The sequence below is a fragment of the Nicotiana sylvestris genome, chromosome 11 (genome assembly GCF_000393655.2).
Source record: "Nicotiana sylvestris chromosome 11, ASM39365v2, whole genome shotgun sequence".
Classification (NCBI taxonomy): domain Eukaryota; kingdom Viridiplantae; phylum Streptophyta; class Magnoliopsida; order Solanales; family Solanaceae; genus Nicotiana; species Nicotiana sylvestris.
The window spans coordinates 165,900,569-165,972,657 of record NC_091067.1 but is presented as its reverse complement, the minus strand read 5'-3'; the positions used below and the strand labels follow the sequence as shown (position 1 = coordinate 165,972,657).

General features: G+C 40.4%; 1 protein-coding gene and 1 pseudogene across 1 annotated transcript; both read right to left on the bottom strand.

Annotated features, from left to right (window-relative positions):
• Positions 1-19,323: 19,323 nt before the first annotated feature.
• On the bottom strand, positions 19,324-21,269 carry LOC104233650 (L-ascorbate oxidase homolog). Its single transcript, XM_009787365.2, has one exon. It carries the CDS (start codon positions 21,137-21,139, stop codon positions 19,460-19,462), a length of 1,680 nt encoding a protein of 559 aa, XP_009785667.1. The 5' UTR covers positions 21,140-21,269; the 3' UTR covers positions 19,324-19,459.
• A 10,407-nt stretch (positions 21,270-31,676) lies between these two features.
• LOC138881976 (uncharacterized) lies at positions 31,677-35,692 on the bottom strand (annotated as a pseudogene).
• Positions 35,693-72,089: the final 36,397 nt, after the last annotated feature.

Below are 72,089 nucleotides of genomic sequence, written 5' to 3'. Positions count from 1 at the left end.
AATACCGGCAACAAGGCTCCGTCTATACCTCAAAACGTGATGAGAAAATGAACAAAAGATACATGACATGACTCGGGATAGAGTGGAGCTCACCAAGACTGCTGGGAAGAGAGTACCGCTATCACTGGCCGATGCTACTCGCTGTGGAACCACCTGTATCATTAAACGATACAGCGGCCCCGGCAAAAGAGACGTTAGCGCCATCGAATAGCAATAGTATGTAAGACTAAAAGTCCTCTTTTAGAATAGAATAACCATACAAGCAAAGAAACCACAAAACATTAAGTCAAAATCAACAATATACTAGCATCCAACTTGAAACATGTAAGTCTTCTAGTTTACGAAAATAATATATATAATTTTTGGTTGGGAGATCATTAGCACCGATATGAGTTGTACCACCGTCTTTGTTAGCACGGAGTCCGATGGCAACCCGATCGGTTAGGTCGTCCCTTTGGAGACATGTACCACAATCACAATTTCCAGTTTTTGATTCCCAGCACAATACCACCATGTGTGCGCTATGTCGTCTGATCACGGCCCAATCGGCTAGGCTGCCTTCCCACATATGCCGGGTGGGTTGGCGTTACCAATTTACAAATGTTACCAAGTTCATCCCAATTAAGGGGAATAACCACGATCCATCCGTACACCGGCACGTGTAGTTTTAAGTGTGAGCCTTATGACCCACCCTTCCTCGGTTTTGTAATGATACTCCCAAAAATATTTTTGATTTGATTTGATATTGCACACAATTGTAGTATAAATACAAGTATACTTATATAACATAAACACAACCATGCTTACCTCAATGCCTTTCACATCTTATAGTTTTTATTAATGTCCTCAATCTCTCTCGATAACAATATTTCTTTGGCCCTTTGGGCCTTTCACAAGATTCATCTTTTTCATGGAATGAAGGCCGCATTTGGTTTCCCACATTTTCCATCTCCTTTATTTACAAGGATTACCAACCAATATCAATGTACCGAATATTCCGGGAATCATATATTTTTGAGTCAATAGTAATAAAATCATCAAACACAAAGGATTCTTCCCAAAGGGGAACATGCCAACCAACAATTGAAATACACATTGAAGTTAGTTCATAAGAGTTGAGTCCAGGCTTATTTCATAATTTGTTTCACGTTTTCTCATTCGATTTATTTCCAAATATCTTTACAGTTTATCAACAAATAGGCACATTCAACCAAGGCATTTAGTACACATAAGAGCAACTAGGAGCATTAAACATATCGAATTCTTCTCACCCAATTAGTATACTGACCTTCAATTAACATGTGGCTCAAGGCTATACCATTTTGGTAGACAAACCACACTTAACCTTACAAAACAATATGGAATTCACTTCCGAGAGAAAAAGTTTAGCCTGCATACCTCGATTGAGCTTTCCTTAAGTCCTATTATACTCTGAGACTCTTAGCAACGTCAATCTCTTAGGAACATGACAAACCGAACCACAAATTAGAGAGGTGATCATAGTTCTAGCTAATTTGAGCATATTTTCAAACACTAAGTGGGCGTTATGCTTTTAAAACTATTTGTGAAAGATCCTACCATCCCTCATCCCATGCTTAGCTCAAAACCTCACCAAATACTTTAAGAACTCATGCATGCTAGATATCCACTCCCATCCTCATGGATTACCCTACTAATGATTCATTCTAGTAATTAAGAGCTTAGGTTATAGAACCTTACCTTTTAGGAAGAAGACCTAGGTGCCTTTCTTGACAAATCTTCAAGGTTTAAGCAAGATATTAGGAGGAATGTTGATGAAGAACCCTCCTTTTCCCTCTAGGGCCCCCTCTTTCTCTCTCTCTAAATGTATTAGAAAATAGGCCTAAAATGAAGGGTAGTGTATAGTATATCGACATGGGGTCGGGTAAGAAAATTAGAAATTTGGAGCCCCGGAATAGATCTGCGATTGCATAATTGACATACGGCCTGCAAAAGGGACAATGAAATGGCTCCCAAAACATAAACAAACTGCTCGGGTATGCGACAAGAATGCGGTCCGCATACCTATTCTGCGGTCACATAATGCATCGCAGAACTGCCATTTGCAAAATTCCAAGGAGATTATGCGATGACTATGCAGCCTGCATATTGATTATGCGATCGCATAATTGGCCGCATAGTTGACCTCAAAATTAGCCAACATACTATCTCACTCTGTGGCAGATATGCGGCCCGCATTGCTGTTATGCGGTTGCATATGGGTCGCAGAAATGCACCCTTCTGAAAAATATTTTCCTTAACTTTTTAATGCACAGATCAATCCAAAGGGTCCGAACCGCGGTGAGCAAGCTCGTTGCAAAGAATTTTACGAATTTCTAACACATATTCCTAACTTGGCACTACGAGATCTCGAGTTTTGAGCAAAAGTTTTCACGGGGCCTTACAGAGATGGCACTTAAGATCATTCGTCCTCGAATGAGGATCATGGCTCACCCCAAACACCCTAACAAGACTTATTTCCTTCCTCACATACCTCAAGCTCCCAAATTTCACATGCCCCTCAATTATGCATAACACGATATACTTATCAAGTGATTCTCCTGCTCTTCCCTAATCAATACATTCAACTACTTATAATATCCTGCCAAGAACGAGAACTAACTTGTTCATATTAACCCTGGAACCAGAATAAGCACTAGATCAATGGCAACAACAGAACTGAATCTAGAAGCCAAAGGGTAGAAGCTATCTTCTGAGAAAAGCCTAATACATTATCGTCCTCTTTCTCTTCCACACCAGATTTATAACCTGTTACCACTAGCTCAGTTAGTGTACCAACACCACAATCCTTGCCATAGCCTCAGCACTACTCTTCCTTCTACCAACAACATCAACAACAACAATTGACTCTCCACCTTGGCGGTGTCCCTTTATATTCGATTCGACTCTTCATTCACACCCCATAAATTCCAAATTTGACTAAATCCCTAAATTTCTGAAAATTTCGCCAAAGCTTCCTTTGTAATTGGGCCAATCCACCTATCAGAGAACCTCAGAAACACAATTTAACAATACATCCGTAATTAAGCAACTAGTACAATATACCAATAACATAAACTTTCCACACATCTAGCATTTCATTATCAAAGACAATACTTGCACATGAGTTGCACATATTTATGGCGTAACACACAGAAAGCACTTCTCGAATCATGACCATATGATATACAATTAAGCAAATAAATATTCTCCCTTCCACGACTCTCAACCTAGTTTAATCCCGGATTGCGATTAGCTACTCCCTATAAGATGACTATCCATTAATTCCACCTTCAAAAATTCTCATCGGAATGATATACCAAAGAATCCCAATTACCTTTTTAGACATAGATACATGGAACATCAGAACCATGGAGGGCAACGATACGATAGGGTAGGGACATCATACTCATAACTTGACCCATCTTTTTCAAGGTTCCATAACTTTTGAAGTGCACTACACCTACTTTACCCTTAGGGACAATTCGCATAGCATCTTCCTAGAGGGAACCTTGAGAATAGCCTGCTTACTTTTGTTAACTCTGAATCTTTATGTCGGGCACCCGAGTTGAACACTTGGCAATTTTTAACCATTATTCAGTGATGGGCTAGAATAAATACGACCATAGAGTTCCTACCTAATACAATTAACCATGGAATGACGCTACCTTTTGACATGCTTGAACCCATACCCTTAATAGATTTACCACAAATAGGAACAACGAGGTTCAAGATTGGACTGGAAGTATTTCAAGAATCCATCAATGTAGATATGTTGAGCGGGGTATTTCATGAGGTTGTATTTTATTTTAGGAAACATAAAACTTACTACGGATTATGATGACACGATTAATCATTGTGATAAAATCATTGGTTTGAAACAATGAGGCATGGAGTTTAGATAGCATATCGGCAATAGAAAATCATTCACGAAGGACTATTCAGGTATGTGCCACCAGTCAACTCCTAGAGTGTAGGGAAGATTGATTTATCAAGAATGGGAATACTCTGGCACCTTGAATGAGATAGGGGTTTCAAAGTATGAAGTCGAATTACACTCCTAATATTAATTGACACAAGGAATCTGTGCCACAAGCCCATGAGAATGAAATAGAAGTTAAACACTTGTGAGATTACTATAATTCAAACCGCTCAACCCTTCCCGATAGTTGATCCTATATGAGAGTACTAAAGGTATGACAACTTGTCTTACAAAATAATATGATATGTGCCAAGTCTGAAACATCTAATACGAACCTTTCACGATTGAATCCACATTGCTAGGACTTATTAAAAATTTGGAGGGGGGTTATGTGCTGGCTGGAGAGAGAACAAACTCTTTTCTATGAAATTGACACGATTCTATTATCATAATTCTCTGGCTGCGATACTGGGCCACTTCACTGGCAACTTCAATACATAGAATAAAGTGATCTACTTATTGCGGAATGATTTAAGTAAGCATGAAAGTCATACTACAATGGGTAAATAAAAGATCTTCTTGTGGCGGATTTGTGAAAAACTCAAATTTCTCAGAAACTTATACAGACAAACGATCTACTTCCACTAATATGCACACATATAATAGGAGCTGAGATAGGCTCTCATGTTACTAGTTAGTGAAAATACTTTATGATAATATTGACGAAGGAGCAAAGTGATTATTTGAACCATCGAAGCCATCTACACCAGAGAGAAATGAGCGACTCAAGAAGGGTCACAACATAGGCAAATTTTACGACCGTTCATGCATAAGCACAAATGAGTAGATGTTATCCATTTGAATAAAAAGACCTGTAAGAAATTTATTAGATATAATTCTTTGGTGAAGGTCTAGGAAAGCAAGTGGAAATAGTTACCCTCAGATTCTGACTCAGTTTAGGAAATCATCATAAAACTCAATTCCACAAGAGGTTGCAAGTAAGATAATTGTAATAAAGAGGCTTCACGAATAATACATCTCGCTCAAAGAGTAGATATACAGAATGGACCATAAGGTCGTCCTGACTCTATCCCAAATTCCAATGCAATATAAGGATTGGCATATGACAAATCGGAGCCAGAATCAAGAAGGGATACTCATCATGAGATTTTAAAGTCAACATACCTGTAACCATACCTAAGAAAGCTTCCAACCCTTGATGCCCCCTCACAACATAGAACCTATTGGGCCTAATGAGCTCTAAATACCACCCCGACTGCTCCACGTCCTGAAGGCGCTATAGATAAAGTAGCTGTAGAATTGGCTGGTTGCGCCACACCCCCACACATGATCTGGTAAGATGAATGACAATCTCTTTGAAGGTGATCTGACAGACCACACCTGTAGCATACATTGGTACCATAGCGACATACTCCCGGGGTGATATTTCCCACATTTAACACAACGGGGATGAGGTCCACTAAACTGACTCGCCCCACCGACCTAATACTCACCATTTTTGCATACATCATAAACTTCCCCCTTATCCTTCCTCCAAGCTTCCAATGCTGGAGTACCCATTCCAATATTGGTTTGTTGTGTGAGCCCTTGGAATTGCCCTGATCTACCACCCCAAACACGTTGCTGGGCACACTCACAGCACTTCGTTAAATGTTCCTTCCCACATACCGAGCAGACCGTGATAGGTGTACCCAACCTAGGTCATTTATTCTTCTTGTGCCCCCTCTTTCCACAACCGTAACATATATCGAGGGTCATCCAACATCTCCCCAAGTGACGCTTCTTGCAAATTGAACAATTTGGCTCATTAGCACCAACAACCCACTTTCGTTTCATAGATTCTCTCACCACACGCTCTGGTGGTGCGGCGACATTGGCAAGGACAAGGACACTTCCCTTAGCAATAAGTTCTTCCAATCTTTCCACAGCTTGATGCATCCTCCTTATGAACTCATGCGCAATCTTCCCCAAATTTAAAGGCGGGGTTATTCCTTCCTCGCTGCTTCGGACTCGTGCGTTACTCATCTAGAAAATGGTACATAACAAGGAAATTAGATCTCTATCCCGAGATCTATAGCACGATCCGAAATATCAAAGAATGATGGAATTTCCTAAATGTCCAAATAGCCTCCAACTTATAAATGTGGTCGACAACACACCGATAAGAAGGACTCTACTAGACATGGCTCCGAGACTTCCTAGGACACTTTAAAATCATAGGCTCTGATACCAAGTTTGTCATGCCCCAAAAACCGTGGAACACGACCAGCACTCAACCGAGTAAACCTGACTGAGCAAGCCTGTTAGATTTCATTCTACCCAAGCTAGTTCATGAATAAAGAGGGAATGTTATCCCATTTATCAAAACACTAAGCAATCTTCCATTAGCAACTTCATTTCATTTCCGTTAATGACTTCATTCATATTTACAAAATATTACAAGTTTAATGAAAAACATGCTTATTAAGTACCAACTTTTCTAGTTTGGACTCCCAACATCAACCACCACCCACAAACAGTCTACGAAGCCTCTAAATACAATAGAGGAGTAATATGGAAATACCGGCAACAAGACTCCGACTATACCTCAAAATGTCATGAGAAAATGAACAAAAGATGCATGACATGACCCCAGGATGGAGTGGGGCTCACCAAGACTACTGGGAAGAGAGTACCGCTATCACTGGCCGATGCCGCCCACTGTGGAACCACATGTATCATTAAACGATACAACGCCCCCGACAAAAGGGATATTAGTGCCATCGAATAGCACTAGTATGTAAGGCTAAAAGTTCTCTTTCAGAATAGAATAACAATACAAGCAAAGAAACCACAAAACAGTAAGTCAAAATCAAAAATATACTAGCATCCAATTTGAAACATGTAAGTCTTCTAGTTTACGAAAATAATATATATAATTTTTGGTTGGGAGATCATTAGCACCGATATGAGTTATACCACCGTCTTTCTTAGCACAGAGTCCTATCACGGCCCGATCGATTAGGTCGTCCCTTTGGAGATATGTACCACAATCACAATTTTTAGTTTTGATTCCCAGCACAACACCACTATGTGTGCGACATGGCGTCCGATCACGGCCCGATCGGTTGGGCTGCCTTCCCACATATGTCGTGTTGGTTGGCGTTACCAATTTACAAATGTTATCAAGTTCATCCCAATTATGGGGAATAACCATGATCCATCCCTACACCGGCACGTGTAGTTTTAAGTGTGAGCCTTATGACCCACCCTTCCTCGGTTTTGCTAATGCTACTCCCAAAAACATTTTTGATTTGATTTGATATTGCACACAACTATAGTATAAATACAAGTATACGAATATAGCATAAACACAACCATGCTTACTTCAATGCCTTTCATATTTTATAGTTTTTATTAACGTCCTCAATCTCTCTCAATAACAGTATTTCTTTGGGCCTTTGGGCCTTTCATAAGATTCTTCTTTTTCATGGCACGAAGGTCGCATTTGGTTTCCCACATTTTCCATCTCCTTTATTTCCAAGGATCACCAACCAATATCAATGTACTGAATATTTAGAGAATCATATATTTTCGAGTCAATAGTAATAAAATCATCAAACACAAAGGATTCATCCCAAAGGGGAACATGCCAACCAACAATTGAAATACACATTGAAGTTAGTTCATAAGAGTTGAGTCGAGGCTTATTTCATAATTTGTTTCACGTTTTCTCATTCGATTCATTTCCAAACATCTTTACAGTTTATCACCAAATAGGCACATTCAACCAAGGCATTTAGTACATATAAGAGCAACTATGAGCATTAAACAGATCGAATTCTTCTCACCCAATTAGTATACTGACCTTCATTTAAAATATGACTCAAGGCTATACCATTTTGGTAGACAAACCACACTTAACCTTACAAAACAATATGGAATTTACTTCCGAGAGAGAAAGTTTAGCCTACATACCTCGATTGAGCTTTTCTTAAGTCCTACTATACTCCGAGTCTCTTAGCATCGTCAATCTCTTAGGAACAAGACAAACTGAACCACAAATTAGAGAGGTGATCATAGTTCTAGCACATTTGAGCATATATTCAAACACTAAGTGGGTGTTATGATTTTAAAACTATTTGTGAAAGATCCTACCATCCCTCATCCTATCCTTAGCTCAAAACCTCACCAAATACTTTAAGAACTCATGCATGCAAGATATCCACTTCCATCCTCATGGATTACCCTACTAATGGTCTATTCTAGTTATATCTAGTAATTAAGAGCTTGGGTTATAGAACCTTACCTTTTAGGAAGAAGACCTAGGTGCCTTTCTTGATAAATCTTCAAGGTTTAAGCAAGATCTTAGGAGGAATGTTGATGAAGAACCCCCCTTCTCCCTCTAGGACCCTCTCTCTCGCTCTAAATGTATCAGAAAATAGGCCTAAAATGAAGGGTAGTGTATAATATATCGACATGGGGTCGGGTAAGAAAATTAGAAATTTGAGAACACATCTGCGATCGCATATGTGATCGCATAATTGACATGTGGCCCACAAAAGGGACCGTAAAATGGCTCCCAAAACATAAATAAACTGCTCGGGTATGCGACAAGAATACGGTATGCATACTTGTTCTGCGGTCGCATAATGCACCGCAGAACTGCCATTCGCAAAATTCCAAGGTGATTATGTGATGGCTATATGACCCCCATATGATTATGCGATCACATAATTGGCCGCATAGTTGACATAAAAGTTAGCCAACATACCGTTTCACTCTGCGATAGATATGTGGCCTGCATTGCTATTGTGCGATCGCATAATGGGTCGCAGAAATGCACCCTTTTAAAAAATATTTTCCTTAACCTTTTAATGCACAGATCATGTTTCTATACTCCGAAAATATATTGGGGATCGTCACATGTTCTAGATTTCATCATAGTTCAGTTGGATGGTGATTTGACTTATGATGTGGAGCCAACAGCTATTTTGGAGCGTCAGGTTCGAAAGTTGAGATCAAATGATATAGCTTAAGTGAAAGTGTAGTAGAGAGGTCGGCCCATGGAGGAGGCTACCTGGGAGACCGAGCGAGAGATGCGGAGCAGATACCCTCACATATTTTAGGCTTTAGGTATGTTTCTTGACTCGTTCGAGGATGAACGTTTGTTTAAGTTGGGGAGGATGTGACGACCCAGCCAGTTGTCTCATGAGTTACCGCTCTGTTGCCCTTATTTCTGCTTCTTTATGCTTTTTTATCCGTGTTATATGGTATCGGGTTGGCCGGATCAAATTCGGAATGATTTTGTTAAGGTTTGAGACACTTAGTCTCTTTGGAGTAAGTTTAGGTTGGAAAACTCAACCGGATGTTGACTTGTGTGTTAGAGGGCTCAGATGTGAGTTCCGATGGTTTAGATAGATTTGGGAGGTGATTTGGGACTTAGGAGTGTGATCGGAATGCATTTTGGATGTTCGGGGTAGATTTAGGCTTGAATTGGCGAAATCGGATTTTTGGCGATTTCTGGTTGATCGGTGAGATTTTTATATAGGGGTCAAAATGGAATTCCGAGAGTTACAGTAGTTACGTTGTGTCATATGGGATGTGTGTGCAAAATTTCAGGTCATTCGGACATGATTTGGTTGGGTTTTTGATCAAAAGAGTAATTAAGAAGATTTTGGAATTCTTAGGCTTGAATCCGATGCGAATTTGGTGTTTTGATGTTGTTTTGAGAATTCCGAATGTTGGAACAAGTTTGAATGAGGTTATGGGATATGTTGGTATGTTTGGTTGAGGTCCCAGGGGCCTCAAGTGAGTTTCGGATGGTCAATCAGACCATTTCATGCTTTGGTGAGTTTCGGGTGGTCACCATCATCTTCATCATCCTCCGAGCCGCTGGTCGATTCATTAGATGAACCATCATTGGAAGAAAGCAGAGTTGTTGATTCTTCCTCTAGGGCCTTCGTCCTCTCGATCTCGGTAGACAAATTGATTCCACCTACATATACATCCTCGAGAGCCTGTCTCCGAGATCTCAATCGGGCATGTTCCAAGGTTCGGGACAGTTTAAGCTTGGCCTCTTCGGACACCTTCCTAGGTCGAGCATTTGCAGCAACAACATCTTTTTGGTATGAGGACATGAGCGCAGCGGCTTCGGACTTAGCTACAGATAGCTCAATAACTACTTCAGCATGAAGAGCTTTGTACTTGTAACTTCCTCCCCTTGCCCCTTGAAGTTGGCACTCAATCGAGGTCAGCTTCTCTTGAAGAGACTCTTTAACAGAAGACACCTTATCCATGTGCTATTTTAGCCTAAGGATTTTGGTATCTCAGACTCTAAGCTTCTCCCGCATTGGATCATCTTTTTTCTTGAGCTGAAAAAGTCAAATTAAGGTATCAAACGCTCAATTGAGTAACGCACAAAAATAAGCCCACGAAGGTTGTATTACCTACTAATCGAGATCGGCCCGCTCTCGAGATATCCTCTCCAAATAAGCTCGAAGGTCACCTAGCTCCCCTTGCTTTTGGGCATGAAGGGCCTTGAGTTCGTCCAATTCAGAAACGAGCTTCCTAAATTCTTCCTCACAATGAGCCAACTCTGCTTGTGACTTGGAAAAGGATTGGTTGGAGAGCTTTAAGGCCTGAAAACACAGAAGAAGTGAGTCAGAAAAGCAAGAATCGAAACTCATAATACAATGGTCAAATCAAGATTACGTGTTGTCGAAGCTTCTCGGCTTCTTCATAGATCAATGAGGCATCGATATCGGGGCCTTTCTAATCCCTGGCAAAATATCCTTCAAACATACTATTCTCTTCGGGGGATGCCCTCACGATGGGAGTTTTCATATCTTGGGCGTCTCGTATTTGCCCAAGAGAAAATGATGTGCCCGTTAGAGGCTCATCTACGTTAATCACCTCGACTTGGTCAACGGGGGCCCTCTCCCTCTTGCGAAGGACTTCATCATTGGTTTTTTCGGGTTTATCCACTAGGTTCCCTTCGGCACCCGATGTGTTTTGGTCGTTGGTCGGCCCGAGGACTTCGTCTAAGCCCCCTTTAACAATTCCCTTAGTTCGGGTCGGAACTACCTCAGTGGCCTCAGTTCCAGCAGCCTCCGGCTCAGTCACCTTCAACTCAGTATATTTTATGGCAGCAACACTTCTTCTCCCCCTAAGTACCAGCGGGCAGTCATCACTCTCTTCGCCCTCGGTACAAAGCCTTTCGGCTGCCTCCTGAGTTTAGGCTGATGAATCGGCCTCGGGCTTTTGAACTTTAGCCTTTTTTGACTTCAGGGACCCGATCGATGATTTCTTCTTTCTCTTTTTCTCTTTAGAAGGCTTCGGGGTATCTGCTTCCCTAGGTAGGGGTTCCCGCGTCAAAATTGACTCTCCAAGGCTTGCATCGGCACAAAGGGTGAGAATACTAGCGAGAGATATCTTCTCTAAAGAGCTCAGGTGTGAACATAGATAAAAACATACCATGATTTTTGGCCCCCCAACGGGTCTTAAACAGATCGCACCACACGCGCTTAGCATATAGGCAGATCGAATCAAGTTGTCGAACCCAACCCGGGAGATTGTTGACAACGTCGGGGTACCACTCGACAGCTGTATCATCAAAGAAAGTTAATTCAAAGTAAAGAAAAGGTATCCGATCAGCGGAACATGTTTACTTACGATTTATATTCCATTTCTCGGGGAATGGCATTCTCTCTGCAGGAATCAGGTCAGAGGTCCTGACTCGGTCAAAGAGGCTCATCCACCCTGGGTATTTGTCTTTATTGATGCTAGCAAAAAAGGCCTTCGGGGATTGACGTTTTAGCTTAATCAGGCCACCTCGGTAAAGTCAAGGGCTATACAGTCTAATTAGATGGTCGAGGGTAAAAGGCATCCCCTTAACCATGTTTGAAAAAACCTAATCATATAAACAATGTGCCAGAATAATGGATAGATTTGTCAAAGTGTAACCTAATATTGGCTGCAGAAATCGAGGATCACTAGATCTATCGATGGTAAAGAGGCTTCTATCGGGTCCAAGGTGAAAGGATATGTTCATACACTGAGGAAACCGGCCTTGTGTTTGGTTATATCTTCTCCTCGTGAAGGAATCTCTACTTGCACCGCCCTCCCGTAACGGCAGTCGACCTTCACCTTCTCGATTTCAGTTATTAAATTGATATATCGAGACATGGGTTCGCATCGTCCCGGAACAGAGGAGGGGTTTTCAACCTAGAAATCAGAAGATGTATCACAAGGCCCAGGAGTACACTCCTCGATACTAGGAAGAACTACCGGTTTACCTTTAGTCGTTCGAAAAGACGATGAAGCTTTTTTCCTTTTGAGGAACAGTTTTAGAGGTTTTTGCCATTTCTAAAGCGAAGGATCCGAGAAAATGGAAAATGTCATTAGAAATAAAAGGGAGAGTTCAAGGAAATTGAAAGGGTTTAAATGAGATCTTGGAATCATCGGTAAAGTTATGGGGTCTTGTCTATTTATATGGGTCGTTTGAACGTACCGAGGAAGCCAAAAGGCCGATCGTTGGCCGCCTACAATTAATGATATTGAGAATCGTACCAAAGCAACCCTTCAGTCACTTCAACCGCTTACGTCATGATGTTGGCATCAGAACCAAAGCATCGAGAATAAGATTGTCTGAAATTATTAAGAGCAATCTACGAGTTGGGCTCAAGTAGTCATTCGCTTGGCTATTAAAGCCCAAAGGCTACCCAAGTTCGAGCCAGTTCTCACTTGGGGACTATTCATAAAGCCTCAGGGCTATCTTCACTTTAAGTTCGAGCAAAAGCCTGCTCAACTATTAAGCCCAAAGGTTGCCCGAGTTCTCGCTAGTTCTCGCTCGAGGACTATTCATAAACCCTCAGGGCTATCTTCACTTTGAGTTCGAGCAAAAGCTCGCTCGACTATTAAGCCCAAAGGCTACCCAAATTCAAGCCAGTTCTCACTCTGGGACTATTCATAAAGCCTCAAGGCTATTTTTACTTAGAGTTTGAGCAAAAGCTCGCTCGACTATTTAGCCCACGGGCTACCCAACTTCGAGTTCGAGCAAACTCTCGCTCGGGTATTATTTGTAAAAGCCTAAGGGCTATATTTATTCTCAGATAATCGAGCAAACACCCGTCCGGTTGCGAAATCTAAAAGCTACTTTAGTTCGAGAAACTTACCACTTGAGGACTATCAGCGAGGCCTAAAATGGCTAGGCTTTATTTCAAAAATCGAGACCCTGCTCATACTCGGTTCGGGCCCAGAAGTCTTGGCGACCTAAGTTCGCATCAAATCAATCCAGGATTTGTCTATGGGATAGCAGAGAGCTCCAAGGAATGTCATATTAACCAATTAAAAATCTAAGAGTTTATTATGGCCGGATCCAGTATTCGTACCGATTGATAATGTCATACACTTGGATTTCTCACAAAAGAAGGCAAAATAGAGCCAACACAAGCTGAAGGCAAAATAAAGAAACTCTTATATTAATAAAAGATGATTACAAAGGTCCATGAGGGGTCCTTACACAGAAACAAAGAAGCAAAAAACAATAGTTGAAAAAGCCTAATCTACTTTCGAGGGTATATCCTCGGGGGCGGCATCTTCGAGAACCGTTTCCTCGGGGACCCCATTTCGATCTTCAGAGCGTTGTCTTCGAGAACCTCCTACGAAGCAGCAATAGATGAGGAAAAGGCTATAGCCTATCAAAGAGCAAGAGCTTTTAACAAGCAAGGAATGCGGCTCGGTGAAAAACTTGGCGAGTATGGGTCTCGTCAGCACTACTATTGTGAAGCCACTTCTTGAGACATTGCACCGGTGTAGAATGCAAAAGTTAGTAGATAGCACAACCTTACTCCATGGAAAGAAAAAGGAGTGAAGCGCCACACCAGGTTGAAGTTAATAGAGATGAGCAGCGGTTTACAGTCCATATATCTTCTGATGCGGGAAGAATTTGAGGCCTCTCTCTCTCTCTCTCATTATTTTGGAACAACAATAATAACAACAACAACAGTCCAGTATAATCCCATTCAGTGGGGGAAAAGCTCTGAAAAAGAGCCACGACATAACTGACAAAATTGTTGCCGTATGACCTTACGATCACGGGTTTGAACCATAGAAATAGGAGTTAGGAGGAGGGTGTGGAGAAGGAAAGGGCTAAAGGCTATTGAAGAAGGACTGAGTGAAGTCTTCATTCAAACAATCCCCCATTTATAGAGAGCAGTAACGTAATCGACGGCGCAATCAATGCCTTTGGGGAAACGTATCAACGGCGCAATCAATGCTTTTGAGGAAATGGATGGGCGGTGCAATCACCTCTTTTGGGAAAATGAACCGGTAGTATATTCAATGCTTCCAGGGAGACGAACCGATAGGATGTTTCAGTCACCAAGAACGCTTACGTCACGAGTGTGACATCATCATGAGAGGCTCGAGAAAATCGGGGTAAAAGTCATTTCATACCATTCTATTCTAAGAAACCCGGGGACTATCTGTATATGGTCAAAATCAAGGAAAACCGATTTGAGGCTTCTGTGGCAGTTCGAGCCCGGCCTCGGTGGGATCAAAGCACGGTCCACAGCCCATCCTCGAAGCGCTCGCCTCGGCAGGGTACGTCGAAGACCCACCATGGTGTAACTCAAGGTAGTATGAAAATCGATGTATATTATAGAAAGGCGGGAAACCCCCGAGGGCACACGGTGAGGACTGACAAAGTCTGCAAGAATAGTACAAATTCATACTGAGCTGTTATACAGCTGTATTAGTAGCATTTCTTCGTCATTTATTAGCCATGTACTGTGTTGGGATTCACCCCTCCTATATAAAGGGACTCCTTAATATCTTGTAAAGCCTCTCGAATAATCATTGAATACACTCACATTGAATACAATATAACATTCTCTGCTCTTTGCTTAAGCAATTGCTCTACATATTTATTGCTTATTCTTTCATTGTTCATTCGTTGTTCATTTATTGTTCTTCATTTATTGCTCATTATTAACCGCAAAAGGCCATCTTTGAGGCCCTCATTATCATTAATTCTTCATCAATTGTTCATTGCTATTAGCCCCATCGAGACCTCGAGGCTCTGCTCCAGCCAGCTCGAGGCCCAGCCTTGTGACCCTATTGGTTTGCATTTCTTATTTTCTTTACTTACACTAACATCTACTGCCTAACAGCTAGTATTGAAATAAGTCACTTATTTTTAGAACCACAAAATCAAATAATAATTGTAGTTACCATTTTCAAGGTAAACACATATATAATAGCAGTAGAATAAAAAGGGTAGCGTGGTGCACAAAGTGTCTCGCATTTTCGGAAAGGGCCGCACACAAGCATTAGTGATTACTTCAACGTAAAGGTGGCTTCTAGGCTGGTCCAGGTCCGGGATTGGCCCGGGACCGCGGACCATGTGGGCTTCTGGGCCTAAACGGGCCTTAACTGGTTAGAACCTGGACCGTGGGGATGGGCCGGCCTTCTGGGCCAGTCCTTCACAAAAAGACCACAAGACCGGGATCGGACTGGTCCTTGGCGGGTCTAAACGATCCGAACGGTAATAAATTTTAAAAAAAATCTGCCCGTTGTGAATTTAAAAACTAGCCATTTGGTCTGCCAAAATAGCCGTTGGCTATTTACAAAATAGTCGTTTAACCCCCTCCCTCCACCCACAACTTTGTTTTAACCTCAAACTTTGTATAATTACATTCTTTCCCTATTTTCAACTATAAATACCCCCTTATTCTTTCATTTTTCTCACAAAATCATCAATCTCTCTTAATCTCTCTCTAATTTTCTTCTATAATTGCTACTGTTGCTTACTTTATTGTTACAATTTGTGAAAAAATTGTTAAGTTGGTGAATTGAAGTCTTCAACGATAATCAATTTTCAACAAGTTGTTCCTCAATTCGGTAAACTCATTCCAACTCTTAATTTTTAATATTATAGCTTGTTTTGTTTTATTTATTTTCTATTATTTGATTAGTTAAGATGACTTCCTTAAAAAAAAAATTCGGCAAAAATAAGAGAAAATTAAAGAGTGGCAAATCTAGTGGCCAATCTGTTCCTCTTCCACTACCCCGGGCTCCCCGATCCAAACCCCATACCCATCCTACACATGCTATTCTTGATAGCGATAATAGTTTATTATAATTTACTGAGAGTCAATATTTCCATAATGTTAGAGTTGGTGAACAATTAGACCATGAATTAATGAATGCTCTTTATTCTAATCCAACTATTGATAAAAATAATGAGGAGGAGATTGATTTTGATGAAACTCAAGCGGATGACGATACACCCACTAGTCCTGCTCCTGAAGTTAACCCAACTAATGATAATCCAAATGATGCCCCGTCTGATACTCATGTTACTGCCCCTACTTTTTCTAGACAACATACCAAACAAACAGAAACATCTATTGTTTGGCCATTTTTTACTCAACTAATTCCACAAAATAAGGCTAAGTGTAAAACTTGTGGCAAGGACTTGCTTATCAAGTTGCATTAGATCATGCTAGACCAAATATTCCAACTCCTTCTTCTTCTAATTCTCAATCATTTAAAAGAACTTCTAGAGTAAGAGCACTTAGTGCTTGGGGAGTTCAGGGGTTCTCAAGGTTCTACTATTAGTGACTTTTCACAACTAAATGAGCTTGAAGTTTATTTGTCACAGGGAATTGAAGAAGTGAATACCGACGGCTCCTTTAATATTTTGAAATGGTAGAAGGACAAAGAAAAACACTTTCCGGTTCTTTCAAGGATGACCCGAGATATTCTAACTATTCAAGATTCAACAGTGGCATCAGAGAGCGCTCTCAGTCAAGCAAGACTTCAAGTCGGTGACTATAAAGCGTCTATGAGGGAGAGCTTGAAAAAATCAGTACTTTTCAGAGATTGGATCCATTCAGAAAGAAGAAATTTTGGACTTGCTGAATCACAACCAGAGGTAGACGAAGCTTACCAAGAAATGCTAGTTGAACTTGCGGAGGATTCTGCTTCGTCCGGAAGTGGTGATGACCAAGCTTCTTTTCCACCACCATCAACGGAAATTCCTCGGGGCCTTAATGGATGTATGAAGTTTTTAAGAGATACCATGTAACTTGTATGAACAAAAATTACTATGTATTATGTAACTTGTATTTTGGCATATCTTGATTAGTTTCTTTTTCTTTTTAATGGTGGTATTAGCACCTTGTTGTGCTTATTCCATAGGGGGGAGGAAAACTAAGAAAGATATTGTCATTTTTTTAATGCTATAATAAAATTATAACGCATTGCTTTAAATATTACAATATTTTTGTCTTTAAATTTGAATTAAAAAATTTAGGTCACAATTCTATAATATAATTTACAGGGAATTGCCTTAGATATTTTTATTACCATCTCTAACTTCTATAAAATTTAAAATAAAATAATAAAGTATCCGTTGGGATCACTTAGGCCCCGGTCTGGCCCACTTAGCCGGGGACCATTAGTTCGTGGGCCCGGTCTCGGGCCGGTTCCTACAAAAAGCCCACCAGGATCGGGACCACGAGGCCCGTTTAAATTGGGACTGGCCCGGGACCGGAACCGTGAGGACCGGCCCAATTATGCCCGGGACCGGCCCACATGCCACCCTTACTTCCATGACTTAAACTCGTGACCTATAAGTCATAAACAGTGGCGGAGGCAAAAATTCCGTTAAGAGGGTTCAAAAAAGAAAAAAAAGTTAAGAAAGATTGTAGCTAGTGGGAATTGAACCAGTGAACTTGCAATGGTTTTGAAACTTCTTGAACACTAAACTATGTTTTTGGGTTGTTACAAGGGATTCAAAATATAATATATAAAGGTAAAAACCATATTTTGTCTTAAATATATAGTGTAATTTTTCAGCGCCCCTTCCGCCTCCTAAATCTGCCCGTGGCCAAAAAAAGACAAGTTTATCATTGCTCCAAAGCTCCCTTGAAATATAATAGCAGTAGAATATATCAATATAAAACTTTAATGAGGAAGAAGGGAATAAAACTGGACCCCTGATTTAGTTGAACCTAATCTCTTAAAAAAATTTATTAATTAACAGTACGGGATTCTCTAATTATGCCAAAAATGTAAAATGAAATGCTATATCTTTTTAAAAAGTCCAATAATTATGTGTATATCTATATCTATCTATCTATATCTATATCTATATCTATATACTATATTAAAAGCATGAAGGCCCTTAGCAAAATGTCGTTCGCCTTCTTTACTCATTAAAAATAAAGTTCACACTGAGTAAAATAGTCATTTCATTATTCCTCCTAATATTTATGATTAAAAATTGGTAGTACTTTAGGAGACTAATTTTTCAATTATTTTCCTAATATTTAGTAATTCCAACTCAAGTAGATTTTGTTTATTAAATACTTCCTTATTTAAACTATGTAATAAAACAAATTTGTAAAAGAAAAATAACAATAAAAGACAATCAAAGTATTTCAGTAAAATTAATTAACATCTGTTTGAATTCCTTTTAAGTTTTGGAAGCCTTTTGTTTGTTTAGATTTCAACGAATCAATTCATTAAAAATTAGGATAAGAAAAGCAAAGTATTTCAATAAAAAAATGATTACATTCGTTTGAACCCCTTTTATGTTTTGGGTGTCTTTTGTTTTTATAAACTTTAACCAGTTAATTTTTAAAACATTTAGGTTAAGTTTTTTTTTTTAGCTCTTTCATTCCTTTTAAATTTAGGAATCTTTTCTTTTTGTTTGTTATAACACGTGAAAAAATCACATTGGGAAACTTTCGAGCATGTTGAACTCCTTTTAGGTTTAAGAATATTTTTCAAAAAAAATTAACCAATTAATACTTTAAGATTATTTAGGTAAAAAGTTCATTAATATTTAGTCATTCCATATCAACTAGATTTTGTTTATTATATTCTTCCATATCTAAACTAGGTAATATAACAAATTTTTAAAAGAAAAATATTATAATAATAAGAGAAAATCAAAGTATATTGTAAAGTATTTCAATAAAATTGATTACATCCGTTTGAACTCCTTTTACGTTTGAGAGTAATTCCTTTAAAAAGCCTAAAACTTTTTAACTCCTTTTAAAATTCACATTAGAAAACTTGTCGAGCACGTTGGACTCCTTTTAGGTTTAGGAATATTTATTAAAAAGTTAACCAATATTTAAAATTATTTGGGTAAAGAGTTCATTATTCCTTTAAAAATAATATTTTAGGTAAAATTTTTAGCACTTTTAGGTTTAGGATCTTTTTTTTTTTTTTTTTTTTTAAATTTAGGATTATGTGTTTATCAAGAATTTAGGTAGTATTTTTGAACGTGTAAGATTATGGGCTCAAACAAATTTCTACAGCTCAACTAAGCGAAAAGAAAAAGATATCACATTAAACTAGACAAATGGAGGGGGGAAATCCTTTATTTTTATTTTTTGTTTTATTGTTATGTAAATGGAAACAATACATCATTAACAAATCAAGCTCTTGTCATACATAAATATGTGTAAAATCCCTCCCCTCAGATGCCTACTATTACACCTATGGCTTGTATGGAGAAGGCAGGGGCATGCTCTTAACAATACCGCAAAGAGGGTGGTTGTCAGGGAGGTTGTACTCATCCCTCAAGGAGCGAGCTGGTGAGAGAACACTAAAGTAGAGTTGTTGTCCTAAGTAGAACCTCTCCCACATCTCTGATCTCAAGTTCCATAGTCCAGCGTTGTCTAGGGTTGTCATCACCGCGGCCCATGAGTTTGGATAGACTTGGATGCTATGCCTGCTTACTGCATCCACCAAGTTGTAGTTCTTTCTTTTCTCGGGACTCCACCTCCCTGGCTCGATGGCCACTGCGAAAAAGGAATATCCATCCAAGTGATAGGTTTGGATAGTCTTCTCACGGTTCTCAAAGATGATCTCTACAAAGTTACGGAAGGTGGCATTCTTGATATTGGGGACGACGGTCACCTTGTTCAGGTCTTCAGTTTGGGGTTCATCAGCCATGAGATCATACTTGAACAACTTGTCGGTGGCTCCGAAGTATTCAGCAAGCTTGAATGGGGTTTCTCCAGCAGCAGTGTGGGAGATACCGTTCAAGGCAAATCGGAGCTTTCCATCCACTTCGCTCCTAGAGTTGACAATCTTGAAAGTGCGGGTGATGTTGATCTGTCCATAGTGGTAGGATCCTTGAGGGTTGGGGCGGGCAGCACTAGCAGTAAGGTTCCATCTGAAGGAGCGAAACTGGTTAATGGACCAAGCAATGCCTTGGGTGTTTTCTGGTGGAGGTGCTGGGAGGTCAGAAGATGCTGGTCCCTTGCCATTGGCATATCGAATGATAGCAACGGAAGAGAGTTGCGCTTGCTTCAGGAACCTACTAGAAACAATCATGTAATAGTCCTTGGGCTCTTGATCAGCAGTGACCAACACCGAAAGGCATTGACCAACATGGAGGTCAAGGGACTCATAGACGTTCTGCACAGTGTGGGATCCCTCCATTTCCACCAACTTCATGGGGTGGCCTTGAATCCTGACGTTGACTGATGTCCTCATGCCAGCATTGCACATCCTGTACCTATAGGTCTTGCCAGCCTCCATGGTGAAGAGTGGCTCAGCAACCTTGTCACCGACCTTGAGGGATTTTCCATTGATATGGATGCCATCGGGTCTGCCAATTGTGCGTCCCCCATCTAAGATCTTCTTCAAGGACTTGTAACCCTTGTTGTACCAATCACCCACAAATACGTTATATTCATCGGCAGGGTTATCAAAAGGAACGGGAATAAGGGCACGGCTATGAACATTGATGGCACCAAAACCACCAGCAGCACGATGCAAGTCTGTTGTGGGGAAGTAGAAGAAGCTACCGATCTGGTCCTTGACTTGGAAGCGGTAGGTGAAGTTTGTACCGGGCATGATCGGGCACATGGTTCCTGGGGTACCATCTTGCCACGAGTTCTTCCTTTGTTGGACACCGTTCCAGGTTAAGAGCAAGGGGTCGTCTAGATTGTTGAAGACATTGACAACTATGTTGTTATTGGAGGTGCAGTTGATCCTGGGCCCTGGAAGCTTCCCGTTTATGAGGATGCCCTGTAGTGGCACACCCAATGGAGCAATAGTCCCGTAGGTGACATTCCACTCAAAGAAGAGGTAAGGATCCTCAGCTTTCACCGCCACAACACAGAGGCAAACTAGCAAAGCAACAACTGTCAAACTAGTTCTCTCCATGTTTCCCTGTCCCTAATCTCACACCTTTTTCTTTTCTTTTCTTTTTTTTTTTTATTTTGATTTTTTTTTATTCTGACAAAGAAGAAGAGGGAATATTTCCTTCTTCTTCTTCCTTGTTTTAGTTGCTAGAGCTTGCATTTTGTACCTTCTCCTTGACGCCTTTTATACAAAGGATTTCCCTCTTGGGACCATTCATTCATAATTAACTACCGCGATGATCTCTGTGGCTCTCCTTATATTCTTGATTCCATTTTCGCGTTCCCTCTTGTTCGTTTACTAACCCCTTATTTCTCCTTGAATTTCTCCTCTTAATTCTTTTCCTTCATATTAATTCTTATTCTAATGTGGACTTATTCTTCTCGAAAGTCTTGCAAAATGAGTGGTACAATTCTCGTCTCGTTGATAGAATTAGTTACCACACTCTCTTTTTTTAAAAGAAAAAGAACGTGTTTTCCAGTTTTTTTCTTTCTTCTGTTCCTGATAAATCATATGGAAGTATGAATAAATGTGTTCCTTCTTAAGTTTTTGTAGTCATTAATATGCACACACACAAAAAAAAAAAACAATCAGTAAAGTCTAAACATTGGCATACTACTTCCCTTTTATAACCCAAAAACAAGAAACAATACTATTGTACATGGTAATATACACTCCTATAGTGGGGATGTACTAAACAAATTATTACGAATAAAAATTTTCCGTTCATTTCTTTATTGTAGTATAGTTCTATTTATTGTAGTATATTTCTATCAACTAACTATATATGGAAAAGTCCAAATATACACTTGTACTATGAGAAAAGGTTTAAATATACCACTCATTATACTTTGGATTTAAATATATCCCTATTGTAATACTCACTACTAAAAATTTGGGAATTACCGACCAAAAATTTGCGACCAAAGTTGGCCGGTCAAAAAAAGCGACCAAAATGTGGAGAAAATTAATAAATAATTATTTTAAATAATTTACCGACCAAGGTTGGTCGCTTTTTGGCCGGTAAACTGGTCAACATGTTGACCGGGCTGGTCAGACTTGCTTGGTCAAAGAAATATTGAAATTAGCAACCAACTTTGGTCGCTAATGTGGGACACAATTATAACGTTTTAATAATTATATTATTATTTAAAATATTTTATAAAATACAAATAAATAATATTTAACATTGGCGACCAAAGTTGGTCGGTTATGAAAGGGGAAGCAAGTAGCGACCAACTTTCGTCGCTAATTTGGGATCCAGTTATAACGTTTAATAATTATATTATTATTTAAAATATTTTATAAAATATAAATAAATCTTATTTAAAATTAGCGACCAACTTTAGTCGCTAATTTTTAATTCTGGATAATTAGCGACCAAAGTTGGTCTCTTTTCAGGTTAACATTGGTCAAAATTAAAAATCACTTTTATATTACTATCTAAATAATATAAATGTAATCCATTAACACATTTTTAATACAAGGGATGAATACATTAAAATATACTCTAACATTATATATATGTAGTTAAAGTAGTACAATGAAGCGTGTTATATATATATATATATATATATAGATATAGGCCGAGATATTTTATTTTTAATATTCAACGATGCATATGAGTAGGTTTTAAGTCGATGAATCAAATTACACACATATATATTTGATGAAAAGCCGACCTCGGGTTCTTTTAGGGATTGATAGACTTGTCAAGATCCTAATTAGTATATATATAACTTTTCATCAAATATATCTATGTGTAAATTGATTCATCGACTTATAACCTACTCAGATGCATCGTTGAATATTAAAAACAAAATGTCTCGACTTATATCAACTAATCTGTTATAATTGATTATCGACTTATAACCTAGTGATGAATGAATGTAATTCATTAACTCTGTTATAATACAAATAATGAATACATTAGCATATACTATAACATACTATATATGTAGTTAAAATAGCATGAAGTGTGTGTGTTATATACACACACACACTAACATATACTATAACAAGTTATATATATGTTATAGTATTATAGTAAAGTGTGTGTGTGTGTGTGTGTCTCTATATATAAGAACATGAAGCGCTAGGAACACAGGGTGTCATGACCTGGATTTCCCACCCTCGGGAGTCATGATGGCGCCTACTCGTGAAAGCAAGGCAAGCCGAGTGTTATAAATTCATTACCCTTTTTATTTAAGAATGTTTAATAATTCAACGTAATAAGTGATTTAAGCAACGAAATAAATTAAATAGCCAAAAATGCGGAAGACGAAAACTTAATGTGACGACCCGGCCAGTCGTCTCATGAATTATCGCTCCGTTTCTCCCATTTCTGCTTCTTTATGCTTTGTTTATCTGTGTTATGTGGTCTTGGGTTGGTCTGATCAAATCCGGAATGATTTTGGTAAAGTTTGAGACACTTAGTCTTTTTGGAGTGAGTTTAGGTTGGAAAAGTCAACCGGATATTGACTTGTGTGTTAAAGGGATTGGATGTGAGTTCTGATGATTCGGATAGCTTTGGGAGGTGATTTGGGACTTAGGAGTGTGATCGAACTGAGTTTTGGAGTTTCAGAGTAGATTTAGGCTTGAATTGGCGAAATTAGATTTTTGGCAATTTCTGGTTGATAGGTGAGATTTTGATATAGGGGTCAGAATAGAATTCTGAGAGTTGCAGTAGTTCCGTTGTGTCATTTGGGATATGTGTGCAAAATTTCAGGTTATTCGGACGTGGTTTGGTTGGGTTTTTCATCAAAAGCGTAATTAAGAGATTTTGGAATTCTTAGGCTTGAATCCGATGCGAATTTGATGTTTTGATGTTGTTTTGAGCGTTCCGAAGGTTGGAACAAGTTTGAATTAGGGGGATATGTTGGTATGTTTGGTTGAGGTTCCGGGGCCTCGAGTGAGTTTTGGGAGGTCAATTGGACCATTTCATGCTTTGGAGAGTTGCAGATTTTGGAGCCTCAACTGTTGCAGATTTTCCTCTTCGCGATCGCATAGGGGGTCTCGCGATCACGTAGAGCTTTTGAGGGGGAATCCCAGTTGCTCTATGCGTTCTCGAAGGTAGAGTTGCGATCGCATAAGGTGGCGAGTTTGTTGATCGCGAACGCGTGGATAAGGTCGTGTTCGCGTAGAGTTAAGTGGATCAGGGTTTTTGACTGTTCTTTGCGAATACGGTGCCCTGTCCGCGATTGTGTAGAATAGGATGCCTGAGCATCGTGTTCCCATATGGTTAATTTTGGGTTCTGAGAAATTGTGCTTCGCAATCGCGAAGGATGTCCCGCGATCGCGATGAAGGATTTCAGGCCTGGGCAGAAGGTTTAAATAGTCGCCTTGTCCGCGATTCTGAGGTTTATTTCTTCCATTATTTGTGGTTTTTGGAGCTTTCTGAAGATGATTGAAGAGGGATTCAAGGGGAATTACTTGGAGGTAAGATTCTTGGACTTAAAACTCGATTATAGTGTGAAATCTACCTGATAAATCATGGAATCTAAGCCTAAAATTGAAGAACTAAGGCTTGAAATTGGAGACCTAGAAATTAAGATTTGAGGGGTCATCTGTGGATGGATTTTGATGCTTTTGGTATGTATGCACTCGTGGGGAGATAAGGAATCTATTGATGTAAAAATTATCGAGTTCCGAGATGTGGGCCCGGGGGTCGGGTTTTGGTAATTTCGGGATTTGTTGTATATTGATTGATTTCTCTTGGGCTTTGTTCCCTTAGCATATTTTGACATCGTGATTCTAATTTGGTTAGATTCGACGCGAGTGGAGGCCGGCAAAGGCGTCGCAGGCTAGAGATTTGACCGGATTGAAGTGAGTAATGATTGTAAATGATGTTCTGAGGGTATGAAATCCCGGATTTGCACATCGTTGTGCTATGTTGAGGCGACACACATGCTTGATGACGAGCGTGGGGTCGTGCATTGTTGGGGATTGTGACTTAGTCCATCCCGAATGACTATTTTACTGCGTATTCGATTGAAATCTATTTGATATCCTTATGACTTGGGCTGAATGCCATATTTGGGCCTAGTGCCAACTATTTGAACCCTTAGTAGATTTTTAATAATATTTCCTTACTATTTTGACTTAATACTTGAACTCACTCATGCTATATTTCACGGTTTTCATACTTAGCCATGTTTACTCTGTTTTAAACTTAAATGATCTTTTAAATAATATTTTGAGCTACGAATCATGTTTTGCTATTGCCCGAGTGGCTTGCGAGGATTTTGACTAAGTAAAGCCGAGGGCCTATGTTGTGAGAAAACATTTGATATTGATTATGAGGCCTAGGGCCTAAGATATGTAAGCCACGAGGTGGCTTGTTGATAAGAGGCCGAGGGCCTAATGATGATACCACGAGATGGCTTGATATTGTGTTTGGGCCGAAAGGGGCCCCTCTAGGAGTCTGCACACCCCTAGTGAGCGTGGGTACCCGTTGTGATGTGAGAGATAGCTCGAGTGGCTGGTATTGCTGACATTGTGCCCGAGGGGCAAAAAAACCTTTATGTGCTTATTTGTCTTATTTGTCTGTCATTTATCTCTTTAATTGTTGAAAAGGTATTTCCTGAAGTTTAAACCGAACTTATATGATTATTCGTATCTTTACTGATTCACTATTTTAGTGGTTTTACTGCTTCATTATAGCATGCAATGTGCCTCACGTGATTTCCTGATTTCAGTCTTTATTTATGATTATTACTCACTGAGTTGAAGTACTCACTTTACTTCCTGCGCCCCGTTTGTAGATTCAGGCGCATCTGGTCCCTGTCCCGAGTACTGATCTTCCCAGCTCAGGCGGATCCGAGGAGTCTCTAGGTAGCTGTCGGCGTTCGCAGCCCGGAGCTTCTTCCCTATCTTATTTATCCGTGTTCTTAGTTATTGTATTAAACTCTATAGATTTCTTTGAGTATTCCAGATTGTTTAGATGCTCATGACTAGTGACACCCCAGTATCAGGCTGTGTTGGGTTGTTCTTTCGCATATGTGTACTATTGACTACTTAAACCTTGGGTTATTTTATCATGCATTAGACTTGAATCTTATTATTTAACTTCTTAAAATTGAAATGGGAAGTGTCGGCTGGTGTTGTCTTCACGAGAGGCCCCATTACGATCGGGTCCAGGTTTAGGGTCGTGGCAAGTTGGTATCAGAGCCTAGGTTACATAGGTCTCACGAGTCATGAGTAGGTTTAGTAGAGTCTCACGGATCGGTACAGAGACGTTTGTATTTATCCTCGAGAGGTTGCAAAACCTTTAGAAAAAACTTCATATTCTTAAAATTTCTGTCGTGTGAATTTGTTGATCCGAGTACTAAACTTCTGTTGTTTTTATTCTCTCACAGATGGTGAGGACACGCGCTATCGATTAGGATGGACGACCACCAGTACCACCAGCTATGGCCACTAGAGGCCGATGACACGGTCGTGGTCGCAGTAGGGGCAGAGGTGTGGCCCGTGCACCAGCTAGGGCAGCACTTGCAGATCCACCAGCCGCCCCAGTTCAGGATCAGGTCCCAGTTATGGATGTTCCATCAGCACCAGCTGTGCCCATTATGATTTTGGGTCTTTAGGAGGCCTTGGCTCAGTTCTTATCAGTTTGCACTGGCCTAGCTCAGGCGATTTCAGCCACTACAGCCGCAGCTACTTCTCAGGTAGGGGGAGGCAATCAGACTCCGGCTGCTCGCACACCTGAGCAGGTCGTGCAGGGACTTCAGACACCGAGGGCACATCCAGCCCAGCCAGATGCAGCTCCTTAGGACTATGTAGTTCCTGCCATGCCAGAGAATGAGCAGCGTAGGTTGGAGAGATTTGGTAGACTTCAACTTCCGACTTTTAGCAGTGCAGAGGGAAAGGATGCCCATGGTTTCTTGGATAAGTGTCAGAGGATGCTTCGTACAACAGGTATTCTGGAGACCAGCAGGGTCGCTTTCACCACTTATCAGTTTTCTGGAGCTACCTTCACTTGGTGGGAGGATTTCGAGAGGCGTAGGCATGTTGGTGCAGCACCCCTTACTGGGCAGTAGTTCTCCGTTCTATTTCTGGAGAAGTATGTGCCGCAGTCTCGCAAAGAGGAGTTGCGTAGGGAGTTTGAGTGGTTGCATTAGGGAGAGATGACTGTGACACAGTATGAGATGAGGTTCTCCGAGTTAGCTCATCATGCTATTTGGTTAGTTCCGACAGATAGAGAGAGGATTAGGAGGTTTGTTGATGGCCTCACTTATGAGCTTCGCATTCTCATGACCTGGGAGAGGGTGACTGGTGCTACTTTCGAAGAGGTTGTGGATATTGCTCGAGAGATTGGGTCTGTTCGTCGTCAGGATCGAGAGGAGAGGGAGGCCAAGAGGCCTCGAGGATCTGGTAGTTATAGTGGTGATCCTTCGAGAGGTCAGTTTCAGCAAGACAGAGGCCGTCCATTCAGGCATGCTCAGCCAACTTGCCCAGGTTATTGTGGGGCATCATCGGGTCATGGTTCTCACAGTTCTCATAAGGGCTAGTCATCACTTAGTGCCCTTCCAGTTTAGAGTTCATCCCGTGCTCCATCAGTTCAGGGCTCTTCTATGCCAAGTATATCTGCTAGTCACTCCGGTGCGAGGGGTACCCTTCAGTCCCCTTCTCCAGCACTTGGGAGTTGTTATGAGTATGGAGAGATAGGCCATATGTGGAGGCAGTGCCCTCGTTGTCTTGCAGGTTCATCTCAGCAGAGGGGTTAGTCATCGGCTTCAGCGCCAGTTACTTCACCACCACCCGCCCAGCCAACTAGGGGTCGCCCTAGAGGGGGAGGTCAATCAGGTGGCGGTTAAGCCCGTTTCTATGCACTCCCAGGCAGACCCAATGTTATTGCTTCAGATGCTGTCATTATAGGTATTGATTCAGTCTGCCATAGAGATGCCTCTATATTATTTGATCCCGGTTCCACCTTTTTTATGTTTCATCATACTTTGCTCGTTATTTGGTTACGCCCCGTGAGTTTCTTGCTTTACATGTTCATGTATCTACTCCGGTGGGCGATACCGTTGTTGTAGACCGTGTGTACCGGTTGTGTGTGGTGACTATTGGGGGTCTGGAGGCCCATGTGGATCTTTTATTATTGTGTATGGTGGATTTCGATGACATTTTGGGCATGGATTGGCTATCTCCATGTCGTGCTTTTCTGGACAGTCATGCTAAGACAATCACATTGGCTATACCAGGTGTGCCATGGATTGAGTGGCAAGATTTGACTGATTATGCTCCCAGTAGGGTGATCTCATTCTTGAAATCCCAGCTTATGGTTGGGAAGGGTTGTCTTTCGTATCTAGCCTTTGTGAGGGATGTTGGTGCTGAGACTCCCAGTATTGATTCTATTCTAGTTGTGAGGGATTTTCCTGATGTGTTTCCTACAGACTTGCCAGGCATGCCACCAGACATGGATATTGATTTTAGTATTGACCTGGTGCCGGGCACTCAGCCCATTTCTATTCCTCCGTATCGTATGGCATTAAGAAAACCAAAGGCTTATTGCAAACGTTCAAAACAAGAAGCTACGAACATAAATACGAAACTAAGAAAGAAAAACTGCGTAAAGTAAAATGGATATATACAAGAGGGGATTTAATCGAATATACAATAGAGGGGATGAATATGTACAATGTAACATAACTTTATATACAGACCCAAAGTGAAATAAAAGTACGAGAAATGTAACGAAATGTTTAAAATTATATACAAACCAAAGATGAAAAATAAAAAACGCATAAAAACTGTCAAATATATACAATCATCCAACAAATCAATGTAGGGCCTACCCCCTCAAATGAAAGCTGGCATTGTCTTCAATGCCAACTAAACCAAATAAGCACCAAAAATAAAAAGGGAAAAAGATATAGAGACTCCCTATGGCTCGTCTATCTGCATGGGATCCTGAGTGGTCCATGGGTCCTCAATATGCTTGGGAACCTCAAACTGGTTCCCTATGGCCTGCATCCTGTGGCTGACTGGAGGAAGTCTCTGGTGGGTCTGCTAACTAGATGACTGCATCATCTGCTCGGGGAATCATCCTCTTCCTCTTGGGAGGCCTCTAGGACTTCTCTGGCTGGGGGTGAGCTGCTGGCACAGGGTCCTATAACAATAAATCCAAAGGCAGATGATATGCCTTCAACCTGTCAACCTCAACCCTCAACTCCTTTACGGACTCCTTGGAAGCCCACGTCTTTCTCATCTTCTTGGCCTTCCTATCAAGCTCCTTGTGAGAGGGAGTGAGTTTGTCATGATTAGTGGGGTACTTCTTGACCTTCCCGACGTTAATCGGGTACCTCACCATGATTGATGCTACCAATACTGCCCGGTGAAAAGGGAGTGAGTTGTCATGATTAGTGGGGTCCAATCTGCTGCACACGAATGTTTCCCGCCATTGGCCTCGAAATTCAAACTTTTTCTCAAATTCTTCACTCCTGCATTCAACCAATCGGGGGGTGGTACCTGGGATTGCCAGATACTGTGCTAACCAAGGACGGACCTCCTCTCCTAATTCCATCTTCGCCGAATACAGCGACTCATCCTCCTCATCAAAGCCCAAGTAGTCATTTATGGTTTTCCCATCGAACAACACTTTAAAATTATGCACCTTGGTCACTTTGGTTCCCTTCTTGATGTGGGTAACATTGGTGTAGAATTCCTTGACCAGGTGCTCATTTGCATCCTCACAATTGTTTAAGAAATACTCCCAATCCACTCTCTCTCTAAACTGCCTTCTCACATTGGGGTTGTGAGGCAAGGGGTCTCTATCAACAAAACTCTTCTCTGGGATCATTTTCCTCACATGCCACTATTCTCTGAATTTATGGTAGGTCAACTCACTCACAAACCAGTCTTGCCACACCTCCGGTTTTCTAGTTCTAGAAATTCCTCCCACCTGAGGTTCACCCCCTTCTCCTACTACCTCTTTTTCTCCTACTGCACCCTCTCCGGATAATAAAGTTGTGGGAGAGGTGGAGTATTCATCCCCACTGCCTTCAGCTGAGCCCTCAGACGACCTCGGAGATACATTTACTAACGCTTGGGCAGCGGGGGAAGGTGGATGAGTGTCTCTTAGTCTGTTTCTCTTCGGCCAGTCAGGGATATACTTTGGGATTGAGTCTAAAGATATATCACAGGAGGGCTCATATTCACTCCCAGACTGGTCAATGGCCCTATCAGAAGCTTTAATGAGCTTCCTCATGTTTTTAATGTTTTGCCGGGATTGCGGAGTCAATCTTACCATTTTCTGTTTCCCTCCCCGAGAGGATTCTCCTTTGCCTGGTTGTTTAGAGCCCTTGCCTCTTTGTTTCACTATTGTTTGCAAACAACATCCATTAAGTTTGTTAGTATCAGCAGAAGTAATTAAGATCAGAGTTGCAGAAAAGAAAAAGATGCAGACAGTTGTAGATATTGCACAATGCGGACCACACAAAATTTAGTGTGGCTGCACAGAGGCCAATGCGGACCGCACAAAATGCTAATGCGGTCCGCACAGAGGTGGGTTCAGACTACCCACTCTCTGAACAAATGCTTCGCAGACTTCATTAAATGGTAATGCGGTTCGCATTGAGGCACTGCGGACCGCACAAAATGCAATGCAGTCGCGGTCCTCGAAGATCAGGATTCAGGAAGTCTTCAATGCGGTCCACACAGAATGCCATTGCGGATCGGACAGGGGCACCGCGGACCGCACAATTTCCACCGTGGTCTGCACAGGGTACGAAGAGGCAGCACCAACCTAGGGTTCGAAGGAATTTGACTTTAAATCCAATTTTATACCTAATAAGGATCCCTAAGTGGTTGCCCAACATTTTTAACTACCTATCCTATCTTAAACAAGAAATTAACTACCCTAACCTAACAAATTGAAAGAAATACGGGAAGAACAGAATAATTGACAAGAAAAACAAAAAGTAAAGGAAAAATAACAAAATTAAAACAATTAAAAAGAAGTTAATGTTACCAGATGTGAGAAGAACTGAATATTGACAATTCCAAGCAGTTAATTACGAGCAAGAGAAAAGTTGAACAATAATTTTATGAGTTCTAAGAGTCAAGAGATCGAAAAGTGTAAAAGGAGGGCCTCAGGTCCTATTTATAGAAAAGCACTTGGGGCCCAGCTTACCAACCCAATGCGAACCGCACAAAATGTCAATGCGGTCTGCATTGCTCAAAGTCATGAGGTACAAACCAAGGCAGTCACTGCGGTCCGCACTAAATACACTACGGTCGCGGTGGTAAACTTTAGAGAGCTGTTCATTTCATCCATCATAAGTGTGGTCGCACTGAATTTTGTGCCCCCCATGCTGAGTTCTTTGCGGCCGCACACAATGTAGTGCGGTCCGCATTGAAAACTTCAGAGACTTGACAATTTTTTTCACTATGTCTTATACTGTATCAACACAAACCTATAACATCTCAAAACCAGTCAGTCTAAAAATAAATCCTATCCTACAATGAAAAACAAAGAAAAACAAGAAGAAAAACACATGGGTTGCCTCCCAAGAACCGCCTGATTTAACGTCGCGACACGACGTAGGTTACCATCACATCATTTGAGGTGAAGAAGTGTCACCATGTGGCTGTCATCAATTTTTCCCAAGTAGTTCTTGACCCTATACCCATTCACTCTAAAAACTTCCCCATTTTCGTTCTTTAAATCAAGTGCACCAAATAGGGTCACACACACCACTTCAAAAGGTCCAATCCATTTTGACTTAAGCTTTCCCAGAAACAGACGTAACCGAGAATTGAACAAGAGAACCGAATCACCCACTTTGAAGTCCTTGCTACGAGCATATTTATCATGAAGGTACTTCATCTTGTCCTTGTACAATAAAGAACTGGAGTAGGCATGGAATCGAAATTCATCAAGTTCATTAAGCTGCTCCACATGAAGATTGGTTGCAACATCCCATTCAAGATATAGCTTCCACAAAGGCCACATGGCCTTGTGCTCTAATTCAACCGGTAGATAGCAAGCTTCCCAAACACCAACCGATATGGAGACATATCAATCGGGGTCTTGTAAGCAGTCCTATAAGCCCATAGAACGTCGTCCAACTTCTTTGACCAATCGGTCCTATTAGCATTGACCGTCTTTGACAATATGCTTTTGATTTCTCTGTTGGAGACCTCAACTTGACCACTTGCTTGAGGATGATAGGGAGTAGAAACTTTGTGATTGACACCATACTTTTCAAGCAAAGTATCAAAAGATCTATTGCAAAAATGAGACCCCCATCACTTATGATTGCACGAAGAGTACCAAACCTTATAAAAATGCCCTTCTTGAGAAATGCAACAACACTCCGAACCTCATTGTTGGGCAAAGCCACGACTTTTACACACTTTCAAACATAGTCCACCGCCACAAGAATGTATGTGTTCCCACACGAGCTAACAAATGGGACCATAAAATCAATGCCCCATACATCAAAAATATCAACCTCAAGAATGGTATTGAGAGGCATCTCATCTTTCTTCAAAATTCCAGCCGCTGTTTGACATTCATCACACTTATTCACTAGTTTGATTGCATCTTTGTACAAATTTGGACAATAAAACCCACAAATAAGTACTTTTGAAGCCGTCCTCGCCCCACCATGATGGCCACCATAGGGAGAGGAATGACAAGCCTCCAAGATACTCAATTGCTCTTCCTTCGGGACACACCTTTGGATCACACCATCCATGCAAATCTTGAACAAGTATGGCTCATCCCAATAGAAATCCAAACTATCCCGCTTGAGCTTCTTCCTTTGGTTAGAAGAGAGCTCACACGAGATTATACCTGTCATAAGGAAATTAGCAACATCCGCAAACCATTGCATACCATTCATCGACATCGAAATGAGTTGTTCGTCAGGAAATGAATCATTGATCTCTAGGCCATCACAAGGCCTCCCCTCCTCCTCCAAGCGGAACAAGTGGTCCGCCACTTGGTTCTCACTACCCTTTGGGTCCACAATCTCCAAATCAAACTCTTGAAGTAACAAGACCCACCGCATCAGTCTAGCTTTGGAGTCCTTTTTCGTCATTAAGTACCAAAGTGCAGCATGGTCGGTATGGATTATGACCTTGGCACCTATGAGATACGGCCGAAATTTCTCCATTGCGAACACAATAGCCAAAAGTTCTTTCTCGGTCACTGTGTTGTTCACTTGAGCATCATTCATTGTCTTGCTCGCATAGTACACCGGATGAAACATTTTATTCACTCTTTGACCCAAAACCATCCCAACCACAACATCGCTCGCATCACACATAAGCTCAAAGGGCAAGCTCCAATTAGGTGCGGTAATGATAGGAGTGGTGGTCAACTCATGCTTGAGAAGTTCAAAGGCTTGCATACATTTTTCATCAAACACGAACTTAGCATCTTTTTCCAACAACTTGCACAAGGGATTCACCACCTTCGAAAAGTCTTTGATAAATCTCCGGTAGAACCCCGCATGCCCAAAAAAACTTCAAACTCCCTTGACAGATGTAGGGGCAGGGAGCCTTGAAATCACATCAATTTTTGCTTTGTCTACCTCAATACCATGCTTTGAAATTTTATGCCCAAGTACTATGCCCTCTTCTACCATAAAGTGGCATTTCTCCCAATTGAGAACAAGATTTGTTTCTTCACAACGGGCCAAAACTTTGTCAAGATTTTTCAAGCAGTCATCAAATGAATCCCCCACAACAATAAAGTCGTCCATGAACACCTACAAAATGTCTTCCACCATATAGGTGAAAATGACCATCATACACCACTGAAATGTAACCGGTGCATTATATAACCCAAAAGGCATACTAGAAAAGGCAAAAGTACCATATGGACAAGTGAATGTGGTCTTCTCCTGAACTTCTGGAGCAATCAAGATTTGGTTGTACCCAGAATACCCATCCAAGAAATAGTAGAAGTCACACCCAGCAAGTCGGTCTAACATCTGATCACGGAAAGGCAAAGGAAAGTGACCCTTGGGGGTCACTTTATTCAACTTGCGGTAGTCCATGCATACCCTCCAACCGGTGATGGTTCTAGTAGGAATCAACTCATTTTGTGAATTTACAACCACGATCATGCCACCCTTCTTCGGTACACATTGCACCGATAAAGTCTAAGAGCTATCAGAGATGGGGTACACAACCCCGGCATCCAACCACTTGATCACCTCCTTTTTCACAACTTCTTGCATTGCCTCGTTCAACCTCCTTTGATGCTCTAAGGAGGGCTTTGCATCATATTCCAGAATAATCTTATGCATGCAGAATGCGGGGCTTATCCCTCGAATGACATCTAAAGTCCATCCAATTGCCCTTTTCCGCTTTTGAAGCACCGCCAATGTGGCATCAACCTTCATGTTATAAGACAAGAGGAAAGAATAACTGGCAAAGTAGAATTTGAGCCTAAGAACTCATACCTGAGGCGTGGAGGCAGTGGTTTCAACTCCAACACCGGAGGCTCCTCAATTGAAGGTTTTGTTGTTGGAGTCTTCCTATTTTCAAGGTCCAAAGATAATTTCCTAGGCTCATAAGAGTAAGAGCCCATCCCATGTAAAGCATTCACGCACTCCACTCGGCCCTCATCATCATTGACATCAAGATTCAACAATACAGCCTCCAAAATGTCCTCCACATTGATCATTGCACTGGCATCATCAACTATCACTGTTGTGACAAGGTCCACAAAAGAGCACACCTCCGTACTGTTGGGCTACTTCATTGAGTTGCAAACATGAAATACCATTTTTTTGTCATCCACCCGGAAGTTGAGTTCCCCTGCTTCCACATCAACTAATGCCTTCCCCGTAGCAAGGAAAGGTCTCCCCAAAATGATAGGAACTTCATAATCCACCTCACAATCCAAGATCATAAAGTTAGCTGGTAAGATAAATTTGTCCACCCGGACGAGCACATCATTAATAATACCCAATAGTCTCTTCATCGTTCTATCTGCCATTTGTAATCTCATGGAAGTCGACCTCGGCTGCCCAATACCCAAAGTTTTGAAAATCGAGTAGGGCATAAAATTGATACTAGCCCCCAAGTCACATAGAGCCTTGGCAAAATCCGCACTCCCAATGGTGCAAGGAATGGTGAAAGCACCGGATCTTCAAGCTTCGGGGCCATTGAATGCACTATTGCACTAACTTGGTGAGTCATCTTTATAGTTTCACAATCCATAGACCGCTTCTTTGTCACCAATTCCTTCAGGAATTTAGCATAGCCCGACATTTGTTCAAGAGCCTCCACTAAAGGCACATTGATGGATAAACTCTTCATCATGTCAATGAACTTTTTAAACTGATTCTCATTTTTCTGCTTCGCGAGCCTTTGAGGATAAGGCGGAGCTGGCCTTGGCAAAGGTACATTGGCTTTACGCACCACCGGCTCTGGCATGTTTATTATGTATTCCATAGACGGGTTCACATTATTTTGAGTTTCCACCTCAGCATCTTGAATATCGATCCATACTTCTTTTTTCACGTTCTCATCAATCATATTTTTAACCACTAAGGGAACTTTATCTTCTTGCAACTCAACATCATCACTCAAAACTTGTTTTTTTGGAGGCATTCACATCACCGCCTCGTCCACTTCTTGTAGTTACCACCATATCATGATTGTACCCACACTTCGGGTTCACTACTGTATCACTTGGTAGAGCATGCTTAGGGCGTATATTCAAGGACTGAGAAATTTGGCCTAACTGAACCTCCAAATTTCTGATTGAGGTATTTTGGGAAGCCAACTGCGCATCAAAATCCGCATTTTTCTTCATCATTTGTTCGAAAATCATTTCAATTCTACCCATATCATTGCTAGAAGAACTAGGACCTTGAGATAGAAATAGGGGTGGATTGTTTGGTTGTTTGTACATTGGGGCCTTTGAAAGCCTTGTCCCCGGTTTCCTTGATTTCCATTGTTCCATCAACCTTGATTGTTGTTACCACCCCAATTGTTGTTGTCACCATTTCCAACTTCCCTGATTTTTTTGATTGTTATTCTGATTTCCCTAGTTGGAGTTTTGGTTGTTGCTCTGATTTCCCCAATTGGAGTTTTGGTTGTTGTTCCCCCAATTACCATTGCTTTGTTCTTGTTGATTTCCCCAATTGCCTTGGGGCCTCCATTGTTGTTGGTTGGAAGAATTACCCCTTTGGCCTTGATAATTATCCACATATTGCACCTTATCATTTTGTTCATCATAACCATCATTTTGGAATCCACTACAATCATTGTCAAATTTCTCCGAATTCCCTTGGTTCCGTTGCCCTCTTGGTCTTCTTTTGTTGACAAGCATATTGACACCCTCTATAGCATTCACTTGGTGAGGATTTTGAACTTGTTGCAACTGTGCCTTCATTAGTTGATTCATAGTAGTTGTCAACTCAGCAATAGCCTGCCCATGATCATGTAACTCCTTGTGCAAATGAGTGACCGTGGGGTCACCTTGGGGCACGTTGGCTCTACTTTTCCAAGCAGAAGAAGTGTCAGCCATCTCGTTAAGAATGTCACAAGCCTCATCATAAGACAGCTTCATGAAGTTGCCCCCAACAAGTTTGTTCACTATGCATTGGTTTGTGGTGTTAATACCCTGGTAGAAAGTCTGTTGGATCATCGCCTCGGTCATATTATTATTGGGGAATTCGTTTACCATTGTTCTATAACGCCCCCAAATCTCATGCAAAGGTTCTGTGGGCTCTTGTCTGAACGCCAAGATCTCATCTCTCAATGTAGCCATATGCCCCGGTGAGAAGAATTTCGCAATGAACTTATCCGCCACCCAAGTAGTGATGGAATGGTTGGGAAGTCACTCAAGCCAATCAAGTGCTTTCCCCCTAAGTGAAAATGGGAAGAGTCTCAACCGAAGTGCATCTTCAGACATATTTGTTTGCTTGCTCCCCCAACATATATCCACGAACCCCTTGAGATATTTGTAACCATTTTGAATTGTAGCTCCCATGAAATACCCACATTGCTCTAGCAAAGTCAACATCATATTGGTTATTTTAAAATTGCCCGCTTGGATTCGGGGTGGGGCAATAGCACTTGCATAGCCTTGGATCGGAAGCACTCTAGGCACCACTCTTGGAGGTAGCGGAAGAGGGTCTAGAATATTGTCATTTGCATTAGCATTGGCCTGACGGCCTCTACGTTGTAACTGAGGTACAAGAGGCACCTCATCATCTCCGACGTCATCTACTTCCTCCCCCGTAATCACATTTCCAAGAGGGTCATTGGCGTTGTTTGCTGTCATTTGGTACCTGAGTTGTGACGCACACAAATTAGTAACAAAGAAGGAAAGAAGAACAATACAAAAAATTATTTAGGTAGATAACCAAAATCGTTAGCATCCTCAGTAACGGCTCCAAAAAGTTGATAACTAGGAATTTTGATACATTTTATACTCCTTCATGCTTAAGTTTTGATTATAAATGTGTACAAAATAGACCCAAAGGCTCACAAGTTATGCTGGATTGAAGGTTTGATCAACAAGGTGACAAGATGTCAAAGATCAACTCAAAAAAGAGTGAAAATTTCACAAGTACTAAGACTTTAAAAAAAAGAAGACAAAGCTCAGGCAAAACAAGGCCAGTGCGGCCGCACACCATTCTGTGCGGTCCGCACAAGTGATGTTGAGAGAATGTGTATTTCCAGGCCAACAAGCATTGTGGCTGTATAGGGTTTTGTGCGGTCTGCATTGAGTTTATCGCAGCCACACTCGATTTAGAGCGGTCCGCAAAGCCAGAGTTCAGAGAAGTGCCAGTTCCAAGTTTGAAGCACAATGCGGTTCGTGCTCCATTTCATGTGAACCACACTAGAAGCCACCGCGACCGTACTCGATTCTATGCGGTCCACATTGCCCGAGTTCAGAGAGCCGTTTATTCAAGTTTAGAGCCTTAGTGCGGCCGCACGTGATTTTGTGCGGTACGCACTAGCCCCGCAGGGGTATTTTTGTCCATATTTTTTAGCTTAGTATAAATAGCTTCTTTTCCCATTTTTAGGTCAGCAGATAGCTTTGTACACTGGTTGCGCTCGTGACTTCGAATATTTTAGCTATTTTAAGTAATTTTAGCTTCATTTCAACATTGAATGTTCAAGTTTAATTTAGCAATTAATTAATATGAGTTTTTCTTTATCTATTATTTTTGTTTTCTTCTCTAATTATGAGTAGCTAGACCCATAAGTTAGGGTTGTGGCACAACCCTAGTGTGGGTAATTGATGGGTCTTGTGTTTTGATGCTTGATTGTCTATGAGTGTTTGATATTTGGACTAATTTCATGTTTAATTGCTGGATTAGTAGTTGCAAATACTAGTTTGTGTTTAGTTGACTTTGGCTCTTCTTGAGAAAGAGAGTCTAAGTCTCTAAAATTGGTCCAACAAGGAATTGGGGCGTACTCAAGAGATTGATAGCCCAAATTAAAGGGTTAAATCTAAAAATAGTAATACCCGACTTGAACCTTGATTGCTTGTGCAAATTCGCATACCCATTTGGTCTTGAAAAAGTCAATCCGGGCAAAATCACTCGAACTATTGAGAGGTGTATAGTGAGTAGAATCATGCAATGGTTATATCATAATCCCCAAATGTAACAATCATGTCTTATACTCAAGTACCCGTCAATTGACCACCTAGGCGAAAGTCATTACCCTAGTGCCCTTTACCCATTTGAATAACTCGCAATAGTTTAACCTTATCTTAATTTAGTTTAATTGAGCATTGTAGTTTATATAATTAGAAGTAAATCAAAACCCAAAAATATTTAGAAGTGCAATTTGGAACACATACATAACTCTCGATTAGATAGACACCCGACTCCAACTTCTAGCTCCCTGTGGAAATTGATCCCGACCTTAATCGGGTAAAAGTTGCTTCCACCCTCTCTCGCTACTCAATAGTAGTGCAGGGTTGGCCTCGATCAGTCACTAGCGGAGTTGAAGGAGTTAAAGGAGCAGCTTCAGGAACTCCTTGATAAGAGGTTCATTCGGCCTAGTGTGTCACCTTGGGGTGCGCCGGTTCTATTTTTGAAGAAGAAGGATGACACTTTGAGGATATGCATTGATTATAGGCAATTGAACAAAGTAATAGTTAAGAACAAGTATCCTTTGCCTCGCATTGATGATTTATTTGACCAACTTCCAGGAGCGAAAGTGTTCTCCAAGATTGATCTCCGTTCAGGTTATCACCAGTTGAAGATCAGGGACTTGGGTATTCTTAAGACAGCTTTCAAGACCCGATATGGTCATTATGAGTTCTTGGTGATGTCTTTTGGGCTGACCAATGCCCCAGCAGCGTTCATGCATTTGATGAACAGCGTGTTCCAACCTTATCTCGACTTGTTTGTCATAGTCTTCATTGATGATATTCAGGTGTATTCGTGTAGTCAGGAGGAGCACACAGAGCATTTGAGAGTTGTGTTACAGAGATTGAGGAAGGAGAAGCTTTATGCAAAATTCTCCAAGTGTGAGTTTTGGCTTAGTTTAGTGGCTTTCTTGGGGCACGTGGCTCAGTTTTGGCTCAGTTTAGGGACTTGGATATTCTTAAGACAGCTTTCAGGACCCGATATGGTCATTATGAGTTCCTGGTGATGTCTTTTAGGCTGACCAATGCCCCATCATCGTTCATGTATTTGATGAACAGCGTATTCCGACCTTATCTCGACTTGTTTGTCATAGTCTTCAATGATGATATTCAGGTGTATTCGTGTAGTCAGGAGGAGCACACAGAGCATTTGAGAGTTATGTTGCAGAGATTGAGGGAGGAGAATCTTTATGCAAAATTCTCCAAGTGTGAGTTTTGGCTCAGTTTAGTGGCTTTCTTGGGGCACGTGGTGTCCAGCGAGGGTATTCAGGTTGATCCGAAGAAGATAGAGGCGGTTCAGAGTTGGCCCAAACCGTCCTCAGCCACAAAGATTCATGGATTTCTTGGTTTGGCAAGCTATTATCACCGTTTTGTTCGGGGATTCTCATCTATCGCATTGCCCTTGACCAAGTTGACTCAGAAGGGTGCTTCCTTTGTATGGTCGGACAAGTGTGAGGAGAGCTTTTAGAAGCTCAAGACAGCATTGACCACAGCTTTAGTGTTAGTTTTGCCATCAGCTTCAGGTTTATATACCGTGTATTGTGATGCTTCGAGAGTTGGTATTGGTTGTGTTTTGATGCAGGAATGTAGAGTTATTGCTTATGTTTCTCATCAGTTGAAGCCCCATGAGATGAACTACCCCGTTTATGATTTAGAGTTGGCTGACATAGTTCACGCGTTGAAGATTTGGAGGCATTACTTGTATGGTGTGTCTTGTGAGGTGTTTACTGATCATCATAGTCTCCAGCACTTGTTCAAGAAGAAGGATCTTAATTTGAGGTAGCGGAGATGGTTGGAGTTGCTAAAGGATTATGATATCACTATATTGTACCATCCAAGAAAGGCCAATGTGGTGGCCGATGCTTTGAGCCGAAAGGCGATGAGTATGGGGAGTTTGGAATATATTCCAGTTGGGGACAGACCTCTTGCAGTTGATGTTCAGGCCTTGGCCAATCGGTTTGTGAGGTTAGATATTTCGGAGCCCAGTCGGGTATTGGCTTGTGTGGTTTCTCGGTCTTCCTTATATGATCGCATCAAAGAGCGCTAGTATGATGATCCGCATTTACTTGTCCTGAAGGACAAAGTTCAGCATGATGATGTCAGAGATGTGACCATTGGTAATGATGGGGTGTTGAGGATGCAGGGTCAGATATGTGCGCCCAATGTGGATGGGCTTCGGGAGTTGATTCTGGAGGAGGCCCATAGCTCGCAGTATTCCATTCATCCGGGTGCCGCAAAAATGTATCAAGATTTGAGGCAACACTATTGGTGGAGGAGAATGAAGAAAGACATTGTGGGATTTGTAGCTCAGTGTCTCAATTGTCAGCAGGTGAAATATGAGCATTAGAGACCAGGTGGTTTGCTTCAGCGGATGGATATTCCATAGTGGAAGTGGGAGCAGATCACTATAGACTTTGTAGTTGGACTTCCATGGACTTTGAAGAAGTTCGATGCTATTTGGGTGGTTGTGGATCAGCTGACCAAGTCCGCGCACTTCATTTCCTATGTGTACTACCTATTCTTCAGAGTGGTTGGCAAAGATCTATATCCGGGAGATTGTTCGTTTGCATGGTGTCCTAGTTTCCATCATTTCAGATAGGGGCACTCAGTTTACTTCACAGTTTTGGAGGTTTGTGCAATGAGAGTTGGGTACTCAGGTTGAGTTGAGCATAGCTTTTCACCCTCAGATGGACGGGCAGTCCGAGCGCACTATTCAGATAGTGGAGGACATGTTGCGTGCTTGTGTCATTGATTTCGAAGGGTCATGGGATCAATTTCTACTGCTTGAGAGTTTGCTTATAACAACAACTACCAGTCGAGTATTCAGATGGCTCCATATGAGGCTTTGTATGAGAGATGATGTAGATCTCCAATTGGTTGGTTTGAACCATGTGAGGCTAGGCTATTGGGGATAGACTTGGTGCAGGATGCTTTAGAAAAGGTGAAGGTAATTTAGGAGAGGCTTCGTACAGCACAGTCGAGACAAAAGAGTTATACTGATAGGAAGGTTCGGGATGTGTCGTACATGGTTGGCGAGAAGGTTTTGTTGAAGGTTTCACCCACGAAGGGTGTTATGAGATTCGGAAAAAAAGGTAAGTTGAGTCCTCGATTTATTGGGCCTTTTGAGGTGCTTCGGCGGATTGGGGAGGTGGATTATGAGCTTGCTTTGCCACCCAGCTTGTCGAGTGTACATTCGGTATATTATGTTTCTATGCTCTGGAAATATATTGGGGATCTGTCTCATGTTCTAGATTTCAGCACGGTTCAGTTGGATGGTGATTTGACTTATGATGTGAAGCCAACAACTATTTTGGAGCGTCAGGTTCGAAAGTTGAGATCAAATGATATAGATTCAGTGAAAGTGTAGTAGAGAGGTCGGCCCGTGGAGGAGGCTACCTGGGAGACCGAGCGGGAGATGCGGAGCAGATACCCTCACCTTTTTAGGCTTTAGGTATGTTTCTTGACTCGTTCGAGGACGAACATTTGTTTAAGTTGGGGAGGATGTGATGACCCGACCAGTCGTCTCATGAGTTACCGCTCTGTTTCCCCCATTTCTAATTCTTTATGCTTTGTTTATCCGTGTTATATGGTATCGGGTTGGTCGGATCAAATCCGGAATGATTTTGATAAGGTTTGAGACACTTAGTTTCTTTGGAGTGAGTTTAGGTTGGAAAGGTCAACCGGATGTTGACTTGTGTGTTAGAGGGCTCGGATGTGAGTTCTGATGGTTCGAATAGATTTGGGAGGTGATTTGGGACTTAGGAGTATGATTGGAATGAGTTTTGGAGGTTTTGAGTAGATTTAGGCTTGAATTGGTGAAATAAGATTTTTGGCGATTTATGGTTGATAGGTGAGATTTTCATATAGAGGTCAGAATGGAATTTAAAGAGTTGCAGTAGTTCCGTTATGTCATATGGGATGTGTATGAAAAATTTCAGGTCATTCGGACGTGGTTTGGTTGGATTTTTGATCAAAAGCGTAATTAAGAAGCTTTTGGAATTCTTAGGCTTGAATCCGATGCGAATTTGGTGTTTTGGTTGTTTTGAGAGTTCCGAATTTTGTAACAAGTTCAAATGAGGTTATGGGATATGTTGGTATATTTGGTTGAGGTCCCAGGGTCCTCGGGTGAGTTTCGGGTGGTCAATCAGACCATTTCATGCTTTGGAGAGTTGCAAATTTTGGAGCTTCAGTTGTTGCAGAGTTTTCCTCTTCGCGATCGCGTAGGGGGTCCCGCGATTGCGTAGAACTTTTGAGGGGGCAGCCCAGTTTGTTCTATGTATTCTCAAAGGTAGAGTTGCGATCACATTAGGTGGCGAGTCTGTTGATCACGAACACGTGGATAAGGTCGCGTTTGCGTAGAGTTAAGTGGATCAGGGGTTTTGACTTGGAGTTTGTTCTTTGCGAATGCGGTCCCCTGTCCGCAATCGCGTAGAGTAGTATTCCTGAGCATCGCGTTTGCATAGGGTTAATTTTGGGTTCTGAGAATTTGTGCTTCGTGATCGCGAAGGATGTCCCGCGATCGCGATGAAGGATTTTAGGCCTGGGCAGAAGGTTTAAATAGTCACCTTGTCCGCGATTTTGAGGTTTATTTCTTCCATTGTTGGTCATTTATGGATCTTTTTGATGATGATTGAAGAGGGATTCATGGGGAATCACTTGGAGGTAAGATTCTTGGACTTAAAACTCGATTCTAGTGTGAAATATTCCTAATAAATCATGGAATCTAATCCTAAAATTGAAAAACTAGGGCTTGAAATTGGAGACCAAGAAATTGGGATTTGATGGGTCATTTGTGGATGGATTTTGATGCTTTGGTACGTATGAACTCGTGGGGATATAAGGAATCTATTGATTTAAAAATTATCGAATTCCGAGATGTGGGCTCGGGGTCGGGTTTTGGTAATTTTGGAATTTGTGTTGTATATTGATTGATTTCGCTTGGGCTTCGTTCCCTTAGCATATTTTGATGTTGTGATTCTATTTTTGGTTATATTCGACGCGAGTGGAGGCCAATTCGAGGGGCAAAGGCGTCGCGGGCTAGAGATTTGATCGAATTGAGGTGAGTAATGATTGTAAATGATGTTCTGAGGGTATGAAACCCCGAATTTGCACATCGTTGTGCTATGTTGAGGTGATGCACACGCTTGATGACGAGCGTGGGGTCGTGCACTGTTGGGGATTGTGACTTAGTCCATCCTGAATGACTATTTTACCGCGTATTCGATTGAAATCTATTTGATATCTTTATGACTTGGGCTGAATGCCATATTTGGATCTAGTGCCAACTATTTGAACCCTTAGTGGATTTTTATTGATATTTCCTCACTGTTTTGACTTTATACTTGAACTCAGTCATGCTATATTTCACTGTTTTCATACTCAACCATGTTTACTCTATTTTAACACTTAAATGATCTTTTAAATGATATTTTGAGCTAAGAATCATGTTTTGCTATTTCCTGGTGGCTTGCGAGGATTTTGACTGAGTAAGGCCAAGGGCTTATGTTGTGAGGAAACATTTGATATTGATTATGAGTCCGAGGGCCTGAGATATGTATGCCACGAGGTGGCTTGTTGATAAGAGGCCAAGGGCCTGGTGATGATGCCACGAGATGGCTTGATATTGCGCATGGGCTGAAAGGGGCCCTTCAAGGAGTCTGCACACCTCTAGTGAGCGCGGGTACCCATTGTGATGTGAGAGATAGCCCGAGTGGCTGGTATTGTTGACATTGTGACTGAGGGGCAAAAACAACCTTTATGTTCTTATACGAAGGACCGCGATGGGCACCCGGTGCCTTACTCAACCGAGTGCCAACGTAACATATGTTTCTTATCATACTATCATGAGTAAATGAGTCAGAAAACCCGTCATGAGATAACAAGAATAAAACATAAGGGGATACTCGAAATAGGGTGACCCAACATGTAATACAAACTTATACATGTGACATGCAATCCTATAAGACCAAAATGAACACTCGTACACTGAACATAGGCCGACAAGGCCATACAATATTTCATATGCATGACATCTATCTACAAGCCTCTAAGAGTACATACATATAATAAAGGTCGGGATAGGGCCCCGCCATACCAATTAATAAATATCCAAAGCATACTGACCAAATAGGAAACTCCGGATCAAGTGGAGTGCACCAACACCTTCCGCTGAGCTGATAACCTACTTGGAGGAATGTCAACCTATCTATCGGGACCTGCGGGCATGAAATGTAGTGTCCCAAGGTAAAAGGGACGTCAGTACGAATAAAGTACCAAGTATGTAAGGCATGGACGCATAAATAAGAACAGTAATATAAAGAGAGATAGATGAGATACAACCTGTAACATATGAGTTCCTCTGGGGGCTACTGACGTGAAATGCATAATACATGTATATACATATACTTTTAAAAAGCATACGCCTCGGTGGGCATCATAATCATCATATCGCACCCGGCCTCAAAGAGGACTCGGTAAAAAAAAACGTACCCGGCCATCATAAGGCTCGGTAGAATCATACCCGGCCACGTGGAGCTCGGTAATCTCAACTGATCAGTGGTTGCACAATAGGTGCCATACCCGGCCGACTATAGCGCGGCTCGGTAGAGTAAAATAGATACATATATATAATGCATGCTCGACTCATGGAATCACATTCTAAACCTTTTGGAGTGACTTAAGAACATTATGGACATCCCTACCATCAATATGAACCCTAGAAGGATTTAAAGACCATAGACACTTGTTTAGAATAATTTTATAAGGAAAGAACAACATAGACAACCTTAGTTGCTAGGAGTAGAGTCATTATGAAATAGCGTATCGTTTATGTTCATTTAATTTTAGATCATACCAAAAGAAAGAAGAAAGTGCCTTAACATACCTTGTATGTGTACTGCCCAACCTCAAGCTATGCAAATGTCATGACTCCTTAGTCTACAATAAGAGAAATGACACTATCGTTATCATTTAAGCGTCGTAACTGCTATGCATCGACCACAACCTATTTTACAATGAAATGGGAAACACCTCCCCTATATATATGACTTCACACTAGAAAAGCTGTCACAAATAGCCCAACATACCCCTATCACTTCATCCACAACACGACAACCATAATCGTGTCAAACAATTCAAAAATGTTACGACGAACGACCAACAAAAAACCTTGCCATTATGTCGTGTTTATACACACCCTTCTTCCTCTCAACTTCAATAAAATTGTAATAAAAGAGACAACCCAATACCAACACAAAACAACCCACAAAACAGTCCCAAAATTTCATGAACTCAACAATAATATTTTAGTTTACTTAAACACGTTTTGACTTGTCTTTTCTTTCAAATTGAGAAACACAACCAAAAGTACATAATTGTACCTATTATCCAATAACCAGCCGTGAATTCAACTTAAAATAAGTTCACAACCAGCCAACCATTACACAATAACAAACAACATACCATTCTTTCGAAACTAGCTAGGTCTATTTTTTACGATCGAGTTACAACTCGCAAACGCATAGCTAATGGAAGGAGAAGCATATACTTACCTTGTACTAAGTATAACCAATGAAACCTGGTCCTTCTTAATAAAAAATAAGTTCCTCAACATGGCTACAAGAAGGAGAAAGATAAACTAGCAAGCTGTCCGAATATTTCAGCACTAGAATCCGTCGTAACACCCGGAATACCCTAGGGTTTGTGTGAGATTTTTGGGGAGGAGTTGCAGGGGTTCAATTTGGTTTTCTTGGTCTGAAAGATAGGTGAAATAAACTAGTAGATATTCCCTTAAAAGTCCTTTCTTGGACGACTTTGGAGCTTTTAATTTTTGTCCTCTCATTTTGGCAAGTAGGTGATGCACCTATTTGTCACCTACCAATCTGCGCAGTCTCGCAAAAATACAAATATATCTATACTACAATATATTATTGAAAAAAGGTTTAATGATTTAGAAACTAGACTCATAGATCTTTAATTTTGTAGGTATATAATCCCCTAATTACAAGTATATTAGGAGAAAAGCCCAGTTACATTTGACCTAATTTTCAGCACATTTGTGAATGGAACTTGTGATGACCTTTTCTAGCTTTTGTTCCACAACTCGCTTGACTTCAAAACATAACACCAACTATCAAACAACTATAATAACTAATATTATAATCTCCTTATAATGTTAATCACCCAAGTTTCATCCCAAAAGTACATGATAAAACATTCTAACTTGTCGACTTTCGACGAAACTTCTTTTCTTCAATTTGTTTAGCTTTTAAGCCTTCAAACTCTCTTGCTACTTGGTATCAATGATCTTAAATATTTGTAACCTCCATGTTAACATGATGAACTAACTTTGTAAACTTTTGAAAGATGATTCCATTTTTGATCTTACATTAATTGACTTATGACGTACTCTTACATACGAAAACATGGGGTGTAACATCATTCCCCCCTTTGGAACATTCGTCCTCGAATGTTGACTAATGCTCTTATCAGTCTCATAACCTGTAGCCTTTACGAGTACTTTAATATTGTCCTTGACATCTAGGAAACTATTCTGTAAATAGATCCAAGGGTCTGGGTATTCCCCCCTTTAGGCCTCTTTCTCATGCCACGACCTGTGGTCGCAATTCCTCTAATCTCATAACTGTTGTTACCTTCTGACAAGCATCATGTACAACCGTGTACTTATATGTTTGCCTATGCGAATATTTTCTCCTTTTTCCTCCAGCTTTTGGCCAATATCTAGGCCTCACTTTGTGAACATATACAGAACTATGACAAGATGTCCTTCTAGGCATCTATAGGTGTACTGATGTCTTTCATTTGGTACTTTATCGAACTTAAGACTATTTCTATCTTTTGTTTCATAGCCTTGTATATCTATCCTTATGTATTTACTACATCTAGGTAGGTTAAACTATACCATAAAACATACTTCGGTTTATTATTACCGAGGTTTGCTACCCAACTCTAGGATACTCTCTCGCTGCTTATCCTATATGTATAAATCTAAGTCCTTTAGTGCTTCCTCATTATTATTCATCTTAAGAATAACAAACAAATCTCATCTCGTACTTTGGAACTTGTACCCATCTATTGTTTATTCACCTTAATGTTGATCTATAATCTATCACTAATAACTTGCAACCTCTTACGTAGTACATTGTTACAAGGGTTCACGTCTCATCGGGGAATATCTGAAGTGACTTGCCCAATCCACCTAGGGACAATACTATACTTCTATAACCGTATTTCATAGCATCCTAATATGATTCATCTTATGGGGGTATTCCAATCCCGTGCAATTCATAAAATACCTTCTCGTTAAATTATTCCACCAATCAAAGGCCTAAATGTCACCCTCTTATCTATCACAATTACACCTTTATTCTACTACCGAGGCAGCATTTCATCTCTTCTAATTGCTCCTAGTCTTAGACTCATCCATGTTAGTTCAAGCTATACTGAGGTTTTTATAACATACATAAACCATCAGCTCTCTTGTTTGATGGGCTTAATACTGAGGTCTTACCTATTCTTATCAGCTTCTGACTCACATTTTCTTATCCTTACTCCCATATACCTAAAATCTTGTCACTCTGCCATACTTTAGATTGCAACCTACACATATCTATTGTACTACTCACATCCTTCCTTTAACTTGCTAGCACCACATATTTCCTTTGATCAACTCTGCCACAGTGACATTCAATCTCTTACCAACTGTCTTTTTGGATGTAAGCAACGTCGTATTATGAATAAGATAGAGTTTAGGAAATTGAGTTCTTAAAACTGAGCTCTACCACACGATCTAGAATAAGAATAAAGAGTGACAGTCCTAAATGCCCTGCAGCCTCCTGCTTATAAGTGTGGTGCACTACACACCCATAAACAAGACTCTACTAGATAGGCTTGTAGACTCCTAGGACAGAACTGCTCTGAAACCACTTCTGTCATGACCCAAACTGAAGGGTCGCGATGGGCACCCGGTGCCTTACTCAACCGAGTGCCAACGTAACATATCTTTCTTATCATACTATCATGAGTAAATGAGCCAGAAAACCCGTCATGAGATAACAAGAATAAAACATAAGGGAATACTCGAAATAGGATGACCCAACATGTAATACAAACTTATACATGTGACATGCAGTCCTATAAGACCAAAATGAACACTCGTACACTGAACATAGGCCGACAAGGCCATATAATCTTTCATATGCATGACATCTGTCTACAAGCCTCTAAGAGTACATACATATCATAAAGGTCGGGACTGGGCCCCGCCATACATATTAATAAATATCCAAAGCATACTGACCAAATAGGCAACTCCGGATCAAGTCGAGTGCACCAACACCTTCCGTTGAGCTGATAACCTAATTGGAGGAATGTCAACCTATCTATCGGGACCTGCAGGCATGAAATGTAGCGTCCCCAAGTAAAAGGGACGTCAGTACGAATAAAGTACCGAGTATGTAAGGCATGGAAGCATAAATAAGAACAGTAATGTAAAGAGAGATAGAGGATATACAACCTGTAACATATGAGTTTCTCTGGGGGCTACTGACGTGAAATGCATAATACATATATATAAATAAACTTTTAAAAAGCATACGCCTCGGTGGGCATCATAATCATGATATCGTACCCGCCCTCAAAGAGGACTCGGTAAAAAAATGTACCCGGCCATCATAAGGCTCGGTAGAATCATACCCAGCCACTTGGAGCTTGGTAATCCCAACTGATCAGTGGTTTCACAATAGGTGCCATACCCGGCCGACTATAGCGCGACTCGGTAGAGTAAAATAGATACATATATATAATGCATGCTCGACTCATGAAATCATATTATAAACCTTTTGGAGTGACTTAAGAACATTATGGACATCCCTACCATCAATATGAACCCTAGTAGGATTTAAGGACCATACACACTTGTTTAGAATAATTTTATAAGGAAAGAACAACATGGACAACCTTAGTTGCTAGGAGTAGAGGCATTATGAAATAGCGTATCGTTTATGTTTATTTCATTTTAGATCATGCCAAAAGAAAGAATAAAGTGCCTTAACATACCTTGTATGTGTACTGCCCAACCTCAAGCTATGCAAATGTCATGACTCCTTAGTCTACAATAAGAGAAATGACACTATCGTTATCATTTAAGCGTCGTAACTATTATGCATCGACCACAACCTATTTTACAATGAAACAGACAAAACATATCCTATATATATGACTTCACACTAGTAAAAACAATCACAAATAGCCCAACATACCCCTATCGCTTCATCCACAACACGATAACCATAATCGTGTCAAACAATCCGAAAATGTTACGACGAACGACCAACAAAAAACCTTGCCATTATGTGGTGTTTCTCCACACACTTCCTCCTATAAACTTCATAAAATTAGTAATAAAAGAGACAACCCAATACCAACACAAAACAGCCCACAAAACAGTCCCAAAAGTTCATCAACTCGACAATAATATTTTAGTTTACTTAAACACGTTTCGACTTGTCTTTTCTTTCAAATTGAGAAACACAATCAAAAGTACATAATTGTATCTCTTATCCAATAAACCATCCATGAATTAAACTTAAAATAAGTTCACAACCAGCCAAAAATTACACAAGAATAAACAGCATACCATTCTTTCGAAACTGTCTAGGTCTATTTTTTACGATCGAGTTACAACTCGAAAATTCATAGCTAATGGAAGGAGAAGCATATACTTACCTTTTACTGAGTATAACCCATGAAACCTGGACCTTCTTCATCAAAAATAAGTTCCTCAACATGGCTACAAGAAGGAGAAAGAGAAACTAGCAAGCTGTCCGGACTTTTCAGCACTAGAATCGCGTCGTAACACCCGGAATACCCTAGGGTTTGTGTGGGATTTTTGAGGAGGAGCTGCACGGTTTCAATTTGGATTTCTTGGTCTGAAAGATAGGTGAAATAACTGAGTATATAGTCCCTTAAAAGTCCCCTCTTGGCCGACTTTGGGGCTTTTAATTTTTGTCCTCTCATTTTGGCAAGTATGTGATGCACCTACTTGTCACCTACCAATCTTCGCAGTCTCGCAAAAATGCGAATATCTCTATACTCCGACATCTTATTTACAAATGGTTTAATGATTTAGAAACTAGACTCATACATCTTTAATTGGTAGGTATGTCATCCCCTAATTCCAAGTATATTGGGAGAAAAGTTCATTTACATTTCACCTAATTTTCAGCACATTTATGAATGGAACTTGTGATGACCTTTTCCAGCTTTTGTTCCACAACTCGCTTGACTTCAAAACATAACACCAACTATCAAACGACTAAAATAACTCATATTTTAATCTCCTTATAATGTTAATCACCCAAGTTTCACCCCAAAAGTACATGATAAAACATTCCAACTTGTCGACTTTCGACAAAACTTATTTTCTTCAATTTGTTTAGCTTTTAAGCTTTCAAACTCTCTTGCTACTTGGTATCAATGATCTTAAATATTTGTAACCTCCACGTTAACATGATGAACTAACTTTGTAAACTTTTGAAAGATGAGTCCATTTCTGAGCTTACATTAATTGACTTATGACGTACTCTTACATACGAAAACATGGGGTGTAACGGCTTATCTGTCTTACTTGTCTGTCATTTATCCGTTTAATAGTTGAAAAGGTATTTCCTAAAGTTTAAACCAAACTTATATGATTATTTGTATCTTTATCGATTCATTGTTTTAATGGTTTTACTGCTTCATTATAGCATGCAATGTGCCTTACGTGATTTCATGCTTTCAGTCTTTATTTATGATTATTATTCACTGAGTTGGAGTACTCACTTTACTCCTTGCACCCCATGTGAAGATTCAGGTGCATTTGGTCCCGCTCCCGAGTGCTGATCTTCCCAGCTCAGGCAGATCCGAGGAGTCTCTAGGTAGATGTCGGCATTCGCAGCCCGAAGCTTCTACCCTATCTTATTTCTCCGTGTTCTTATGTTACAACCCATATCCACATGTGTTAGTTCATGCCATATATTAGTTAACATAAATCCAAGAAGGAATTATCTTTGAGATGATAAGAAGTCAATCCTATTGGTCTTAAGTGATACAAGAGTGTATAAGGGTGATTAACCAGTATTAGAAGTTAAACGAATCAAGGATGTTGTAACTCGTATTTTCAGGTAAACCTAGAGGTTCTTAATACACTCAAGAGGTCATGTATTAAGGTATTTGAATCATATAATATCCGTATCATAAGTCTTGAAGTCAAACGAGTTATGAAACAAAAGTCGACAAACGTTGTCGCAACTTAGGTTCATAATTTTACTTAAACATTAGGTCAAATGTTTCTAATCATTTCTCCTAATTTAAAAGGAATTATGGGGTGATCTACCAATAAAATTAAAGATCTATGAGTCTCGTTTCCAACGCATTAAACCGTTTATCGATACGATCTCGGAGTAGAGAGATATTCGTGTTTTCGCGAGACTGCGCCAAGCACCTCTCTATGGGTTCCACTAAGGCGGTTTAAGATATTTGGACCTATATAGGATGCCTCCAACCCGTTTTAAGTCATTTCTTCTCACTATTTTCAGACCTTAGAACCCTAGGAACATCCTCTCAAGGTTCTCTCAAGATTCAAGACCCAAAAAAAGGGCAAACAACACAAATCAAGTGTCGGGAATTCCGTGGCGCTAGTAAGTCTCTTGTTCTTCTTGTTGTTGCTCATTTTTGTGTCGTTCCAGCTCGTGTGGGAGGTTTTTTTAAAGGGTTTATGTTCTGTAAATACTCCCTCATGTTCTTAATATCAATCCTAGGTGATTTCAAGCCTTCTAAAGTGATTCTAGTGCCAAAAAACACTAATTGATCGCTAGTTTCGCTTTTTTGTTGTTGTGGCAGCATTCGAGGGATATTTCATGGAAATTTAAGGTCAAATTGGAGTTGTTATTTCTGTATAAAGGTAAGGAACCTCTTACTCTATATGTATTTAAGATTATCCAAGTTGCAGCTAAGCCATTGAAGCTAGAACTTGTGAAATATATATCGAAAGGCTTGGAAGTAATGTTATTGTTTTGTGGACTGTTTTGCGTTGTTGTTGGGCTGCGTATTTTACTACTATCTTGTGGAGTTTTGGAGGAGGAAGGGTGTGGAGAAACACCATATATATGTAGGGTTATGGGCTGATAGTTATTCGTAACATTTCCAGGTTGTTTGACACGACTACGGTGGTCGTCGTATGTATGGAGTGATTAGGCTGTGTGTGGACTATTTTGGGAGGCTCAATATGTTTATTATTGATGTTGTTTGGGCTGTTTGGTGACTGTTTTGAATGGTGTGAGGTCATATATATAGGGGAGGTGCTGTCCGTTTCATCGTAAAATAGGTTGTGGTCGATACATAATAGTTATGACGCTTAAATGATAACGATAGTATCGTTTCTCTTATTGTAGACTAAGGAGTTTTGACAATTGCATAGCTTGAGATTGGGGCAGTATATACAAGGTATGTGAGGCTATCCCTTTCCTTCTTTTGCACGACTCCGATTGTACATAATGTAATGAACGAGCTTCCAAGATACTCTACTCTTAGAAGCTAGCAGTACTTACATTGTTTTCCCTCTTATGGAACGATTGATGTTAATGTTGCTTCTCTTATTCTTATGTTATCAATGTTGTTCGTACTTCCTAAATCTTATAAGGTTCATAGTGAAGAGTTAGTCCTAATAACGCGTACAGAGGATACCGACCTTACGTCACTCCGAAAGGTTTAGAATGTGATTCCATGAGTCGAGCATGCATTATATATATGTATCTATTTTACTCTACCGAGCCACGCTATAGTTGGCCGGGTACGGCACCTATTGTGCAACCACTGATCAGTTGGGTTTTACCGAGCTCCACGTGGCCGGGTACGATTCTACCGAGCCTATTATGGCCGGGTACGATATGATGATCGAGCCTATTATGGCCGGGTACGATATGATGATGATGATGCCCACAGAGGAGAATGTTTTAAGGGTTTATGTATTTATACATATGTATCATGCATTTCATGTAAGTAGCCCTCAGAGGTACTAAGATGTTACAGGTTGTATATTCTTTATCCTTGCTTACATTACTGATCGTATTTATGGTTCCTTGCCTTACATACTCAGTACTTTATTCGTACTGACGTCCTTTTATTTGTGGACGCTGCATGTCGTGCTGCAGGTCCTGATAGACAGGCAGGTGCAGCTCCCCCACCACAGTAGACTGTCCAGTTCAGCGGTGATTGGCGAGATCCCTTCTCCGGACTTGCCTTGGTCTTGGTATGCAATTTTTGTTATAGACATTATGGGTATGTCGGGGCCCTGTTCCGGCTATGTTGCAACACTTATGTTCTTTTAGAGGCTCATAGACAGGTGTCGGCTCATGTATAGTTTGGTATGCCTTGTCGGCTAGTTTTTGTTGTATAGTCTTTCATAGTAGCGTGGTAGCTCATACCTTATATGTAGTTTCTTGATTGTCTAGTCATCCCCTACTTTGTATGTTCATGCCGTCATACTTTATTGCTGGTTGTCCATGATCCAGGTCTACCATTTATATTGATCTCGTCAGCCCTAAAAGATAATAATGAAGGTTAGATGAAATGTACGTTGGTGCTCGACAAGTGTGGTCGGGTGCTAGTCATGGCCCTCCAGTTTGGGTCGTGACAAACTTGGTATCAGAGCAAGTCTGTCCTAGGAGTTGTCTATGAGCCGTGTCTAGTAGAGTCTTGATTATGGATGTGTAGCGCTCCACATTTATAATCAGGAGGCTACATGACATCTAGGGTTGTTACCTTCTTCCTGAATCTAGATCGTGCGTAGAGTTGAGTCGTAAGTGTTCGTCTTTAATATTCACCTTGTTTTTTTCAGTGATGCCTTCGACTAGGAAGCAAACGATTAGTAGACGGCTTGATACAGCAGCGGGAGAGGGTACCAGTCAGGTGCCCCAAGTCAGAGCAGGACAAAGTGAGGCTCAGAGTGAGATGCCCTCTCATACCTCATCTACTCCATCTCCTCCAGAGGATATTAGAAGGCACCCAGCGCCTCCAGTTCCTCCGTCTAGCACTCCAGACCAGGATATGTGGAGTGCTTTGCAGTTATTGACTAGCTTGGTAGCTGCTCAGGCTCAGAGGCAGAATACAGGTGCTGCTGAGAAACCAGTTAGTACAAGAGTTCGTGATTTTATTAATTTAGACCCTCCAGTGTTTACCGGATCAGACCCCAAGGAGGACCCACAGACTTTTATTGACCAGGTTCATCGTACACTTCGGGTTATGCATGTTAGTGATACAGAGGCAGTAGAGTTGGCTTCTTATCGGCTACGGGATTTAGCGGTTCTCTGGTATGATAGTTGGGAGAGATCCAGGGGTCTGAACCCTCCTCCAGCTGTGTGGAAGGAATTTTCTAAGGCCTTTCTTCGTCACTACTTGCCAGTTGAGATACGACGAGCTAGAGCTGATAAGTTCTTGAACCCTAGACAAGGTAATATGAGTGTGCGAGAGTACAATATGCAGTTTGATTCTTTGGCAAGGTATGCTCCCCATATGGTGGCCGAGATGAGTGATAGGGTGCATATGTTCGTGAATGGGTTGGGACCACATCTGATAAATGAGTGTACGACAGCCTCCTTGGTGGAGGGCATGGATATTTCCCGTATTCAAGCTTATGCCCAGACCCTAGAGGATCGTAAGCGCCAGCAGAGGGCAGTTAGGGAGCAGGATAGAGGCCAGCATAAGAGGGCGAGATTTGCAGGGTATTCTGATGACTTCAGAGGCCGCATCAGGCCACAGTTTTCGAGGAGTTCGGCGCCACCTGTAGCTAGTGCTCCTCCACAGTTTCAGAGGCCTCGATATGATCGATCCTATTCTGGTCCAGGTCAGAGTTCGCGGGCATCTGGCTCGCAACATCACAGGGATACTAGTCAGATGAGACCCCCAACACCACATTGTGATCAGTGCGGCAAGGCCCACTTTGGACTGTGTCGTCGAGGTTCTGATGCATGCTATTCGTGCGGGCAGCCTGGCCATATGATGCGGGATTGTCCTAATAGAGGAGGTGATGGTATGGCTCAGCCGACTGGATCTGTGTCTGGTTCTTCCTCATCAGTTCGACCTCCAGCACGGGGTTTTCAGCAGTCGACAGGTCGTGGTAGGGGTAGAGGTGCAGTGCCGAGTTCGAGTGGTGCTCAAAATCGAACCTATGCTCTAGTAGGTCGACAGGATCTCGAGTCGTCTCCAGATGTTGTTACAGGTATTATATCTGTATTTTCTTATGATGTATATGCGCTGATTGATCCGGGATCTACATTATCATATGTTACACCCTTTGTGGCTAATAAGTTTGGCATTGAACCTGAATTGATAAGTAAACCCCTCGCGGTATCTACTCCGATAGGAGATTCTGTGATTGCTAGAAGGGTATATAGAGGTTGCACTGTGATGATTTGTAGTCGTCAAACCTCGGCAAATTTATTTGAGTTAGAAATGGTTGATTTTGATGTGATAATGGGAATGGACTGGTTGGCCTCATGCTATGCAAATGTTGACTGTCGTACGAAGATGGTTAGGTTCCAATTTCTGGGTGAACCCGTCATTGAATGGAAAGGGAACATTGCTACACCGAAAGGTAGGTTTATTTCCTATCTTAAGGCAAGGAAAATGATCTCAAAAGGTTACATTTATCATCTCGTTCGCGTTAGGGATGCGGAGGCGAAACCGCCTACTTTACAATCAATCCCTGTGGTCAACGAATTCCCAGATGTTTTCCCAGATGAACTCCCAGGCCTTCCTCCTGAAAGGGAGATTGAGTTTAGCATTGATGTGTTGCCTGACACTCAACCGATCTCTATTCCTCCATACAGAATGGCCCCGGCAGAGTTGCGAGAGTTGAAGGTGCAGTTGAAGGACTTGCTGGATAAGGGCTTTATTAGGCCTAGCACTTCACCTTGGGGTGCAGCAGTCCTATTCGTGCGGAAGAAAGACGGGTCGTTACGGATGTGTATCGACTATCGACAGTTGAATAAGTCTACTATAAAGAACAAGTATCCACTTCAAAGAATTGATGACCTGTTTGACCAACTCCAGGGTGCCAAGTATTTCTCTAAGATTGATTTACGTTCAGGGTATCATCAGGTGAGGGTTAGGGAGAAGGATATTCCAAAGACGGCCTTCCGGACAAGATATGGGCACTTTGAGTTCTTGGTGATGTCGTTCGGGCTAACAAATGCCCCAGCAGCTTTTATGGATCTCATGAATACTATATTCAGGCCCTATCTTGATGTGTTCGTGATTGTATTCATTGATGACATTCTAGTGTATTCTCGTTCGGAGGCGGAACATGCGGGCCACTTGCGGATAGTATTACAGACGCTTCAGGATTGTAAGTTATATGCTAAGCTCTCCAAATGTGAATTCTGGCTGAACTCAGTAGCATTCCTTGGCCATGTGATATCTGATGAGGGTATTAGTGTCGACACTCAGAAGATCGATGCAGTAAAGAATTGGCCGAGACCTACAACACCATCAGAAGTCCGCAGCTTCCTAGGGCTAGCAGGATATTATAGGCGGTTTGTAGAAGGATTTTCCTCTATATCATCACCATTGACTAAGTTAACACAAAAAGCTACCAAATTCCAGTGGTCTGACACTTGTGAACGTAGTTTTCAGGAGCTGAAGAATCGATTGACATCTGCACCAGTGCTCACTCTTCCTGAAGGAACAGAAGGTTATGTGGTATATTGTGATGCCTCAGGTATAGGTTTGGGGTGCGTATTGATGCAGTGTGGGAATGTGATTGCTTATGCATCAAGACAATTGAAGAAGCATGAAAAGAATTATCCAACCCATGATTTGGAATTGGCTGCAGTAATATATGCTTTGAATATATGGCGGCACTACTTATACGGCGTCCATGTTGACATCTACACAGATCACAAGAGTTTACAATACATCTTCAAGCAGAAAGAGTTGAATTTGAGGCAGCGTAGGTGACTTGAATTATTGAAAGACTACGACGTCGAGATATTGTATCATCCCGGTAAAGCCAATGTTGTGGTAGACGCTCTCAGCCGTAAATCAATGGGAAGCTTAGTACATATTGAGGCAGGTAGATGGGGGTTGATTAAAGAGCTTCATCAGCTAGCCAATATGAGAATCAGATTGTTAGACTCTGATGACGGAGGTGTTACTGTACAGAATACATCAGAATCATCTTTGGTAGCCGAGGTAAAAGCACGACAATATGAAGATCCTATCTTAGTACGATTAAGAGAAAGCATTCAACAGTGTAAAAGTATGGCTTTTGGGATCGGAAAAGATGGGGCACTGAGATACCAGAGCCGATTGTGTGTGCCTAATGTGGCAGGGTTGCGAGAGAAGATTATGAATGAGATTCATCAATCCCGATATTCCATCCATCCCGGCTCGACAAAGATGTATCATGATGTCAAGGAGCAGTATTGGTGGGATAATATGAAGAAGTCTATTGCAGAATTTGTAGCCCAGTGTCCCAATTGTCAACAAGTAAAGATAGAACATCAGAAACCCGGTGGATTGCTTCAAAATATAGAGATTCCGACCTGGAAGTGGGAGGTGATTAATATGGACTTCATTATTGGATTACCTCGCTCTTATCATAAGTTTGACTCCATCTGGGTGATAATTGATCGACTTACAAAATGTGCCCATTTTCTGCCAGTGAAGACAACTTACACGGCTGAAGATTATGCAAAGTTGTATATCAAGGAGATTGTTAGGCTTCATGGTGTGCCCATATCTATTATATCAGACCGAGGAGCTCAATTTACGGCTAACTTTTGGAGGTCTTTCCAGAAGGGTTTAGGCACACAGGTAAATCTCAGCACTGCATTTCATCCGCAGACTGACGGACAGGCTGAACGTACCATTCAGACACTGGAAGATATGCTACGAGCATGTGTTCTAGATTTTAAGGGGAATTGGGATGATCATCTTCCACTCATAGAATTCGCCTATAACAATAGCTACCATTCCAGTATTAAAATGGCCCCATACGAGGCACTATACGGGAGGAGATGTAGATCACCAGTTGGATGGTTCGAAGTCGGTGAAACAGAATTATATGGGCCAGATTTGATTCACCAAGCTATTGAGAAGGTGAAAGTGATACAGGAGCGATTGAGGACGGCACAAAGCAGGCAAAAATCTTATTCTGATGTCCGACGTCGTGATCTAGAGTTTGAGGTTGGTGATTGGGTTTTCCTGAGGATCTCACCAATGAAGGGTATTATGCATTTTGGGAAGAAAGGTAAGCTGAGTCCAAGGTATATCGGGCCGTATAAAATTCTTCGACGGATTGGACAGGTTGCTTATGAGTTAGAATTGCCATCCGAATTGGAATTTGTCCACCCGGTATTCCATGTATCTATGTTGAGAAAATGTATTGGAGACCCTTCTCGAGTCGTCCCTATCAAAGATGTACAAGTTACAGAGGACCTATCATATGAAGAAGTGCCAGTGGCGATATTAGATCGGCAAGTCCGCAAGCTGAGAACAAAAGATGTAGCTTCCGTCAAAGTATTGTGGAGGAACAAAAATATGGAAGAAATGACATGGGAAGCAGAAGAGGAGATGAAGTCTAAATACCCTTACTTATTCCAGAATGAAGATAACAAGGATGCTGGTGGAAGACAGGATACATTGGAAGGTGAAACGGCTCTATGAGGTAAGCAATAATTTGAGAATACTCCTCCTTAATACAAAATGGTGATATGTAGATAATGTAAATATGCATAATGCTTTGTGTAGCCTTGTGAAGCCATATGTTGGGCTTAATTACTTGCATGTTTTGCTAGTGACCATTTTATAGGGGAAAATTGATCGGAAATTTCCATTGGAATCCACGATGATTTAAACTCCCCATAAACCCTTACATTCGAGGACGAATGTTCCTAAGGGGGGGAGGGTGTTACAACCCATATCCACATGTGTTAGTTCATGCCATATATTAGTTAACATAAATCCAAGAAGGAATTATCTTTGAGATGATAAGAAGTCAATCCTATTGGTCTTAAGTGATACAAGAGTGTATAAGGGTGATTAACCAGTATTAGAAGTTAAACGAATCAAGGATGTTGTAACTCGTATTTTCAGGTAATCTAGCAGTGCTTAATACACTCAAGAGGTCATTTATTAAGGTATTTTAATCATATAATATCCGTATCATAAGTCTTGAAGTCAAACGAGTTATGAAACAAAAGTCGACAAACGTTGTCGCAACTTAGGTTCATAATTTTACTTAAACATTAGGTCAAATTTTCTAATCTTTTCTCATAATTTACAAGGAATTATGGGGTGATCTACTAACCAAATTAAAGATCTATGAGTCTCTTTTCCAATTCATTAAACCTTTCATCGATACGATCTAGGAGTAGATATATATTCGCGTTTTCGCGAGACTGCGCCAAACACCTCTCTATGGGGCCCACTAAGGCGGTTTAAGATATTTGGACCTATATAGGATGCCTCCAACCCGTTTTAAGTCATTTATTCTCACTATTTTCAGACCTTAGAACCCTAGGAACATCCTCTCAAGGTTCTCTCAAGATTCAAGACCCAAAAAAGGGCAAACAACACAAATCAAGTGTCGGGAATTCCGTGGCGCTAGTAAGTCTCTTGTTCTTCTTGTTGTTGCTCATTTTTGTGTCGTTCCAGCTCGTGTGGGAGGTTGTTTTAAAGGGTTTATGTTCTGTAAATACTCCCTCATGTTCTTAATATCAATCCTAGGTGATTTCAAGCCTTCTAAAGTGATTCTAGTGCCGAAAAACACTAATTGATCGCTAGTTTCGCTTTTTTGTTGTTGTGGCAGCATTGGAGGGATATTTCATGGAAATTTAAGGTCAAATTGGAGTTGTTCTTTCTGTATAAAGGTAAGGAACCTCTTACTATATATGTATTTAAGATTATCCAAGTTGCAGCTAAGCCATTGAAGCTAGAACTTGTGAAATATATATCGAAAGGCTTGGAAGTAATGTTATTGTTTTGTGGACTATTTTGCGTTGTTGTTGGGCTGCGTATTTTACTACTATCTTGTGGAGTTTTGGAGGAGGAAGGGTGTGGAGAAACACCATATATATGTAGGGTTATGGGCTGATAGTTATTCGTAACATTTCCAGGTTGTTTGACACGACTACGGTGGTCGTCGTATGTATGGAGTGATTAGGCTGTGTGTGGACTATTTTGGGAGGCTCAATATGTTTATTATTGATGTTGTTTGGGCTGTTTGGTGACTGTTTTGAATGGTGTGAGGTCATATATATAGGGGAGGTGTTGTCCGTTTCATCGTAAAATAGGTTGTGGTCGATACATAATAGTTATGACGCTTAAATGATAACGATAGTATCGTTTCTCTTATTGTAGACTAAGGAGTTTTGACAATTGCATAGCTTGAGATTGGGGCAGTATATACAAGGTATGTGAGGCTATCCCTTTCCTTCTTTTGCACGACTCCGATTGTACATAATGTAATGAACGAGCTTCCAAGATACTCTACTCTTAGAAGCTAGCAGTACTTACATTGTTTTCCCTCTTATGGAACGATTGATGTTAATGTTGCTTCTCTTATTCTTATGTTATCAATGTTGTTCGTACTTCCTAAATCTTATAAGGTTCATAGTGAAGAGTTAGTCCTAATAACGCGTACAGAGGATACCGACCTTACGTCACTCTGAAAGGTTTAGAATGTGATTCCATGAGTCGAGCATGCATTATATATATGTATCTATTTTACTCTACCGAGCCACGCTATAGTTGGCCGGGTACGGCACCTATTGTGCAACCACTGATCAGTTGGGTTTTACCGAGCTCCACGTGGCCGGGTACGATTCTACCGAGCCTTATGATGGTCGGGTACGTTTTTTTACCGAGCCTATTATGGCCGGGTACGATATGATGATGATGATGCCCACAGAGGCGAATGTTTTAAGGGTTTATGTATTTATACATATGTATCATGCATTTCATGTAAGTAGCCCTCAGAGGTACTAAGATGTTACAGGTTGTATATTCTCTATCCTTGCTTACATTACTGATCGTATTTATGGTTCCCTGCCTTACATACTCAGTACTTTATTCGTACTGACGTCCTTTTATTTGTGGACGCTGCATGTCGTGCTGCAGGTCCTGATAGACAGGCAGGTGCAGCTCCCCCACCACAGTAGGCTGTCCAGTTCAGCGGTGATTGGCGAGATCCCTTCTCCGGACTTGCCTTGGTCTTGGTATGCATTTTTGTTATAGACATTATGGGTATGTCGGGGCCCTGTTCCGGCTATGTTGCAGCACTTATGTTCCTTTAGAGGCTCATAGACAGGTGTCGACTCATGTATAGTTTGGTATGCCTTGTCGGCTAGTTTTTGTTGTATAGTCTTTCATAGTAGCGTGGTAGCTCATACCTTATATGTAGTTTCTTGATTGTCTAGTCATCCCCTGCTTTGTATGTTCATGCCGTCATACTTTATTGCTGGTTGTCCATGATCCAGGTCTACCATTTATATTGATCTCGTCAGCCCTAAAAGATAATAATGAAGGTTAGATGAAATGTACGTTGGTGCTCGACAAGTGTGGTCGGGTACTAGTCATGGCCCTCCAGTTTGGGTCGTGACATCTTAGTTATTATATTAAACTTTGTAGATTTCTTTGAGGATTCCGGATTGTTTAGATGCTCATGACTAGTGACACCATGGTATCGTGTTGTGTTGGGTTGTTTTTTCGCATATTTGTACTATTGACTGCTTAGACTTTGGGTTATTTTATCATGTTTTAGACTTGAATCTTATTATTTCACTGCTTAAAATTTAAATGGCAAGTGTCGGCTGGCCCTGTCTTCATGAGATGTGCCATCACAACCGGGTCCGGGTATATGATCGTGACTTTTAATCATTAACCGAACATTTGCTACAAAATCTGAAATACAATACTACCTAGAATTTGGTTTCACAAGCCACTGACTGTCTAGGAATACTACAAACAAGGTCTGAATGAAATACATAAGTTTGTCTCTAAATAAGTAAAAACAGAAAGAGAAAAGATAGGAGGAGACGCCAAGGCCCGTAGACGTCTGCAGGACTACATCGGGTCGCCTATGTGGATTGAAGACAACACCCTCACTGTGGTCCAATCGCTCCGGTATCAGTATCTACACACAGTTTAGAGTGTAGTATCAGCACAACCGACCCCATGTGCTGGTAAGTGCCTAGACTAACCTCGACGAAGTAGTGACAAGGCTAGGACCAGACTACCAAATAAACCTGTGCAGTTAAATCATATACAACATAAGTAAAAGTAGATAAATTACAGTTGAAGTTGGGTGGGGAAACATGTTGTAGGGAGTAACAGATAATAATAGAATAACAGTAGTGAAATGTAAGGAACGCCATAAATAAAGTACCAGCAAAAGATAAGGAAATAAGAATCAAGTACACATGTAATGTTGTTGCATGCGTGCAACCCAATCCCATTTCATATGATACCGTTGAAGGCGTGCAACCCGCTCCCATTTCATATAGTACCGTTGCAGGCGTGCAACCCGCTCCCGTTTCATATATTACCATTGCAGGCGTGCAACCCACTCCCATTTCATATATTACCATTGCAGGCGTGTAACCCGCTCCCATTTCATATATTACCGTTGCAGGCGTGCAACCCGCTCCCATTTCATATATTACTGTTGCAGGCGTGCAACCCGCTCCCATTTCATATATTACTGTTGCAGGCATGCAACCCGCTTCAATTTCATTTATCAACACTAATCATAAAAGAATCCCAGCAACGGAAACAATAATATAACAACAACATCCCGGTAATGGAACAATAAGGTAACAACAACATCCCGGCAAGGGAACAATAATATAACAACAACATCCCGGCAAGGGAACAATGATATCACAAGAATATCCCGGCAAGGGAACAATATTATAATCCTCATATGAAGCACGAATAAACCATAATGGAGTCATAAAATTACAATACAAGACTCATGGGCATGCTTGACACCGACGTATAGATACTCGTCACTACACCTATACGTCGCACTCCACAATTAACACATAGCAAATACACAACTCCTAATCCCTTAAGCTAAGGTTAGACCAAACACTTACCTCGATGCCACGAACACAATTCAAGTCTCAACTATCGCTTTACCTCTTGATTCCACCGCCAATTCGCTCGCATCTAACCACAAATTACTTAATTACACCAATAAATGTTAATTGAATCAATTCTAATGCATGAAAATAAATTTCTAATGTTTTTCCCAAAAAGTCAAAAATTGCTCCGGGGCCCATATGGTCAAAACCCGAGGTTCAAATAAAAACCCATTACCCATTTCCCCACGAACCCAAATATGTAATTTGTTTTGAAATCTGACCTCAAATAGAGGTCCAAATCCCCATTTTTTTTGAAAAATCTTGGTTCTACCCAAAACACCCAATTACCCCCATGAAAACCATTGATTTTGAGTTGAAATCATGTGAAAAGATGTTAAGGATTGAAGAAAACTAGTTAGAAATGACTTACAATTGATTTGGAGAAGAAATTTTCTTTGGAAAACCGCCCAAGAGAGTTTATGTTTTGAGAAGATGTGAAAAATGGCTGAAAATGTGTCTAAGTTATGAATTTACAAGTCTCTGATGTCGCAATTGCGAACCCTTCAGAATTCTGAGACTTTCACATTTGCGAACAAAATGTCGCATTTGCGACCAAGTCAATTTTCCGGTCTTCTTCGCATTTGCGATAGACCTCTCGCAAATGCGAAGTCACATTTGCAATACAGGAGTTGCATTTGCGACTAAGGCAATAATTGGAGGCATTGCATTTGCGATGGGCACCTCGCATTTGCGAGGTAATGCTGGCATGGGCTCATTCGCATTTGCTACATAGCCTTCGCATTTCCGAGCCAGACTTCGCAAATGTAAAGCCTGCAGGCCTGTAAAATACGAGTTAAAAATCTGCAACATCCTAGGTCCAAATTGCACTCTGTGGCCTGTCCAAAACTCACCCGAGCCCTCCGGGCTCCAAACCAAGGACACCAACCTAAAAACATCATATGGACTTACTCGTGCATTCAAATTACCAAAATAACATCAACAACTATGACTTTAGCATCAAAATCATGAAATCACCTAAGAACTTCAAATTTTCCAATTTTTTCAAATACGGTCCGATTCACGTCATTTCAAGTCCATTTCTTACCAAATTTCACAGACTCATCTTAAGTCACATATAAGACCTATACCGGGCTCCAGAACAAAAAATACAGGCCCGATACCATCAAGTTTTAAACACATTTCATTTTCAACAACTCATGAATAATCCAGAAAACAATTTTCTTTAAAAATTTATTTCTCGGGCTTGGGACCTCGGAATTCAATTCTGGGCATACGCCCAAGTCCCATATTTTCCTACGGACCCTATGGGACCGTCAAATCACGGGTCTGGGTCCGTTTACCTAAAATGTTGACCAAAGTCAACTTAAATACATTTTAAAGTCAAAATTCATCATTTTTCACAGATTTTCACATAATGGCTTCCCGGTTACGCGCCCGAACTGCGCACACAAATCGATGTAATGCTAAAAGAGGTTTTAAGGCCTCGGAATGCAGAATTCATTTCTAAAACAAGTGATGACCTTTTGGGTCATCACACAGGGTCGGGTTCTTTTAAGGATTGATACACTTGTAAATTGATTCATCGACTTATAACCTACTCAGATGCATCGTTGAATATTAAAAACAAAACGTCTCAGCTTATATCAATTAATCTATTATAATTGATTCATCGACTTATAACCTAGTGATGAATGAATGTAATTCATTAGGTCTGTTATAATACAAATAATGAATACAATAGAATATACTATAACATGCTATATATGTAGCTAAAGTAGCACGAAGTGTGTGTGTATTATATATACACACACACTAACATATACTATAACAAGTTATATATACGTTATAGTATTACAGTGAAGTGTGTGTGTGTGTGTGTCTATATATATATATATATATAAGAACATGAAGTGCTAGGAACACAGGGTCGGGTTCTTTTAGGGATTGATACACTTGTAAATTGATTCATTGACTTATAACCTAGTGATGAATGAATGTAATTCATTAACTCTGTTATAATACAAATAATGAATACTATTATATCAATTAATAGAATAATATTATATTGGTTTATCAATTTATTAATTATTTGTACGTAGTAATGTATAAGATTGATCATCAAATACAATATAGTTTATGCGTGTGTATGAAATTACTCATATACTTAAATATAACTTAAAACATTTATTTACATAGATATTATTATATTCTATTAAAAGTAATTACCTAGTTAATATAATAATTTTAAAGATTATGCTTATAGTTAATAATTATTTATAACAATTGTAGTTAAATAAAATAAATATTTATAGCTAATAATAATTTTTTATAGCTTATAATATTTAAAAACCAAAAAAGAAAAAAAAAATATTTAATATTTTGTTAGAATAGCGACCAACGTTGATCCCTATTTTGGTCAAATGGTCAAAACTTAATTACCGACCAAAAATAGCGACCAACGTTGGTCGCTTTTTTTAGTAACAGAGTCAAAAACGGGTTCCCCCCCCCCCCCCCATTTCTCTTATTTTCTTCCCCAAAATTTTCCCAACTCTCTCTCAACACCTTCCCCTCCCATTCTGTATTTTCCTCACATAAATCCCATTCTTCCACCCTGCGCCACAACTGCAACCGCCGGATTGCCGCCGCCAGACTGCCCACCCCCCTCTCTCCTTCTCCACCTAAAAAAACCTAAGTTTGAATTATAACCTTGAATCTTTGTTATTTCTAGTTTTTGTTTCAATTATTTCAATATTGTAGTTTATTGTTTCAATTCTTTGAACATTGTATTTTATTGAGAATTAGGGTTTAGGTCTTGTTTTAATTAGTTTTGTTAACTAATTAGTTTAATTAGTGTTGAATTTAGTTTAGTTAGATTTGAATTATAATTTGTATTGTCTTGATAGTTTAATTAGAATCTAGGGTTTAGGATATGAATTGAACCTTTAGGATATGAATTGGACTTTTAGTTTATGAATTGAATTTTTAGTTTATAAATTGAAATTTTAGGATATGAATTGAAATTTTAGTGTATGAATTGAACTTTTTGGATATGAATTGAACTTTTAGTTTATGAATAGAACTTTTAGTTTATAAATTGAACTTTTAGGATATGAATTGAACCTTTAGGATATGAATTGGACTTTTAGTTTATGAATTGAACTTTTAGTTTATAAATTGAAATTTTATGATATGAATTGAACCTTTTGGATATAAATTGAAATTTTAGTGTATGAATTGAACTTTTAGTTTATGAATTGAACTTTTAGTTAATAAATTGAGTATTTTAGGATATGAATTGGACTTTTAGTTTATGAATTGAACTTTTAGTTTATAAATTGAAATTTTAGGATATGTATTGAACCTTTTGGATATGAAATGAAATTTAAGTGTAAGAATTAAACTTTTTGGATCTGAATTGAACTTTTAGTTTATAAATTGAGTATTTTAGGATATGAATTGGACTTTTAGTTTATGAATTGCACTTTTAGTTTATAAATTGAAGTTTTAGGATATGAATTGAACTTTTAGGATATGAATTGGTCTTTTAGTTTATGTATTGGAATTTTAGTTTATGAATTGGACTTGTAGTTTATAAATTGTAATTTTAGGATATGATTTGAACTTTTAATTTATGAATTGAATTTTTTGGATATGAATTGAACTTTTAGTTTATAAATTGAAAATTTAGGATGTGAATTGAAATTTTAGGAAATGAAATTAATTAACTAAAAAAAGATTAGGATATGAATTAATTAAATTAATTTGTTCTTGTTTTATTTGTATAGATGGAACGTCATACTTGGATGTACAATAGGAATTATCCTAATCGGCGGGGATTGCGGGAGTATTTTATAGAAGGGGTTGATGACTTTATTAGACATGCAATGTCACTTCCACCATACCGAAGTGAAGGAGTAATTAGGTGTCCTTGTGTTAGGTGTGACTGTATGAAGTTTGAAAAATCGGAGGAAGTTAAGCTTCATCTTTATAGGAAGAGGTTTATAGCGAATTACTTTGTGTGGACTTATCATGGAGAGATCGATGGTAGCCATGAGATATTTCATAACATGGTTGTGGGTGAAAGTAGTAGGTCAGTGGAGAATATAAATCGTGATTCTAGAATTCATGATATGGTTGCGGATGCTTTTGGGATGTACTTAGGGGGTGAGCCCAATGAAAATGTTGAACAAACTCCTAATGATGACGCAAAACGTTTTTATTAACAATTAGAGGAAGCTAGTCGTCCACTACGTAAAGGAAGTCTGCACTCTGAGTTGTCTGTTGCAGTTAGATTACTAAGTATCAAATCTGATTGGAATATTTCTCAAGCAGCCATGGACTCTTTCATTGACCTTATGAGTGAACTAGTTGCGGCCTGGTGATTTCTATAAGGCAAAGAGATTAGTTTATAAGTTATGACTTTCATCAATGAGAATTGATTGTTGTGAAGATGGTTGCATGTTATATTATAAATATGATGCAACTGTCACGAAATCCACTAAGGGTCGTGATGGCGCCGGACACCACTGTCAGGCAAGCCAACCATAATTTACTAGAAATTTCTCATTTTAATTATTTCCAAAATGACTTCTTTTATCAGTTTAAACAATACATAGGAAATTCATCTGAATAAGTAATGAAACACTTAACAACTTTTAAAATTTCTGAATAAACCCATAGACATCCCAGAACCCGGTGTCACAAGTGCATGAGCAATTTCTAAGAAATAATGTAATACAATAACTATCCGAAATTCAAATGGATATAAATGAAGGTACAGTACAATACTCCGAAGGAGACTCTGATGGCTACGGGCATCTCGAGAAATGCAACTCGCCCAAGTCTCCGTATCAACCATGCCGCTATGCTACTAAGCCACTAGCCACATATGAACCTGTGCAACAAAAATGCACATCAAATGTAGTATGAGTACAAAAACCACGTGTACCCAATGAGTATCCTGTCTAATCTCGTAGAAGTAGAGACGAGAGGTCGATTTCGACACTTACTAGTGGTCCAATAATGTTATATCAATAATATAGTAAATCTGGGATTTTTATATACATGATTATAATTCAGTGGAAGGAAGCAAGTAAGCAATTCTTTCTTCTATAGAAAATTTCCAAATTTCTCTTCATCATTTAAACATAATTTCATAAACCGGGGAGAAGGCAACAACAACTTCAATAAGTTTCAAGGCAAGCAATACAAGCATGTGCAAATCATGCCGAGGTCGTATGGCCTGATCCAACAATATTTAAATTGTTCACTACCGAGGGTAGAACAACGCGAACCATAGATGCATCTATTACCCCGCTCGCGAATCATACATGCGACGCGGTTAAATATAAATAAAAGAACAATCAGTCAATCAAGAATTCATCAAGGAGCAATTATCCAAAGAAAAGCCAATTCCTTTTTTTTAAACAATTTAAGAAAATGAAGTTTAAATCTTTGTAGAAATTCATTTACTAATTCGATGTGATTTAAGCAATTCAAGCTGTTAATAATATTACAAATATTTCCAAGTATAGTATGCTCTTGGGTCCTAGACTACCCGGACAATAGCATAATAGTAGCTACGCACGGACTCTCGTCACCTCGTGCGTACGTAGCCCCCACAAATAAGAGCACATAACCAATTAACTCACATATGGGAACAATTACCTCTTACAAAGTTAGAAAGGAGACTCACCTCGCTCCGAAGATCCATGATCGGCATTCTACGCCCTTCCTACGACTCCAATCGATGCACAATGCCCCAAAACTATTCAAATAACGGGAAAACCAATAAGAATTCACTCTAATACTTGTAACAATTCAAATTATATAAGTTCCCAACTCCGCTCGAAAAGTTGACCAAAATGCCCTCGGGCCCATATGCCCGGATTCTGAAATTTTTTGAAGATAAAGATTATCCATGAACTCACGAACTCAAATATATAATTTACTCTCAATTCCTTACTCAAAATCGTGGTCAAAATCCAAGAATACGAATTTTCTAGGTTTTCCTCAAACCCCCAAATTTCTACCAATTTACATGCTAAAATCCGTACATAATCAATATATTTAACTCAAGATAGGTGGGGTTACCTTACCTCATCATTGATGAAGAAAATCCCCTCTTGAAGCTCTCCAAAAGTTGCCCTATCAAGAGTAAAATGGCCAAAAGCCTCGATTTTAAGACCCTCACTGCCTCAGCACTTTCCGCACCTGCGGTCTCCTGAGCGCTTCTGCGATTCCGTAGGTGCGAGACCAAATTCTGTTTCTGTGGTCCGGGGCTCCCCAACCCATTCCACTTCTGCGCTCCTTCCTCCACAGATGTGGTCCCGCTTTTGCTCCGACTTGACCGCATCTACGATCCCAGCCTTCTCCCTTATCAACCGCATTTGCGCTCTTTTGGCCGCTTCTGCGGCTCCGCACCTGCGGCCAAACCTTCGCAGGTGCGGTTATACCAGATATCAGCCGCTTCAGCCCTTCTTCAAATTCCAAATTCGATCGTTAACTACCCGAAATCCACCCGAGGCCCCCGGGACCCCAACCAATCATACCTACCAGTCCCAAAACACATTACGGACTTGCTCGAGGTCTCAAATCATATCAAACAATGCTAAAATCATGAATCGACCTCCAATCCAAGCTTTATGAACTTTAGAATTTCAAACTTCTACTTTCGACATTTAAACCTATCAAATCACGTTCGATTGACCTCAAATTTTGCACACAAGTCATATTCGATATTACAGACCTACTCCAACTTTCAGAATCGGATTCCGAACCCGATATCAAAATGTCCACTTCCGGTCAACTTCTCTAAAACCTTCAATTTCTATCTTTAGCCAAATGACTTCAAAATGACCTACAGACTTCCGAATTCATTTCTGATCGCGCTCCCAACTCCAGAATTGCCATACGGAGCTATTCCTAGACTCAGAATCCCAAACGGACGACGATAACACTGAAATGCACTTCAACCCAAACTTATAAAATTTCTTCCAAAATGCTAACTTCCACAATAGGTGCCAAAATGCTCCCGGGTTATCCAAAACCCAACCCGGACATACGCCCAAGTCTGAAATCATCATACAAACCTGCTGGAACCTTCGAATCCTGATTTCGAGGTCGTTTACTCAAAAATCTGATCTTAGCTAATTCTTTCGATTTAAAGCTTCTGAAATGAGAATTTGCTTTCCAAATAAACTCCGAACTTCCCTAAGCTTAATTCCGACAATGCGTACAAGTCATAATACCTGAAGTGAAGCTGTTTATGGCCTCAAAGCACCGATGAACGGGCCAAAGCTCGAAACAACCGATCGGGTCGTTACATTTTCTCCCACTTAAACATACATTCATCCTCGAACGTGCTAAGAACTGCGCTAGAGTTGTCCAAAATCACTATTTAGCACCTCGAGCACCTACCTATGCTATCACAACTCAGATATCCTTTTTCACTTAAGCATATAAGCCTTAGACCCCAATTCCAACATTCGGAATTCTCCTCCAGGCCTGGTTCCAACATATGAACACCGTATCAATCACCACACGATGTACCAGAACATGACTGCAAACCTTAGCTGAATTCACACCTTACACCACTTTACTCACAGGACCACAATAACGTTCTCTGATCATATTATTCGAAATTCCACGAATCTGATGCCTCCATTGCACCTCATGACCTGCATAGGTCTTGCTATAGCTCTTACAATACCTCCACGGTGGAAATGACATGTAGAAATTCATAATCAACTGCCGAATCAACAAATCATTAGGTCTATACTCCTGACAAGAACCACCACCTCATTCTAAACCAAATAATGGTCTTAGCTCCTTAATATACTTCATATAATCAGATTGCACTGATCCTAAATCCAATGATCTCGTCTCACCCAGTACGAACTGTTCAGGCAATAAGCCACCCAGACATGACCAAAAGTCTCATATGATGCCACAATGTGCCTATAGGATACCAATTCAAATGCGATACAAAAGGAAAATGAACTCTAAAAAGGAAATCCAATTATCTCGCTCGCGAATCATACATGCGACGCGGTCAACATAATTAAACAAACACCCCACTCGTGAATCATACATGCGATGCGAGCACACAACTAATATGAATTTTCCTCTGAAAGATAGGTAACAAAACACATAAAAACAGATATATGAATCTGTACTCAACATCACACTATTGCGGCTCGCAACCCGATCCAAACATCAT

What these genes read in the sequence shown, in the direction of transcription:
- LOC104233650 (XM_009787365.2), bottom strand. Translation starts at nt 21,139, where the DNA reads ATGGAGAGAACTAGTTTGACAGTTGTTGCTTTGCTAGTTTGCCTCTGT.